We start from the raw sequence: 72089 nt of genomic DNA on the forward strand, positions 1-72089 counted from the left end.
GTTGCATAAACTTAGCCTCTATGTTGACCCTGTCTTATAAACTAGTTTGACTAACTAACAGTTAACTAAGGGGTAATCAGTCTTATATTTTTATGTAACTGAATTTAAAAAAATTTGACCAGTCTTAAAGGAGAAGTCCACTTCCAAAACAAAGATTCACATATAATGTACTCACCCCCTTGTCATTCAAGATGTTAATGTCTTTCTTTGTTCTGTCGTAAAAAAATTATGTTTTTTGAGGAAAACATTTCAGAATTTTTTTCTGGGATCGCTTGAAGCCGCATTTAAACTGCATTTTGCAAGTTCAAAATCAGGGCACCATATCAGTCCATTATATGGAGAAAAATGCTGAAATGTTTTCCTCAAAAAACGTAATTTCTTTACGACTGAAGAAAGAAAGACATGAACATCTTGGAGGTGAGTACATTATATGTCAGTTTTTGTTTTAGACTTGGACTTCTCCTTTAAAGAAAAAAAAAGATGACTAACTTTTAAGACTAGTCTAAACCTTTTATGCAACCGGCCCCTGATGTTCTTGCGTATGTGTTAATATACTTTCACGTCACTGAACATGAACATGTCCTGTCCTATTTCAGGTGACCCATTTGTGTTGGGTGCCAGGAAGCACATCTATTGTCCAAACCTCAGAAGACAAAACTATCAGGTCAGAAAATTGCTGATATGTCATATGATCTTTTGTGTTGGTGAACGGTTGTTGTTTGCAGAGATGCATTTCTCTGGAAATATTTGCTAATCAAATAAGCTGCATGATTGTGTAGATTATATCACAGTATAGCTCTGTGTATGAAGTCCTAACTGACAACTGACGCCCGTTAACCGAAAAGATTATTTTAAATTAGAATTGAGTTAAATTGGAAAGGATAAGTGTCTGTAACCCATTAAAAATACATTAGTTTTCCAGGGATTCATTTTACATGCACAAAAAGCAGCAAACAACAGAACATGATGATTCACACGGTCACATCACATACCTGCATCGCTTCTGCAAGCGGAGAAAAACATCGTAAAGCTTGGCTATATATATAATGAATGAATAGGCCTATACAATAAATATGTTTTACTAAATTAACAAAACAAAAGAAAAAACTGTGCAACAAGTAGCTAGTATGCAGTGTTTTGGTTTATTTTGGTGGTGCACGAAAGAAATCCAAGACGGCTGAAAGTGGCATCCTATTTTTCTTTATTTTACCAAAGCACAACGATTTGTTTTTATTGTGAATGTACGCAAATAATAGCAAACCATTTACAGTTTAATTTATCTGCACGACTATAAGGAGAAATTGTTTCCACTGTTATAGAAGGAAAAAAATCAAGTGATTGTGCTGGCGCCGCACACGCACACACAGTTAAGCATTGCTAACTTGACAATGCAGCTAATTCATTATCATAATAAAATACAGTCAACCAAACACTCTGTTTAAATCTGTGCCGTTAATCGTTATCACCATACTGCCGTGATATTATACCGAACAATTTGTTTAATCTGGATATTTGAATGTGAGTGAAGTACAAAACCAGGTTTACATAATAAATAATATAAATAAATACATTTGTTTTGGCTTGTCGTTTATATAGCCTAGCTTCTTATATTTTCATTCTTGTTTTTTTCTGAATACTGTTAAATTGAAAGGATTTGTTGTGGAGTGAGGGGAACTAAAATAGCATAGCCTAGCTATGTTTATAGTGTTTGTAAACATTTTGCATCTGCATTAGGTCTATTTCTGAATGTTATAATAAAATGCGACTTATAGGCCTATGCGATTTTGTCTTTTTTTCCTCTCTCTCTCTCAAAATGCAATTTTATTTTAACCATGCAGCAAACGTTTTAAAATATTTTGATAAATTACTGAAACAAAATTAAGTGACCTTTTAAACCGTTTAACTGATTGTATTAATTGGTCAAAATTCTTTATCCAGTTAAAATGAACATCCCTAATTCATTTGTTACAGTACTTTTTTAGTCTTTGGTAAGGTTGGTTATTCATATACAACTGTTTATTGTTTGTTAATATCAGCATAGCTCTATTAAATAATGAAGGAATAGTTTACCCAAAAATTAACATTTTTTAAATATATACTCACCCTTAGGCCATCATGATCAGAACAGATTTGGAGAAAATTAGCATTGCATCATTTGCTCACCAATGGATCCTCTGCAGTGAATGGGTGCCGTCAGAATGAGAGTCCAAACAGCTGATAAAAACATCACAGAAATCCACTAGTATTTCACACAACTGAAGTCCATCAGTTAACATCTTGTGAATTGAAAAGCTGCATATTTATAAGCAACAAATCCATCCATCAGGGCTTTTTAACTTTATACAACTGCTTCCTGCCAAATTACGAGTCCGTAATTCATAATAACGCTTCCTCCAGTAGAGAAAAGTCAATCATATCAAAATCCACTGATGTACTTGTTTAGAACTATTTCGGACTGTTTTCACTTGTAAACAGTGCTATATGTTTTTATAAGCTGTTTGAACTCTCATTCTGACAGCACCCATTCGCTGCAGAGGATCCACTGGTGAGCAAGCCTTGAAACAATGTATATTATGACATGCGGTATATTAATGATTTTGATTTGTGTGTTGGTGTGTGTCTCAGGGTGTGGGATAGCCGTACCTGGCAGGTCACTAACACATTTCCGGCAAAGCAGTACATCCAGACACACTGTGATATCAGCTCGAACTGTTACCACCTGCTGTCGTCCAGTAATGGTTTCGGCGGTCAGGGATGTGAGGCCACGGTGAGTTTGTGTACGGATGCTGCAAGTCGTGCGTGTACATAAATTTATACACTTGTGTGTTTATGCTTGTGTATAGCTGTGGGACCTCAGACAGCCCGGCTGTAAGGTGACCGAATACAGAGGACACCTGCAGACCACAGCGTGCTGCGTGTTTGTGCCTCCCCGTCCCGGATGTCCTGCCCTCGTTGTGTCATCGTCTTATGACAGCTCAGTAAAAATATGGGACCAGAACACTGCAGGTAACACACAAATACACTTCTGAACATAAACCACTGAATTGGCCAGCTGGCTCATGGGGTAATAAGCCAGCTTCCTGTTTATGGAAGTCAAGTCAGAAAACTTTTAGATGTTTAGGTATGGGGAGCCCATCTCCCCATAACTGAATATAAATATTTAAATACATGCCAAATAGTAATTATTTTAGTATTAATAATAAATTAAATAAAAAAAATATCAATATTTGTTAAATATATCATATGTACACTACTGTTAAAAGTTTTGGGTCTGTAGGTTTTTTTGTTTGTTTGTTTGTGTGTTTGTTTTTTTAGGATATTTAAACTTATATTTAGCAATGATATATTAAATTGATCATTAATAACAGTAAAGACTTTTATGTTACTAAAGATTTATTTTTCAATTAAATGCTGTTCTTTTGAAGTTTCTATTCATAAAATAATTCTGAAAGAAGAAAAAAAAATCTCAAAAATGTAGGTGGCACAACTCTTTTTACCATGTTTCTTGAGAAGCAAATCAGCATATTAAAATGATTTCTGAAGGATCATGTGGCACTGATGACTGGTGTAATTAATAGGAATAAATTATATTTTAAAGTATATTAAAACATAATATACATATTTAGTACTGTACTTCAAAAGCTACAGAAGATACTTACATGTTTCCCAGAAGATAAAATAATAAAATTTACCCTGATCTTTAAATTCAAAAATTTTTAACCCCTGGCTCTTAATGTATCGTGTTTCCTTCTGAAGCATCAGTTAGTGTGTGAACCTTCTGTAATAGTTGCATGTGAGTCCCTCAGTTGTCCTCAGTGTGAAGAGATGGATCTCAAAATCATACAGTCACTGTTGAAAAGGGTTCAAATACAGTAAAATGCTGAAAAACTTGTGGTTTTGTGGGACGTGAAGGATTTTTCTGAAGAACAGCAGCCAGTTTAACTGTTCAGGACAAACAAGGGACTCATGAACAACTATCACTAAAAAAAACAGCTGTGGACCATTCAGGTAACAAACAATATTAAGAATCAAGTGTATGTAAACTTTTGAACAGGGTCATTCTTATAAATTCAATGATTACCTTCTCTTGTGGACTATATGTAAACGTCTTTTATGTGAAATATCTTATTCAGGCCAGTACTGAATAAAAATATAATATTCATTTTGTATGATCCCTCCTATTTTGATAAAATAATTAACATTTTGCAGATTCTGCAAGGTGTATGTAAACTTTTGACTTCAACTGTATTAACCACTCTTTAAGAGCTGAGATTTACTGTGAAAATGAATACATTTTAGCCAGGTTTTTGATAAGTGGAATTTAAATGCAAATGGTTCCCCTGTTTCCCAAATATAAGAAAATGCCACACTTTTCCTTTAAATAACAATATCAAAGGCAACAGTTGACACCCTTTCACATTATATTTCATGTGTGTCATGTTTTCTGAAACAAACAGCTTATGTTAAACGTGTCAAGCTGGTATAATCATGGAAAAAAGCACCACATCCGCTTAAAATCTAAATGGTTTGATTCTTGTCTCCTCCATATTCTCTCTTCAGCATGTTTGTACACATTAACGCTGGACGGTTCGGGACCTTTGGTGTCTCTGGCTCCGTGTGACTCCACCAGTCTCCTGTGTGCCAGTTTTAACACAGGACTGCACCAGCTACATCTAGATCAGGGAGCAGTGCCCAGCCTCACTGAAGTGGCTCGCTTCTAACGTCTATCTGGACCGCCTGGAAATGCAAACTGATGAGATAAAACGAACAAATTTAATAACTGGAACTCCTGGAAATGAGACTGTACACTACGTTTCCAAAGTATGTTGATACCCTATTCTTTTAAACAAATGGGTCATGCAAAAATGAAAATTTGCTAAATTTACTCACCGTCAGTGCAACCATGTAGAAGAGTTTGTTTCTTCATCAGAACAAATTTGGAGAAATGTAGCATTGCATCACTTGCATCACTCTGCCGTGAATAAGTCCAAACAGCTGATAAAAACATAAGTAATCCACAACAAGTAATCCACACAACTCCTGTCCATCAGTTAATGTCTTGCTAAACAAAAAGATGTGTTTATTATAAACAGGTTTTCATTTAACTGTTGCTTCCGGTCAAAGTATGAGTCCATAATCCATAATATCTCCACCTCTAATGGAAAAAGTCATCTTCAGGGGAGAAATATGCACAGATTAAGCACTGTTTACAAGCGAAGACCGATCAAAACAGCTCTAAACAAATTTGATTTCAATATGAGAGGACAATAGGGGATGAACTTGTTCACAGGAAGAAGCATTTTAATGAAATATGGACTATTTTTGGTCAGAAACAATGGTTTAAAGTTAAAACGCCTTGATAGATTTGTTTCTTACAAACATGCAGCTTTTCACTTCACGAGATGTTAGCTGATAGACTGGAGTCGTGTGGATTATTGTGATGTTTTTATCAGCTGTTTGGACTCTCATTCTGACTGCACCCATTCACTGCACAGGATCCATTGGTGAGCAAGTGTTGCAAAATGATACTCTAATGAAGAAACACTCATCTACGGCCTAAGGTTGAGTACATTTTCAGCCAATTTTTTATTTTTGGGTGAACTGTTCCTAACAGGTTGGCTATTTCAGCCACGCCTTATTACTAACAAGACCGTAAAATCAAGTCTTTACATGTCCAAATGTGTCTATATGTTCCAACATTATCCACATATTTTTGACTATGTAGTGTATGACGCCTGACTACACAAACCATTAAAGGGTGTGAAACGTAATTTATTTACTTGAGACTGAGTGTCTAAAAAAATTCCCTGCCTGCAGAAATGATTTACAGTATGGCATTTTGCAAATATGGCTTGATTCATGGTCAAAAATGATTGGAGACAAGATGGGTGCTGTTTTTTTCTGTGAATGTGTGTTACTGTGTGAACAAATGTGGGCAATAAAATGCCACTCAACTTGTGCTTGGTTGCTGAATAACTTGAATAACTGAATAATATGTTTTTGGAAGCCAAGGGTGTAAAGTATAGGAAAAATTGTACTTAATTATATGTTAAATTATTATTTTACAAAGTTTATACTTCACTTTGACTATTGTTGAAACTGAATACTCCTAGTCTTAACTTAAAAATCACATTTAATAGTCCCTACAATTTAGAGCTTCAAAATACAAAGTTGTCATGGTTTTTGTGTGTGTATATACAGGTGCATCTCAAATAATTCATTTTTTGTTTGCAACTTATTTAAAAAAACTGAAACTTTCATGTATTCTAGATTTATAACATGTAAAGTAACACTTTTCTAAAGGTTTTTTGTTTTAATTTTGATGATTAGAGCTTACAGCTCATGAAAGTCAAAAATCCAGTATCTCAAAATATTAGAATATTTTCATTTAAGTTTCATTAAATGTCCATCCCTACAGTATACATTTCGGGTATCTCTTATTCTTTGAAACCACAATAATGGGGAAGACTGCTGACATGGCAATGGTCCAGAAAACAATTCACACCCTCCACAAAGAGAGTAAGTCACAGAAGGTCATTACTGAAAGGGGTGGCTGTTTACAGAGTGCTGTATCAAAGCATATTAAATGCAAAGTTGACTGGAAGGAAGAAATTGGGTAGGAAAAGGTGCACAGGCAACAGGGATGGCCACAAGCTTGAGAATACTGTCAAGCAAAGCCGATTCAAACACTTGGGAGAGTTTCACAAGGAGTAGAATAAAGCTGCGCTTCAAGAGTCACCATGCTCAGACGTCTTCAGGAAAAAGGCTACCAAGCCACTTCTGAAACAGAAACGTCAGAAGCATCTTACATGGGCTAAGAAGAAAATTAAATGGACTGTTGTTCAGTGGTCAAAAGTCCTCTTTTCAGATAAAAGTACATTTTGCATTTCATGTTGAAATCATGATCCCAGAGTCTGGAGGAAGACTGGAGAGGCACAGAATCCAAGCTGCTTTAAGTTTCTGAAGTCAGTAATGTTTTGGGGTGCAGTGTCATCTGCTGGTGTTGGTCTGCTGTGTTTAATCAAGTCCAAAGTCAATGCAGCCGTCTACCAGGAGATTTTGGAGCACTTTATGCTTCCATCTGCTGACAAGCTTTATGGAGGTGCTGATTTTCTTTTCCAGCAGGACTTGCCCACAGTGCCAAAGCCACTTCTAAGCGGTTTGCTGACCATGATATTACTGTGCTTGATTGGCTAGCCAACAAGCCTGACCTGAACCCCATTAAGAATCTTTTCTGTTTTGCAAATCCGTTTTTTTTATTTGTCTTAGGAAATATTCCAATATTTTGAGATACTGAATTTTTGACTTTCAAGCTCTAATCATCAAAATTAAAACAAAACACTTTAGCAATGTTTTACTTTACATATAATGAATCTAGAATATATGAAAGTTTCAGTTTTTGAAATAAGTTACAAACAAAAAATGAAAACAAAAAGTTACAAACAAAAAATAAACTTTTTCACAATATTCTAATTTTTGAGATGCACCTGTATATACAGCATGTATATATATTGTGAATATTTAAAACTGCCAAATCCATTAAACTGAAATATAATCGGCCACAACAACATTTAACATTGTGAAGAATTTGACTAATCCACTTGTGTTATAACCACCGTTATACCGATGATAAGATGTGCAAAATTGACTTTAGGTATAAGGTTTGGACTGGGCTTAATTTGTCTTGAATAATTAAAATGGAAAGTAAAAAAATGTAAGTAAAAAGTTAACAAAGTTTATACATCAAATATTAATGTTAATGGCACAATCTTGTTCATCTCATCTATTTCTAAAGCTGAAAATGATTCTTTTTGGTACCTAATGCTTAACTACAATTAAATGTAGTTTAGTGTAGTTAAATGTCCTTTTTTATGCATTCCCACAAATATATTTTCAGCTGGATACTTTGACTTACAGTTGAGTACAATTTAGAGGGAAAAAAGGTACCCATACTCTACCCTGACTATAATTTCCCTGTACTTTTTACACTCTTGTTGGTGACCGTTTATTTGCACTTTTCATTAAGTAATTGCTAGCAGGTCAAAATTATTCACTGCCAAAATCATTCATGCACAAATCACGTGTATATGAAATCTCACTCTCTCTCACTGATGGCTGTATTCACACAGAGTATTTGGCAACATGGGAAGCTGAATCATTTTTCACATAGAAGCTGCTAGAGTTTAAAGACACGCTCATAAACACATTCAAGCATTTATGTAAACAGACTAGACTTGTATTCACACACTGAGAAACACTGAGGAGAGGGAGAGGATGCTTATGAAATGATGTGGCCCTTTAGAAAATTCAACACAAAAACAGCAGATCTCAATATTTTTCCAGAAACAAGTGATCAAACAATGGAGAATGTGAAGTCAACGAAAATTAGTGATGCAATGTGATTGTTTTTTTATGTTTTTTTTTTTTTTTTTTCTTTACTAGGAGTTCTAGAACAAAAAGAATGTTTTTTGTTTTTGTTTTTCCAGAAAATACTGTCTTCTCACCATGGCAGTGTTGATTTTTCATGTAATGAGCAAATTTGATTGTTTTTAACTATTTTTTCACAAATATACCAACCAAAGATTTAGTTTTATGTCTTTTATTTTTGCATTAATATACAGTGACCCCCCCCCCAAAAAATATCTGTACATTTAAATCACACTTAAAACTGCCTGAATGTCATTGCATTAGATAACAAAATGTCTTTTTGAAATGCAAAAAAAGCTGCATTTCATTTTATTTAATTTTATTATTTTATTTCATGTATTTTATTTGTTTCTTTTTATTGTATGCATTTTATTTTTTTTATTTAATTTGATGCATTGTAAAATACTATTGTCCTATGTTGAGAGGGGCAGAGGTTTGTTCTAATTTAATTTAATTTATTTATTTTAAAATTGTGTCTTTAAATCAGCTGGTGTTTTGGAAATTTTGAAAGCTTTTTGAAGTCATCAGGTTTGCACAGGTGTAGTTCATCCCATTAACTATCAACATGATATTTATCCTTGCTTTGATGCTATATTTTGCTGTATAATGCAATGGCAAGACATATATTTTAAAATAAGATTACGTTTTGCACCCACTTTATAACATTTGCAGAATATTGGCGAACAAACCCAACAAGGATGTTCATGTACTATATAATGTTGTTTTAATAGTGCAGAAGGATGTGAAGGTTACAGTGATGTGTTTATTTGACTATTATGTAAATGCTGAGGTGTGGAGTTATCAATTTGAAGGAAATGTTTATGTATTTGCACATAACGTGAATAAATTATTTCAGTTCAATGAACACCTTTTTTGGCCCTTTTTTGCATACAGTCACAGCAGGAAATGGAAACATCTGTGGAATAAAATGTGCAGCATGATCTTTGCTGCTTATGAATGTGAATGTCCAATAAGAACATGTTTGCATGAACAAAACCAAAAGTTTCCGGTTGGTAATTATTTTATTTTATTTTATTTTATTTTCAGCTTTAAATTGACAGCCTAAAATACAAAAAAAATAGAACTGTACCAACATGTCCACTGCAAATTTTTAATTTAATTTTATTTGTTGTTTTAATCTGAATTAATGCATGCATTTATATATATTTGTATATGTATATATGCATACTGTCAGCGTAACTTTTCATCGAAGTGAATATTGAAGGCTTTTGGCACATAGTCTTTACTTTAGCTCAGGTACATATTCTCTATTCCCTTTTTGCTTCTCTCTTTTTCAGGTCAGGATTGTAGAGTTTACACTGCTGATCTGCCTGGCGGCTGCATTTGACTACTCGCTGTGCATTTCCTCCTGCCTGCTGCTCCAGTATTCAAATGCTGCCATTCTTTTCAATGCAGAGGTAGAGCGAGACTAAAAAAGAAAGTGGTGAAGTGACTTCAGGTGTTTTTGTTTTTCTATGTAAAACATGTCAGGAGAAGTGAAGTAGATGCACAAAGAGGGAAAGGTGGCACTGAGAAAAAACACTGACACATCTCATTCTCTCCCACAGGCAGCAAAGACGCAAACTACAGCCTCAGCGTTCAGGACACCTGCCTCACCTCACAGGGTAAAAGACGAGACGTCTTGAGATGAGTGAGTAATTGTGAATCTATATATTATATGAGTGTATTTTTATGTCTTTGTATCAAGTATAACTGGTGAGTGTACAACAAAAGTGACTTTAATTTACTTGATTATAGTTAAGGGAAAGAATATACAGCACAAAGCCTATAGTTAATGCATCACTAAATGAAAACCGATGAGGTTAAATGGAATTATGCTATTTAAAAAAAGAAGACTTTGAGACCAAGACGTTGGAGGATTTGTACATCTAAACGTATTGTGCATCTCTTATCCAAAACTTTTAGGTTCATTATATTAAACTAGATTAAAAAAAATTAAGTTGGTTCGAGAAAGCCAACTAGAAAGTTTGAGAAAGGTTAAAAAGTTTTAAAAGTTTTAAAAGGTTAAAATTTGAATGTTTTGAAGGCAATACAGTCTGTCAGAGATGATAGATAGATAGATAGATAGATAATGTTGTTAGCATATTATGAGCATGATATTAACATGTTACTAGCGTGATTAGCAAGTTACTAGGATGTTATTAGCATGATTAGCATGTTGCTAGCAGATTTATCATGATCAGCATATTACTAGCATGTTTCTAGTATGTTGTTACCATGATTAGCAAGTTACTAGCATGTTGTTAGTATAATTCTAGCACTTTTAGCAAGTTACTAGCATGTTTCAAACATGATTAGGAAGTTGTTAGCATGTTGCTAGCATGTTTCTAATGTGATTAGTAAGTTGCTAACGTGTTTCTAGCAAGGTTAGCAAATTGCTAGCATGTTTCTAGCATGATTAGGAAGTTGCTATTATGTTTCTAGCATGATTAGCAATTTAACATGTTTCTAACATGGTTAACAAGTGGCTAGCAAGTTATTAGCATGTTGTTAGTATAATTCTAACATTTTTAGCAAGTTACTAGCATGTTTCAAGCATGATTAGGAAGTTGTTAGCATGTTGCTAGCATGTTTCTAGCATGATTAGCAAATTACTAACATGTTTCTAACATAATTAGCAAGTTGTTAACATGTTGCATGATTAGCACGTTGCCAGGATGTTGCTGGCATGTTTTAAAACAATCAGCAAGTTCCAAGCGTGTTTCTAGCATGTTTCTAACATGATTAGCATGTTGTTAGCATGTTTCTAGCCTGATCAAACTGTTTCTAACATGTTTCTAACCTAAGCGTGTTGCTAGCATGTTTTTAACCTGATTAGCCTGTTCTTAGCATGTTTCTAGCATGATTAACATTTTGTCAGCATGTTTTTAAGCATATTAGCATGTTTCTAGCATGTTTTTAACATGAGCTTGTCACTAGCATGTTGCTAGCATGTTTTTAACATGATGAGCATGTCACTAGCATGTTTTTTTACATGATTCTAGTTGCTAGGGATTAATGTTGCTAGCATGATTAGCAAGTTACTGGCATGTTTCTAGCATGATTAGCACGTTGCAAGCATGTTTCTAACATGATTAGCATGCTGTTAGCATGTTTTTAAGCATATTAGCATGTTGCTAGCATGTTTTTAACATGAGCGTGTCACTAGCGTGTTGCTAGCATGTTTCCTACATGATTCTAGTTGCTAGGGATAGATAGATAGATAGATAGATAGATAGATAGATAGATAGATAGATAGATAGATTCAGCATTTCATTTTTCTAAAGCCAACTTAATAATATAACTGATACTTGGAAATTGAATAGATAAATGTTTTAACTTGGTGTGTGTGTGTGCAAAAACTGACTGGACAAATAGACAAAAAGGTAATAAATTCTCAGCTTCCTGTTTGCACAATGTAAAGCAGCAAAATAATAATAGAATTATAGGTGTCAGAAGACTAAGAAACACGTTGGATTTAAATGCTGACGCCATTATCATCATATTTGACTATACTATCATCATAAAAGTAAACTATGACCAGTTGAGACCAAACCAAAGGTCATCCAGATGCAACCTCTAATGAAGAAACCCAGTCCTCTCTATCTGCATTATGAGCGTCAGAAATGGGACACCCTTCTGCTGCTTTGCATAGTTTTGGGCCGTTCTTTGATGGAAACCTGTCAATATTTCCAAGGCAAATCTGTTATTGAGAGCAGATCTAGTGTGTGGGCAGAACGACAAACAAGTCTGTTTACCAATCGTACAATATTCTTTGAAAGTGATACCTATAGAGAGGTAACAACGATAGTCCGTCCAGAGCCACCTGAAGTCAAGTGTGTTGTTCATAAATTCGCGCTTTGGTCAACCAGAAGGAAAAGCACGTTTTGCATGCTAAGCTAGTTAAAAAACTTGGTGTGGAATCTACTGTAGCACACCAGCATCCAAAATATGATGACCATGTTATTTTATTGTATTGGTTTGACATTTGCATTCATGCATTTACTGTAGCAGATGCTTTTATCCAAAGTGGGATATAAGAAATTCGCCACACAGCCAACAATATACTTGTTGTGTATAAAGCCAGGGTTTTATTTGATTATTATTATTTTTTTTAATCTTTTATCTTATGTCTTATTTTATTTTATTTTAAAGGAACATGAGCAATTCTAGAAGCCAATTCCATTGTGTACAAAGCCTGGTGTTTTGTCTTAATTTAATTTAATTTGACTATTGTACATTTAGCAGATGCTTTTAATCAAAAGCAACTTACAATAGGGGAACATAAGCAAAAAGACCACCAATATTTATTGTGTACAAAACCAGGTTTTATTTTATTTTATTTTTATTTATTTATCCTTATTTATGATTTGGCAGATGCAATAGAGAGACATAAGCAAAAGATCAACAATATTCATTGTGTACAAAGCCAGGTTTATTTTATTTAATTTAATTTTATTTAATTTTATTTTATTTTGCAGATAGAGAAATATAAGCAAGAAGACCAACAATATTTATTGTGTACAAAGCCAGGTGTTTTGTTTTGTTTTGCAACTATTTGTTGAAAGCAGTGAAAACACCCTCAACAGATGGGATTGTCTTTTTTGTCTTATTTTATTTTAAAGGAACATGAGCAATTATAAAAGCCAAAAAAAAAAAAAAATCCATTGCATACAATGCCTGGTGTTTTGTTTTAATTTAATTTTAATCCAAATCGACTTACAATAGGGGAACATAAGCAAAAAGACCATCAATATTCACTGTGTACAACGCCAGGTTTTATTTTTATTTATTTTTTATTTTATTTTATTTTATTTTCATTTTTATTTATTTTTATTTATGATTTGGCTGATGCAATAGAGAAACATAAGCAAAAGACCAACAATATTCATTGTGTACAAAGCCAGGTTTATTTTATTTTATTTCATTTTTATTTCTTTTTATTTATGATTTGGCAGATGCAATAGAGAGACATAAGCAAAAGACCAACAATATTCATGGTGTACAAAGCCAGGTTTATTTATTTATTTATTTATGTTTTTCAGATGCCATAGAGGAACATAAGAAATATCTCAGAAAGCCAGCAATATTTATAGTGTACAACTTTTATATGCATTTTTAATATTTTTTTCTATGGGTGGTGGTGCAAAATAATAATAATAGCCAATCTAACTTATAAAACTAATCTGTTCTTGTACTTCTTCAGACTTGCTACATCATCATGGATCTTGAAGATGCCCATTGACTTTGCTGTCCCACACCACCTCCCCTTGTCATGGAGTCTGACCCGAACCACCTCCGTGACCCCTACAAACCTGCGGACGACAACATCGATCCCCCCGATCTGGAGTGCGCCATTTGTTTCTGCCAGTTCAACAACGTCTTCAACACCCCTAAGGTACTTCAATGCAAGCACACCTTTTGCCTGGAGTGTCTTGCGCGGATGAACGTGAAGTCCACCCAACCCGACACCATCCAGTGCCCTCTATGCCGCGCATACACCCCGTTACCCGACTTGGGTCTTCCCAAGCTAGCAAATGACTCCACGGTGCTGTCATATCTCCCGGCTGCCATGCAGCACGTCTACAGCATCCGCTTCAACCGCAACAAAGGCAAACTGCAGGTGAAGAGAGTGCCCAGCTCTGCCCCAGCCTTGACGCAGACTGTCAGCCAGACTCTGGACGTCGGGAACCCAGCGGGCTCAGAGGGTCCGCATGGCAGAGACAGGGGTAGAGAGAGGTCCTTACTGATCACCATCTTGCGAACCCCACTGTGCAGAGCTTTTATCATGAGCTTAGTGGCCATACTGACCGTCGTTCTCACCATTACTATCATCATCACCAACGCCAAGAAAAACTAAGCCCAAATACTTCGGTTTTGACATGCACGATATAGTGCATGTAGCACAAATATTGTGCGCAGCTCAATTTATCTAATGGCGTGTACAATGTACGCGCAGCAGAACTTTTTTTGCACTAATCAGTTTGTCCACAAGGTGGCGACACTGACCGTTGTTTCACAGTCTGAAAAGAAATGGAATGAGAACAACAGAAACATTATATACTTCCGCATTGACAAGCAATTGTCAAAGGGCATTAAAATACACCAGCGACTCTAGTTTTACAAATACAAAACTTTTATCACTCAAAACACTTGGACAGGGATTAATCTTTCTGTTGCATATACACTGAGTGCATATGTGCACACATTATTAAATGGCTTTGAAAGGCTGTGTGTTTGACTTTGCAAAGTACACTTTGAGCTTCATTATTACTGCCACTGACTGCATCGGCGTCAAAAGGTCAAGCTGACTTTATAAACAACCAACAAACAACATGATGAACACATTTTTGAATGTTTCCGTCCTATGCAAATCAAAATGGCCCTCTCCATGAAGTCCACTGCTATATTTAACAGCTGAGAAGGATAGTGGTTACACAAAAGTAATGTGATGGCACCATAGTACTTATGTGGCACTGCTATGATACATGTACAAAACACTATGGCACCTTGTGTCTTTATTTTGTGTTCCTTACAGACAATAATCTGGTAGTTTTAGATGGTACTGTAAACATAACTCTTTGGTACATACTGGCTCTAAATTCTTCAAGGAGGCACTTATACAGTTGAGGTCAAAAGTTTACATCCCCCTTTCAGAATCTGCAAAATGTTAATTAGTTTACCAGAATAAGAGAGATCATACAAAATGCATGTTATTGTTTATATTGTTTATTTAGTTTATAAAGTTTACATACACTTGATTCTTAATACTGTGTTGTTACCTGAATGATCCACAGCTGAGTATTTTTTAGTGATAGTTGTTCATGATTCCCTTGTTTGTCCTGAACAGTTGAACTGCCTGCTGTTCTTCAGAAAAATCCTTCATGTCCCGCAAATTCTGTTTTTTTTTTTTTTGTTTTTTTTTGTTTAGTTTTTGTTTTTTAGCATTTTTGTGTATTTGCTTTCTAGCAACGACGGTATGATTTTGAGAACCATCTTTTCACACTGAGGACCAGTGAGGGACTCATATGCAACTATTACAGAAGGTTCACACACTAACTGATCCAGAAGGAAATACGATGCATTAAGAGCCGAATTTGAAGATCTGGGTAAATTTAACTTATTTTGTCTTCTGGGAAACATGTAAATATCTTCTGTAGCTTCTGAAGGGCAGTACTAAATGAAAAAATATGATATTTAGGCAAAATAAGAAAAAATGTACATATCTCCATTCTGTTAAAAAGTTTTCACCCCCTGGCTCTTAATGCATCGTATTTCCTTCTGTGCATCAGTGAGCGTTCAAACTTTCTGTAATAGTTGCATATGAGCCCCTCAGTTGTCCTCAGTGTGAAAAGATGGATCTCAAAATCATACAGTCATTGATGGAAAGGGTTCAAATACACAAAAGTGCAGAAAAGCAGTATTTTCTGAAGAACAGCAGGCAGTTTAACTGTTCAGGACAAACAAGGGACTCATGTACAACTATAAACAATAAACAATAAACAAAAAAATCACAGCTGTGGATCATTCAGGTAACAACACAGTATTAAGAATCAAGGGGGTGTAAACTTTTGAACGGGGTCATTTTTTTTTTTTTTTAAATTCAGATACTATTTTCTCTTGTGGACTATATGTAAACATCTTTTATGTAAAATATCTTATTCAGGTCAGTACTAAATAAACAATAACATGCATTTTGTATGATCTCTCTTATTTTGGTAAAATAACATTTAGCAGATTCTGAAAGGGGGGGTGTAAACTTTTGACCTCAACTGTAACTGTAAATTAACTTCACAAAATGTAAGATGGCAGGACTGTGGTGTGCACTAATAAGTATCAGTACTATGTCCAAAATATTTATGAGATTATAGATTTCATACAGCTGTAGATTATAAAAATGATAACATAGAGCAGATTGTGCTGTATGATGTTTTTACCACAGTAAAGAGGGGTTGTCTTGTTCTAAAAACCCTGTAGATGAGTGGTTCTCAACCTTTTTGACATGATATGTCTGCTGTAACTACTTTTTGTGATTCCAGAAATGTCAGGGGGAAATAAAATAGTTATTGAGAGAGAAAAAATAAAAATGTTTTATAAGTTTACATCTTTATTGTATATTTTTAGCAAATCAATTAAGATAACCACTTGAGAACCACTGCAAATCAGGTCAGACGCCATAATTGAAATTAACACAGATAAAAATAAGGCTATGAGGCTATGGCTTTACAGTACATACAATGGCACACACTGTATAAAGATCATAGATCCTGTCACTATCTCAACTCACAACTTTCAAAACTGAGTTTTTATATCCACCTTATTTTTCAATTTGTCTGGCTTCTGGTCTCAACCACATCCAGCTACTTTTAGCTGTACCAAACAGCTTGTTTTGGTGTCTTACCATGTTATTTTCAAGTATTACCTTAATTATGAACACACTGCTTTGTAGTGCAAAAAGTTTTACCGTTTACAGCACAATCTTATTCTTCTCCTTATTTCCCTATAGCAGCTAATGAACCGGAAGTCTCGCCCATCAGCTTACTTTCGTGTTAAAGAATAAGGTTTTTTTTCCGGTCCAATCCACTGAATGCACGACTTCTCCCTCACAACATTGTTTTCATCCACATTAAATTCAATATAGCACGAATTTAACTTAACTTCTTATATACTTAATTAAAATCCAATTTAATTAGCTTTATTTGCATGATAGAAGACTATACTGCCAAACTATTGTTTACATTTACATTAAAATAAATAATAAATAAATAATCAAAAAGAAGAAAAGGGCAAAACAGAATACACCTACTACATAATGATTTATTATGTATGTTTACTTTGTTGACGAAATATTTCTGTTTCTATTAGCACAGCTATTAAAGCACAGCTTTTTGTCTTATCTTACAAAGCGGTTACATTATCAAAGTTGCTCAGAGCTATGTAAAAACGATAATAAGACGACAAATATGTTTCCCACAGCGTCCACCAGATGGCGTCCTACCGCCAGAGTTCATTCACGGATGCACCCCGAACTTTAACTAGCCTTCGGTAATGAGCTGCCTACGCAATGGAAAAGTACCAGAGCTTGTGAAGCGCCCCCTCTGACTCCCTTGCCTTGTATGGCTGACAAAACCAAACAAACCAGTACTCAACAAACTCCTGAAACCTCAGAAATGGGGAAATTATTTTCTGTGTAACTTAAGGGACTTAAGATAAGAGGATGTGAGGAAAAAAATGAAGGAAGTATTATGTTGCACGTAACGAGTTGGACTTTTTCATCATTTTGAAATAAATATGACCCTGTGCTATAGACAATATCTAAAAATAGCACAGCAGAGTACAATGGCTCCATAAGGTCTCATTTGGTCACATTAGCTAATGCATTGGCATTAACATCGCGATGATCCACAAGCAAGTCTCTATTTTAACTTTATACCGTCATTACAACTAAAATACAAGTTCCAAAAGCATAACAACACTTCCTCCAATAAAAAAAAGCCCATCGCCTGTTGTCCTCTCACATCAAAATACACCAACATATTGAAAAAACTGTTTTTGCATGTAAACAGCACTTGATATGTGCATATATGCACTCCTGTTTCAGACAAGATTACTTTTTCCCTACAGAAAGCAATGTTATGGATAGAGGACTCTAGCTGGAAACGAGTTTAATGTTAAAACATCTTAATGATGAAGCTTTTCACTTCACACAATGTTGTAGTGTAAATTACTTGTGGATTATTGTGATGTTTTTATCAGCTCTCATTCTGACGGCACCCATTCACTGTTGGTGCCGATGCATTAAGAGCCAGGGGTGTTCAAACTTTTAAACAGAATGATGTGTACCTTTTTTTTTTTTTTTAATTTAGTACTGCCCTTCAGAAGCTACAGAAGATTCTTCCCAAAAACAAAATAAGTTTACCCTGATCTTCAAATTCCAAAAGTTTTCATACCCCAGCTCTTAATGCATTGTTTTTCCTTCTGGCACATCAGTGAGGATTTGAATCTTCTGTAATAGTTGCGTATGAGTCCCTCAGTTGTCCTCAGTGTGAAAAGATGGATCTCAAAATCATACAGTCATTGTTGGAAAGAGTTCAAAAATGCTGAAAAAAACAAAGAATTTGTGGGACCTGAAGGATTTTTCTGAGGAAGAGCGGGCAGTTGAACTGTTCAGGACAAACGAGGGACTCATGAACAACTATCACTAAACAAAAAAACAGCTGTGGATCATTTAGGTTACAACACAGTATTAAGAATCAAGCGTATGTAAACGTTTTTAAAAATTCAACTATTATTTTCTTTTGTGGACTACATGTTAACGTCTTTTATGTGAAATGTCTTATTCAAGTCAGTACTAAATCACAGAAATAACATGCAAGGTTTATGTAAACTTTTGACTTCAACTGTACATCTTCAATGGTCTGAGGCTGAGTTAATGTTTTTGCATTAAATGCATATTTTTATTTAACTAATGTTTTAAAATGAGACCTTACTGTAAAGTGTTACAGAAACACGGGGTCTTAAAATAAATGTAACAGTCTGGACTGATTATAAGGTACGCCGGTTGTTTCTGTGTGGATTTGAATTTGATATCCATAGACATTACAAGTTCTGGTCTAGAGATGGTTTAACTGTACAGTAGAGATGATTCTAATGTACTGTAGTAAAGTAAATGTTGGGTTAGATTGATCACCAGTGATTCTTCCAGCTGGTGATGTCATAATGCATCATCACTCTCTGTGACACATCACACATCTCTGTGACACATCACACATCTCTGCCCTTGTATTGTTGCAGCTAATGCTAATGTACGTCAGTTGATGTTTAAACCAGCACAAAGACTGAGCAGACCGGATTACAGCAGTCTGTTTTGTTACTGTTCGTGTTCTGCTTGTGAACTACAATGCACAATTGTGCTTTTGAACGTGTTACTGATGTAGAAAGAGATTTTAATGAAAGAATGTGGATGTGTGTGTGTGTTTACGAATGTCTGTCCGCTTCACTAAACTAGTGTGGGCTGGTAATGTGTGTCCTTCATGAGAACTGGCACAAGTTTTGTCTGTTCCTTGTCTTTGTTTTTGCAGAGGTCAGATTTGTTTTGCATGTTGAGTCTGTGTGTGTGTGTGTGTGTGTGTGTGTGTGTGTGTGTGCATGTGGACTTGTTTTTATATCCTTGTGGGGACCTAAACCTGAATACACACAGACTCATGGGGCCTAGTGTCACCATGGGGACCTAAATTGAGGTCCCCATGGGTACAAAAGCTTATAAATCATACAGAATGAGTTTTTTTTGAGAAAGTAAAAATGCTGAAAGTTTTCTGTAAGGGTTAGGTTTAGGGGCAGGGTTAGGGTAAGGGGATAGAAAATACAGTGTGGAGAGTATAAAAACCATTGCACCTATGGAGAGTCCCCACAAGGATAATAAACCAGACATGTGTGTGTGTGTGTGTGTGTGTGTGTGTGTGTACTATGTGAGAATGAGATTCATGGCACACTACATATAAAGCTTTTATAAATGTCTAAGTACTGTTAAATAATATTTACCACAGTTATTGCTGTCTTTATGTTTGCAAGTGTTTTCTGTTTTCCATAATTAAAAAAAACTTTCTTTGTTGAGAAACTGGTTTGTATTGATTATGTGTAAACCTCTTAGATAGCCTATAAAAGATAGCTCTACAATAAATTCTGAGACTGAGTAATAATATATGCTAAGTCAGTGTAATTTCAACCTTATTTAAAAATTCTGAATAATATCCAAATTTTGAGTACTAGGAAGTATATATTCAGTAAGATTATTTTTAAATAAATCTCTGTTATGCATTTATTTTATTAAAAAATACAATTTATTCCTGTGATGCAAAGCTGAATTTTCAGCATCATTGCTCCAGTCTTCAGTGTCACATGATCCTTCAGAAATTATTCTAATATGCTGATTTGATTTAGATCTGCTGAAAAAAAGGCACTGTTGTGCTTTCCAAAAAAAAAAAAAAAAAAAAAATGAATGAATGAAATGCATAAAAATGCCAAACAAAACAAGTTTTCTCCTGCCTTGCTAAATGTCTCCGCTCATTCAGTCAGATGAGCGTGTCACCCTTGTGCCAATATAGTTTATCATAATAAAACTACCAGCATTACTCACCATCACTCCCACATACAATGGGTTTTCCTGCTGGCTTCCTCCAAGTGGATAAGTAATCAGTCACCTTCCTATCTGAAGAGCAGGAAACTCTCTTTCACACACACACACACACACACACACAAGACGTTTAGATGTCCACATGAAAAGAAATTTACATTTCATTTCAATTTACAAGAAATTTGATTTTATGGTCATAGAAAGCACATTAAATGTAAGTAAAGTGTCTACTTTCAAGGTTTCAAATAAGTTGTTGGAGAATAAAATGTCAAAACTTGGTTGAAATAATGTTACATTGTCACTCAGTGTAACAATATGTAAAAATTCAAACAACATTCTTATTATGAACATTCTATTGTACATATTAAAATATATAAAAGAATAAGGGAGCACATTAAATTTGATTGTGTTAAATGAGTAAAAAATTCGTACTGACAAATAGGTAAAACCTAGTGGCAAATTTTAAAAATGTAGAATTACAACTAATTAGTATTTGGGGTGAAAGTAAGTCTTTTAATATGTCATAAATTGATTTTTTTGCTGTAAATATGACTGACAAGATAAACTGAATGACATTTTAGTGGGTGTCTTCTGTAAATTAGGGAAAAATGTATGCTTTTTTTATTTTTGCTCAGAAAAAAAAAACAAAAATTAAAATGCAATCAGAAAACAACAACAATTTAAAGCATAAATGAATCAAAATAACTGCAGTTTAATTCAGATTAATTGGAATGCACAATGAAAAAACATTACATATATATATAATTTAAACACCTCAAATATATTTATATATATTTATTATTAATAATATATATTTATAATAAAATATATAAATTATAACAATTTCCTAACATTAATAATAATTATTATTGTTGAAAAAAATACTATAAAAATGGAATTATAATTAGAATATACACTTGTAACAATACTTTAGTATTTTGGGTAACACTTTACAATAAGTTTCATTAGTTAACATGAACTAAGAATGAACAATGCTTCTACAGCATTTATTAATCTTAGTCAATGTTCAGCATTTACTAATGCATTATTAAAGGGGTCATTGGATGCCCATTTTCCACAAGTTGATATGATTCTTTAGGGTCTTAATGAAAAGTCTATAATATACTTTGGTTAAAAATTCTCAATGGTTGTGTAAAACAACACCCTTTTTACCTTGCCAAAATCAGCTCTGCAAAAATCATCTCATTCTGATGGATTGTTCCTTTAAATGCAAATGAGCTCTGCTTGCCCCGCCTCTCTCTTCTCTCTGTGGAGAGACCTGTTTACTTTAGCCGCAATTAGCGCATTTAGCCTCGAAACTTGCTAACTAGCACATTATTAGGAAAGGTGATTGCAGAGATTCATAAAAAACCCTTATACTCACTTCTGCTGTAGGTGAAGCTGGATCACGAATGATTTGCACGAACATAGACACATTAATGTAGATCAGGAGGCGCATTCCCTTCACAAACAAACGTAATCTACTGCATCTTCAGCGGCTCAGATGTCGGGAGTAAATGACGACCACTATGTTCGTTATTACATCCAGCAACACAACACCACAATGGCTCAATCGGAGATATTCTTGTCTAACTTACATCCCTGCTTCAGCATCGAAACAATGGAGGTTGGACTGTTACAGCTGATATGAGGTAAGACGCTCATGTCAATCAACTATCGTGGGAGCGGCGTCACACCGACAGGCATCTGAGAATGACTCGATTTGAAAAAGGGAATATTATTTTTACAGATTAATTAAAAACCACTGGATTTTAATCAGTATAGGTTAGATTTGTACATACACTGCCAACACACATTAATGTTTAAACAACATGTAAAAGTGAAGCATCCAGTGACCCCTTTAAATCACAAGCTGTGTTTGTTAACATTAGTTAATGCACTGTGAACTAACACGAACAACTGTATTTTTATTAACATTAACAAAGATTAATAAATAGTGTAATGTATTGTTCATTGTCCGTTCATGTTAGTTAATACATGAACAAATGACACCTTATTGTAAAGTGTTACCGTACGTTTCTGGGTTAAATTATAAAGTGTTTCTCTAACCATATTGCATAAAATATACAAAATTCGCAATAACGTCAGAACTGCATATCACAAAAGTGTACCACTGACAGTTTTTAATGCTGTCATGGAAAAATAAACTCAATGTCCACTTAAGATTGTGACTCAAGCGGTCGTTCAGTTTTGTGTATAAACAGACTTACAGATGATGAAACTCGAGGACATGAACTTTTAAAGGATAAATTTGTGGCCTGTGTCTGTCTGGACACTTGGACTTAGAATACCTACTGTTCATTATTTTGCTAGGAATCTTGTTCATCCAGCAAAATTACCCTAATTGAATAATTAGTGAATTAGACTGCAAATAATGCAAAATCCGCTTTCTGTTCCACCCACAGAGCAGTTATGTAAATGTAGACAATTTGCAAACAATGTAGAGATGCGTCAGTAAAGCAGAGATGGGTCATTCAGATCTATCTATCTATCTATCTGTCTATCTATCTATCTATCTATCTATCCCATCCATCCTGCAAATATTAATAATATGATGGTTAAGCTATTCCAGATTAATCTAAAGGGTGGTTTAAAACATGCACGGTTTTCTATATGATTTGCATTTGCACTTTTTCCATCTGAACATGCCACTGCGGTTTTACAATGACCCTGATACAGGCTACTCGTTTGTGGTTTGTTCCATATCATAGGAAGAGGAAAGGAAAGCAGAGAGCTTGAGGGTGGAGCTCAAACACAGAGATGAAGTGATGAAATATGAGTGAGCAGGTAGCCGAAAGGTGGACAGAACTGGTGTGTTTGGAAGAGGCAATCTCATCATCTATTTCACATCAGTCATAGTCATCAAAACCACCTTCTTAAGGAAAAGAACCAAAACTCAAGAAGGAGGAAGCAAGTAGATGCCTCAAGCGACTTTGAAGGTAACAGTCTGTTTTTCTTTCTCATCTTCTTGTTTTGCCGTGATCCTGATGTCTCTGTTGACTCATATTTCTTATCATTGCATGATATCATCACAGCAGATACCAGACTGATCTATGCAAGGTAAAGGCCCATAATATATTTCATATCTAGTCAGACAAGTTCAGGCAACTGTCAGTGTTGTAGACAAAAATAGAATCAAATGTTTTTTGGAATCTCCTTCATATTTACAGTTCTAGATCATTTGTTGTCTCTACACTTTTAAAAATAAAGGTTATGCCATAGAAAAACCATTCTGGTTGGTTCCTCAAAGAACCTTTCATTGAACAGTTCTTAAAAGAATAGTTTTTCTTAACGTGAAGAACATTTTAAAAATCTAAAGAACTTTTCCACTCTAAAGAACCTTGGATGAATGCACACTTTAAATTAAAACTAAAAAATAAAGATTCTTAATGGTCTTTTACGGTTCCATGAAGAACCTTCAACATTCAGAGAACATTTCTATTGTACAAAAGGTTCTTCATCATGGAAAAGTTCTTTAGATATTTACAATGTTATTTACACTAAGAAAAAACATTTTAAGAACTAATTACAGGAACAAAGAAATGCTTCTAATCTATATTTTTTACATGGATGTAAAAACCATGAACCATAATAAAGAAACTTTATTTTTATGAGCGTATATTCATATTTTATGTTACTGCTGGTCTGCAGCAGAACCATTTGCATGGTAAAGTTTGCATAACTGACCTCACAGAGCTGCATGCAAACAAACACCATTCTCCAACCATCTCTCCAAAGATGAAAAAATACGATCATGTTTTCATATATCCATTTACAATCAGTCTTCAGAGCGTTTAGACCAGAGGTCTCAAACTCAATTCCTGGAGGGCCGCAGCTCTGCAGTGTTTAGCTCCAGCCAGCTCCAACTCACACCTGCTTGGAAGTTTCTAGCAATCCTGAAGAACTTGATTAGCTGGATCAGGTGTGTTTGATTAGGGTTGGAGTTAAACTGTACAGAGCTGTGGCCCTTCAGGAACTGAGTTTGAGACCAGTGGTTTAGACACTTAAGTCACACTTAAAATGGTCTGAATGTCATTGCATTGAATGACAAGGCATTTATATAAGAGGTCATCGGATGCCCATTTTCCACAAGCTGATATGATTCTTTAATGAAAGGTCTATAACATATTTTGGCTAAAATTTCCCAGTGGTAATGTAAAAAACACTTTTTACTGACAAAATCAGCGCTGTTCAGAGTGAGCCATTCTATTGCATGTTCTTTTAAATGCTAATGAGCTCTGCTCACCCCGCCCCTCTCTTCTGTGGAGTGACGAGCTGGTCTGTTTACATTGGCCGCATTTAGCCGCGAAATTTACTAACTAGCACATTATTAAGAAAGGCGATTTGCAAAGATGCATAAAAAACCTTACACTCACTTCTGCTGTAAGTGAAGCTGCATCACGAATGATTTGTGTGAACATAGATGCATTTGTGTAGATGGCCGGGCGCATTTCTTTCTAAAACGAAAATAAGGTTTATCCTCTAAAACTTTAGTGGCTCAGATGTTGTGAGTAAATAATGACTGCTACACTCTCAGAAAAAAGGTACAGTTCTGTCGCTGGCGCAGTACCCTAAGGTACAAAAGTGAAAAGGTACATCTTTGTACCTTACCTACCCCTAAACAGTACATATAAGTACCTTAAAGGTACTTTTTAGTACATTGAAAGTGCATATTGGTACCTTAAAGGAGAAGTCCCCTTCCAAAACAACAATTTACCAATAATGTACTCACCCCCTTGTCATCCAAGATGTTCATGTCTTTCTGTCTTCAGTCGTAAAGAAATTATGGTTTTTGAGGAAAGCATTTCAGGATTTTCTTCATATAATGGACTTCAATTGTGCCCCTGATTTTGAACGTCTGAAATGTAGTTTAAATGCAGCTTCAAATGGCTCTAAACGATCCCAGCCGAGGAAGAAGGGCGAAACGATCGATTTTTTTTTTCGAAAAATAAAAATTTGTATAACGTTACTTTTTAAGCACAAAAGCTCGTGTAGCACAGCTTCTGGCATGCGCGTTCATGTACTATTGAATCAGGTCGAAAGGTCCCAGTGTTTACGAAGACTAAGAAAGTGCAAGTCAAACGCTCTTTACAAACAAAAAGGTACAACGTGTCGGACGATTCTGAAGTTGTTAGAGAAAATAAGTTGGAGTTTTTCGCCATACTCTACCGTTTTTAGCCGTAGTACACATTCGATGTGTACTACAGGGCAGGGGGCAGCAGTGGCCTAATGGTTAGGGAGTCAGTAACCGAAAGGTTGCGGGTTCGAGTCCCAGGTCCGGCAGGGATTGAAGGTGGTGGGAGTGAATAACCAGCGCTCTCTCCACCCTCAATACCACGACTGAGGTGGGTCCCTTGAGCAAAGCACCAGTCCCCCAACTGCTCCCCGGGCGCCGCAGCGATAGCAATATGGCTGCCCACTGCTCCGGGGTGTGTGTTCATGGTGTGTGTGTGTTTGATCACTTCTCACTACTGTGTTAAATGCAGAGCACAAATTCCAAGTATGGGTCACCATACTTGGCCACATGTCACGTCCTTTCCTTTCTTTTTTCGATGAACTTAGACATGATTCGTAATAGTGATGGGAAGTTTGGATCATTTTACCGACTCTGACCTTTGAGTCTTTATTCGAGTCATTTTGTTAATTTTAGCAAAATCAGCGTCACGTCATAGCCCCATAAGATGAACGAACGACTCGAAAAACCCGAAGACTCGAAACCGGTGAACTAATTCCAGTACAGAACCTAATATGATGTTGCGCATGCACGACTGAACGAATCACTCCCCGAGACTTCAGGAGTCACATTAAAGATTCGTTCAAAATGAACGAATCATTCAAGAACGACCCGTGGACGCGTATCCGAGAGCCTGTGCTACACAAGCTTTTGTGCTTAAAAAGTATTAAAAAAAATATTTTTCGAAAGAAATGACAGATCGTTTCGCTAGATAAGACCCTTCTTCCTTGGCTGGGATCGTTTAGAGCCCTTTGAAGCTGCATTTAAACTACATTTCGGAAGTTCATACCTCCATACCGAACTCCCAGATAGCCATACAATGAAAATATAAATATAAAGTGTACACTATAAATCTGAAAACGTTTAGCTTTAATGTTTAATATAAATAAACAGTGCTCATAAATGTCTGTTGCGATAGTATTAAGTGAATTGAGTTAGGGTTTGGACTCGGAAACACTGTGTCGAAAACTTTTGTGAGAAATACATATATGCACATATATGTGCAGATATTGAGTAAATAGAAACTAGATTATTGTTTTCTGAAGAAAATGTGAGTGGTGTTTGCTCAGGCAAAATATGCAGCCATGATGCTGAAAATGCTGGAGGTAATTTCCATTGTTATGCGCTTACTAAGAGGCTCTGAGTAGATTCAGATGCTTAAAAAAGGCTTAAAATATGAAAATTATGAATGAATAATTAATTCAGTGTTGCTTTAAAATGCTATCATTGTTTTTACTAATATTTGTAATTAGTTTTTATTTTTATATTTTCTATTTTAATTGAGCAATTTTGTTGTTGTTTGTTTGTTTGTTTGTTTGTTTTTTCATTTTCAAAAGTATAAAAAAACTTGATTGTGGCATGATTGTGGCATGCCAGAAGGTGAGATCTACAGAAAATGGTCGAAGAAATGCAAATACATGTACATATAATGTGTATATATATAGAGAGAGAGAGAGATAGTATTAAGTGAAATGAGTTAGGGTTTGGACCCGGAAACAGCGTTTGTTGGTGAGTTCAATGGACGCATTACGTCATCACTTAACAAGCCCATTAGTACTTTAAAGGTACATATTTCTACCTTTTCACTTTGTACCCCAGCGACAGAACTGTACCTTTTTTTCTGACAGTGTATGATCATTATTACATCCAACAACAGAAGACCTCAATCGCTCAGTCGGAGACATTGTTGTCTTCCCCTACACCACAAGAGACACAGTGGCGGTCACAGTTACAGCTCTGTCAGGGCAGGTCTAAGGTAAGATAGTCATGTCAATCAACTATCATGGGAGCGGCCTTTGTCGGTGTGACATCACACTGACAAAAAGCTGAGAATTTCTTAATTTGAAAAAGGGGATATTTCTTTAAAAGATTACAAAAATACCACTGGGTTGATTTTTATCATAATAGGCCACACTGCCAACACACATTTATGTTCAAACAACATATAAAAGTGAGTTTTGCATCCGATGACCCCTTTAAATGAAGACACCACTGGGTAAAAGATATAATTATAAAAATTATAAGAGATACAAACTCCACAAACCCCAGTGTTGATCCAGAACACTTAAGAAGAGATGATGCCAACCCCACAGAGGTCTTCAGATGATACCAACCCTGAAACATCATACAGTACTACCGAATTCTGATACTAATTTATAGTGTTCTTTGTCTGTTTGATTACATCATTAATTGATCTTTACCACACATCTCTGCCATATGTACATCAAGCTACTACTACATATATTGTAAAAATGTCAGTTTGGTGTAAAGTTGCTTTGCGACGATATGTATCGTGAAAAGCGCTATACAAATAAATTTGAATTAAATTTGAATTAATTAATTAGATATCATCATACTTCCCAGGTTGTCTGATTACATTACAAAATTGCAGTATGTAAATATATATGTGTAAATATTGCATTAATATGCACCGATTTGCATAAAGTTCCAGAGCACAAATCTCAACAACGGATAAAGCCAGGTTCAAAATTCTTGTTTGAACATTTAAGTGGGATTTGGATAGTGCTTTTTATCACTCCATGAATTAGAAAATACTGTCAACAGCCAGAAAGAAAAATAAAAAAATAATTTTCACCTAGTTTTAGGAATAAAATTTATAAAATCAGGCAACAAACCCCTGTAAAAACTTAGAACTGCAAAGTTTATTGTGTGAGTAATTTTTTTTAGAAAACAGCCTTTAAAGATATGTTTTATAATTTAAGTACATAAAGTACATTAAACACTTAAAAGTACATGTGTAGGATTTATTTTAAAACAATTTCAGTCACAGCTTATTTTTAGGTCCAGTTGTCGCCATTAACAAACCATTAACTACGGCTTTTGCCGCAATAAGCTCCTACGTTGCTGCTTATTAATAGTTAGCAGGTAGTTGTTAAGTTCAGGTATTGGGTAGGATTAGGGATGAATAATAGCTTTATAAGTACAAATAAACAGCCAATATGGCATGCTAATAAGTAACTAATTAATAGTGAGACTTGCTCCCTATACTAAGTGTTACCGAAATTTCTAGTAAATTTTATCAAATATTTTAAAGTCTTGTAAAATCATTTTTTACACTGTAATTTTAATATCATCGTATGATTCACATCAACGTCCTGTTGTTCCTGTACAGCCATGCAAAGTAGTAAACTCATTACGCATTGCACACAAGCTTTTCTCTTTCTCTCTCTGCCCAGACTTGTGGTAGACAAGGAAATGCTCTTCAGATGATGTGCCTAGGAGAAAATACACAAAGTGCACTGTGTCGAAAACTTTAGTTAGAAATACGTGTGGACTTTCCCTGCATGTATATGTGCGGATATTGAGTAAATAGAAACTAGATTATTGTTTTCTGAAGAAAATGTGAGTTGTGTTTGCTCAGGCAAAATATGCAGCCATGATGCTGAAAATGCTGTACGTAATTTCCATTGCTATGCGCTTACTAAGAGGCTCTGAGTAGAATCAGATGCTTAAAAATGCTTAAAATATGAAAATATAAAAGAAAAAATTATAAAAGAATAATTAATTCATTGTTGCTTTAAAATGCTATTACTGTTTTTACTAATATTTGTAATTAGTTTTTATTTTTATATTTTATATTTTCATTGAGCAATTTTGTTGTTGTTGTTTGGTTGGTTGGTTGGTTTTTTCATTTTCAAAAGTATAAAAAAATATTTACAAAAGGTTTTGTTCATTTGTATTTTAGATTATTCATTTTAGTACTTGATTGTGGCATGATTGTGGCATGCCAGAAGGTGGGATCTACAGAAAATGGTCAAAGAAATGCAAATACATGTACATATAATGTGTATATATATATATATATATATATATATATATATACATACATACATACATACATATATATATATATATATATATATATATATATATATATACACTACCGTTCAAAAGTTTGGGGTCAGTACATTTTTATTGTTTCTTTTCTTTTTTTTTTTTTTTTTTTTTTTTTTTTTAATTAATACTTTTATTCACCAAGGATGTATTAAGTTAATAATTAAAAGTTTATTAAAAGTTAATAATAAATAATTTACATTGTTATAAAATATTTATATTTTGAATAAACACTGTACTTTTTAAACTTGATATTCATGAAAGAATCCTGAAAAAAAAAATCACAGGTTCCAAAAAATATTTGGCAGCAATAATAATAAATAATAATAAATCCGCATATTAGAATGATTTCTGAAGGATCATGTGACACTTAAGACTCGAGTAACAGCTGATAAAAATTCAGCTTTTCATCACAGGAATAAATTCTATTTTAAAGTATGTTAAAATAAAAAACATTATTTTATATTGTAAAAACATTTTGCAATATTACTGTTTTTTTTTTCTATATTTTTAATCAAATAAATGCAGCCTTGATGAGCATAAGAGACTTCTTTAAAGACTATTACAAGTCTTACTGACCCCAAACTTTTGAATGGTAGTGTATATATATATACACACACACATATATATATATAAATATATATATATATATATATTAGGGCTGTTAAATCGATTGAGATTAATCGCATCCTTTATTTATTTATTTATTTATTTAGGTCTGTCAAATTGATTAATTGGAATTAATCGCATCATTTATTTATTTATTTATTTATTTATTTATTTAGGGCGGTCAAAACAATTAATCGCGATTAATCACGATAAAAATAAAAGTTTGAGTTGTATACATAATTATTATGTATATATAAATACAAACACGTTCATGTATATATTTAAGAAATATTTACAATATATGTATTTATTATAATTTTTATATAATTTATATTATATATAAATAAAAATATTTTGTACATAACATATTTCTCTTAAATATATACATTGATTTGTGTGTATTTACATATACATAACAATTACACACAGTACACACACATATATTAGGAAAACATAAACTTTTATTATGTATGAAATTAATTGCAATTAATCGTTTGACAGCCCTCATTTATTTATTTATATTAGGGCTGTCAAATTGATTAATTGGGATTAATAACATCCTTTGTTTTGTATGTTTGTTTAGGGCTAACAAATAGATTAAATGCGATTAATCACATCATTTATTTATTTATTTAGAGCTGTCAAATCAATAAATTTTCATTTTTATTTCAGATTTAGAATTTCTCATTTTAGTACTTTAATTTAAATGAAGCAAAATATATAAAAATAAAAACTAAATTAATATATAATACATAAATACATGAAATCTATAAATTGGGTCTAAAAATAACAATGATATTTTATTTCAATTAATAAAATAAATTCAAATAAAATAAACGAATAAAAACGAATTGACAAATTCAGTTAAAATGACTACAGTTCAAACAAGTAAAAATAAAGCTAAATAGAGACATTTTTAAAAGAATTAATTAAATGACAAAAACCTATAACTAAATTACTTAAATTATGATTAAAAATTAAAAAATATAAAATAAAAGCTAATTCAAAATATTACTAAGTACTTTAATAGCATATACATTTGTATATAGTATATATTGTTTATATATATATGTAAACAAAATAGAACAAAATGTTTGCTTGTTTGGTTTTATTTGAGTTTAGTTTAGTTTCTTACCCTGATTTAGAGATATAGCAGAGCTTATCGCCGAGATCAGAAATAAAAGAACTAGTAAATACTGTCATGCTGCATTCTTTGGCTATTTCCCAGCACAAATAAAGATCTGTGTGATGCTCCTTTTAGCTCTGTTTACAAACACAAATGAGCATGTATTATATGTCTTTGTGGACTTATAACATTTGCTTAGTTACTAGATGCATGATTGGCAGCAAATTATAGACTGTATCAGAAATGTGCTTTTAATGTATGCATATATAATATTATCTTTCTCAATTACCTCAAAAAGCCCTGAAAAGTGGAATCCATTTATGGGCCATTATTTAAACTTTAAAAAAGCGATTAGATTGATTTAGCACTGTAATGCTCTTTGCTTTACACTTTTCTTTGCCTGCAGGTTCATGCTCTACATCCACCCTCTATACACACACATCTCTATTGTTGCCAAATCCAGCTCCTAATTACCTCTAATTATCAAGCATTTGCCAAGATGCAGCAAAATGTATGACTCTTTAAACCCAGTCACGCTACCTTCCATGACCTCTAGCAGACCTGCGTGACCATTGACGGGTTGTATGATATGTGTTATACTGTACGATTTTATGTAACATAGTCTTATGTTTGCTTCTCTCAGTATTTCAGGCCAATGGTGGGCTGTGAAGGGATTTCAATGGACGCTCAGGTGGAAAAGGATAGAGGAGATGAGGAGAAGGAAGGTGGGTCAAGCGTGTCTATCCTCTCCCCACAGCTGAAAGCCATGATGCGAATCAAGAAGAAGTACCTGAAGAGATCTAATTCGGTCAGGTCGAGCACTAACTCGGTTGTGTCTGATGGGAGTTTGCACCCTAAGAGTCCCCAGACCAGCAAGTCTAAGCGCAGGAAGTCCCGTGTGCTGTTCCCAAATGACACTTTGATATTCAAGCCAAAGAAAGAGCGAAGCGGAGTGAATCCTTTCCTGCTGCTCTTTATCGTGATTGTCTTTATTCAGGTAATTCTGCCTGCTGTTTTCCTTAAGTGACATTTCTGCACCAAAACTGAATAACTAATGATTGTCAAGTGTTAAATACTCTCCTCAACTACCCTAGGCTGGCAAAGCAGGTTATCACATCCTAATCTTAGGGTGACCATACACCTTCTGTTTGCCTGTGGCCTAAAATTACATTTTATACTAATGACTACAAAGTTGCCTGTTCAGTAGCATGCAGGCATTGTACATGCAAATACATGTACATATAATGTATTCAGACTGTAGAGAGACAAAGCCAAAAACAAAGCCATATAAATTTTGGGCTGTCAAATCAATTAACTGTGATTAATTGCATTGTATTTATTTATTTATTAATTAATTTAGGGCTGTTAAATCGATTAATTGCGATTAATTGCATCATTTATTTATTTATTTATTTAGGGCTGTCAAACCGATTAATTGCGATTAATTGCATCCTATTCATTTATATTAGGGCTGTCAAATTGATTAATTGTGATTAATCACATCCTTTATTTATTTATTTATTTAGAGCTATCAGATCGATTAACTGCGATTAATTGCATCGTATTTATTCATTTATATTGGGGCTATCAAAGTGATTAATTGTGATCAATCACATCCTTTATTTATTTAGGGCTGTCAAAACGATTAACTGCGATTAATTGCATTGAATTTATTTATTTATTTATTTACTTATTCATTTAGGGCTGTCAAATCGATTCGTTGCGATTAATCGTATAATTTATTTATTTATTTATTTATTTGGGGTTGTCAAATCAATTAATTGCATCTTATTCATTTACATTAGAGCTGTCAAATTGATTAATTGTGATTAATCACATCTACTTTAATTAGGGCTGTCAAATCAATTAACTGTGATTAATTGCATCGTATTTATTCATTTATATTAGGGCTGTCAAATTGATTAATTGCATCGTATTTATTCATTTATATTAGGGCTGTCAAATTGATTATTTGCAATTAAACATCCTTTATTTATTTAGGGCTGTCAAATCGATAAATTGCGATTAATCACATCGTTTATTTATTTATTTATGGCTGTCAAATCAATTAATAGCGATTAATCATGTCCAAAATAAAAGTTTAGAAATATAAAAATGTATATTATATAAAATGCATATATAAATGCACACACATACATGTATATATTTAAGAAATATTTATATGTACATAAATTCATATTATTATAATTTATATTATATATAAATATATATTACATATTTTTCAAAATATACATGTATGTATGTGTGTGTATATATATGCATATTAGACAGTACACACACATACGTAAACAAACTTTATTTTGGATGTGATTAATCAAGATTAATTGCAATTAATCTATATGACAGCCTTAGATTTCATACACAATCATAATTCAAAGTGCTTTACGTAAAAATAAAATAAAATAATAATAATCACAACAATGAAAGCAATAAATAAAAAATGTTAAAATAATTTTTACCAATTGATTTAAAATGAATTAAAACTGTGCTGTCAAAATAAAGTTTGGAGACATGTTATATGTGTGTACTGTGTGTATTTGCATGTATACATGCAGGTATATTGACAACTGACATATGGTCCACAAAGTTCTGTAATTGCTAAAACAATGTTTTTGAGGAAAAATCTAGCATTTAGCATCTAGCATGATTTCTTTCACAAGAAAGCTATAGGCGTTTCCATTACAGATTTGCACAAAATGTATTCCCGGAATGACAACGTTTCCATTAACTGATGTTATGCAACTAAAACTTATTTAATAATTGTATTACATGCATAGCTTTTTAAGACTCCTGTTCCTGTTCTTCCAGGTCTACAACGCCATTGAGAATCTGGACGACCACGTGTTGAAGTACGATCTCGAGAGTTTGGAGAGATCACTGCACAGTGAGGTGTTTGGCCAGCCGGAGGCGCTAGAGGAGCTCATGAACCATCTGAACGATTACCTGTCCACTTACGCCCACCAGCAACCCCTCGCCCTGTCTTTGCACGGGGCGTCCGGCGTTGGAAAGAGCCACCTGGGTCGCCTACTCACGCGCCACTTCCGCTCCGTGGTCGACGACAAGCTAGTGGTGCATTATTTATCCAAACACCACTGTCCCCTACAGGACGCAGCACAGCACTGTGCCTCCAAACTAGCTCAGCGTATATCAGAGGTAGTGACTCGAGCAGAGGAAGAGGAGCAGATTCCCTTCTTCATCCTGGACGAGGTGGAACTAATGCCACCTCTGCTGTTGGACATCCTTCAGGCGTTTCTTAAGTCAAATCAGACGAATGAGTTTCTGAACGTGGTTTATGTTTTCCTCAGCAGTCTGGGGCAAAGGGAGATCACAGCACACGTTCTTCAAAATGCCTCCACCGCCGGAGCACATGAACGCCTACGAGAGGCCCTGTCTCTTATACATCCTCTATGGACAGAGCCCGCGGTCGAGCTTATACCTCTTTCCCTGCTGGAGCGGGAACACGTCATACAATGCTTTCTAGAAGAAATGACCCTGGAAGGGTTTTACCCTGACCTCAGTCATGTAGAGAGACTGGCGGATGAACTGGCCTATCACACAGCGGCTGGAAAACAATACGCAAAAACTGGATGCAAACAAGTAGTGGGAAAAGTGAACCAGCTTTGAGAGAACTTTTGAAAATGTGCACATTTCAGTTACATACATTACACCAAAAGAAATAAATAATTTTATTCAGGAAGGATGCATTAAATTGATCAAAAATGATTTCTGTTTTAAGCAAATGCTGTTCTTTTGAACATTCTACCCTAGTGAAAAATAAATATACTAAAATGTATTTAAAATACATTTATTTCATGCTACAATTGCATTTACATATTATGTACTTAATAAAAATATCCTGCAATTGTACATTTAGTATACTATACTAAATCATTTAAAGTCTGCTAAATTCTAACAACTAATTTTGTTAATGCACTTTAGTGCGAAAATAGTGCTGCTAAAAATAGTCCAACTAAAAATATGCTTAATTATAATTGATTAACTATAGGTACACTTTAAATATTTTGCATTTAAAGATCAAGCAATCCTCATCAACAGTGACATTACAACATATTTTAGGCTTAATATTAATGTGCATTGGGCACAAGTAGTACTCCAAATAAAATTTAATTACAATTTTTATTTAGTAAGTCTCAAGCGATTTGTCAGCAGGGGCGATTGAGGGTATAATAACAAACATTATATACATATAAAAAATGTTTGACTAATAGGGGTGGTATACTATACTTATTGTAATATTCCACTGTATTGTATAGATAAGTATAACATTTGATTACTGAATAAGTCACGCCTTTCTGATCTCTTTTCTTAGCTGAAGTATGCAAACCTCTTTGCCACATGCACTAGAAACTATTGAAAGTTAAATTTTCAAATGAAAATGGCAACATGATCGTTTTATAAAGTGTGCGTTTATGTGCTTAATTTTCGCTGGAGGAAACAGCTGTGATGTGATGAGGGGTGAACACAGCGAAAACGTAGGCTACAGTAAATGGGGAACCGATTGCTCCTCCATGATATTTTATATACTGTATTTAAACTGCACAGATGCAGATATTTTAACAATCTATCGATAAACACAGACCGTGTCCTTTATTTTTCGCTCTGCGCCACCGCGTTCTGCGAACTGAAGAACGCGCTGAAAGAAAGACGAGGAGGAGCTGATCGAAGTCTGCTGCAATTTTCATATGAAATGTAAAGGGGACTGAGGCGATCACGAAGTCATGTACAGTTTATGGAGCTAATCGCAAAATTTTAGGGGGGCTGAGTAGTCAGTTGGTCTGAATGGCCTAGCGACGCCCATGTTTGTCAGTAAATATGTTAATGGACGAACTATACTTAGTATAAAATAAATGCATTTTAAAGGGGTGCTATTATGCTTTTTCACTTTTTAAACTTTAGTCAGTGTGTGGTGTGTATCTTTGGGAATAAAAAAAGATCTACAATGTTACAAATCTCAAAGTCCACTCCAAAAGGAGATATTTTGTTTTTGAAAAAATCCCTTTCCAAGAACTACAACAAATGGCTCCTTTGGACTACAACGTTTGTTTTCCATATGCAATGATGTCACAACATGGTCCATTACAATATCATTAAATTGATGATCTTTAAAATGATGGACAGTGATGATGTTCTTTGATAATATTAATGTTAGGCTGCTTTTAGCCTTATGCTGGAGCTGGTTTCTCACAAGTGTTTCTCTTCATCAGTCCAAAACAAGTCCAATAATGTGCATCCATCCATAATAAAAAGTGCCTCACACGGCTCCGTGAGGTCAATAAAGGCCTCCTTGAGTGAATCAATGTGTTTTTGTAAGAGAAATATCCATTATTTAAAACTTTAATCTAGCTTGCGCTAACAGTTGTACACAGAACTTGCTTCTTTGACAAGGAGCGTGGCAGTACTGAAACACCGTCTAAGCTGTTCGCCAAACGCAACGCAGTGGGACAGCAAACCAATAACAACACATTTCGTTTTTTGTAAGACGGGCCTTCATTAAACCCAGAACTAATTGAGCCTTTTGTAAGTAACGCCAGTTACTCTTTTCCCCATTTATTGACTGACAGTCTCCTGTCAGGAAATTGGGAGTAAACATGATGTTACTGTATTCTAGACTAAATGTGAACATGCATTAATTCATCTCACTCACAAAAAACAGATTCAGTATTCCTCAAAATGAATAAAAACTGTGAAATGCAAACTCAGAATACTCACTTTAAATTAGAATTAGAATTGTTTTATATTAAAAACAGATTTATAAAGTAACGCAAAAGTAACGTAATGTATTACTTTCCATAAAAAGTAATGTAATTAGTTACTTTTTCAGGGAGTAATGCAAAATTGTAATGCATTACTTTTAAAAGTAACTTTCCCCAACACTGGTTCTAGTACACTCCCAAAACAAAATCAAGACTTTGCAAAAGAGCATAATAGGACCCCTTTAAATCTATGTACAAAATCTTTTTTTGTCTAAGCACATTTTTAAATGTTTGTCATTATTATACTGTATTTATTATATTGTTGAATTTTGAATCTATGTGTGACATGTAATAGCCATAAAGCTGATAGGACAATAAATGACTGAACGACTGGAGTAATGGCTGTTGAAAATTTTGCTTTGCATCACAGGAATAAATTACATTTTTACACATATTTAGATAGAAAACAATTATTTTAAATTGTAATAAAATTACACAGCAGTAAACTCATGTTTAGCTGTTGCGGAAATTAAAAATTTGTGTCAAATATTGCTTTTTGTGTCTTGCATAATTCAAATTATGTGACTCTTTGTGATGTATTTCTCAAACAAATATAAAAAATATGTAAGGAATATTTCCGGCTGATTGGTTGAATGGAAGTATATTAAAAGAATGTTCAATACAAATATCGACAATATTTCTGTCAAAATTTTGATGGCCCTCAAAATCAGATAATTAGAGAATGATCAACAATGACAACATTAAGTTGCTATAAAAAGAGAAAATATTTGCTATGCTTAAGTTACAAGAAAATTAGGAAAAAAATAATTGCATGTATTCATGCAATGCAATTATAATGCAATTGATGCTTTCGTATAAAACGTCCTTGTGAACTGGCACTTCTTTTTCAGAAGATGAACTTCTGGTCACATGTTACAGATGCATTTCCTGTAGGCGGAGTTTGCTCAGTGTAAACAGTGTTTAAGTTATATTGTACAAAAGTTTCATGATTTAGCAGCTGTAGCAGATTTATGTCATCATGACAATGAAGATGGAGGATTGGATATACTGTACCTTCACAGAGACCAGGTCAGTAAGCCTTTCTATCACATTAGCCTTATGTTGTTTTGAAGCAGTGTGGATTTTAATGGTTAAATTGGAGCCAATTTACAGGGCTGTAAAAATGACTTTAGAAAGCTGGCAGCATCATAATGTTATTTTTACAAAGAGATTGGTAGGTTTTTTAGTAAAATCTGTTGACTTTAGCAATCTTTGTATTATTATGTGCCAATGGTGACAATTCAAATATGGCAAAAAGCTCTTTTTGTGTTTTTTGACTGAAGTTTGCAAGCCTGTAACTCAAGATGTATTAAAGATATCTTAATATCCTTCTAGATTCTGTTTTTTAACAATCTTTCCTTTTGGTATCTTCATTTTAATGTCCCTTAGTGATTCAGTCCCAGAGATATGGAGATCTCAATGCTGCTCCATGAGTAAAATGGTACAAATGGTTCACATTTTCAGTGGTCAAAAACCAAACGTGAGTCATGTTGCATACAGCTGGCACTTTTGTTCTTTTAAAGAGGAATATCTAAAGATCAAACAGTGTTGAATATAGAAATGTATCTTGTGGTTTTCTGTCAACACAACTGCATAAAACATACCTCATGTCTGAGTGTCATAAATATTCTTTATCCAAAGTTTGAATGTCTGTAACTCTGAAAGTGTTAAAGATATTTTAATATCCTTCAAGAATCTTGTTCTTCATCATTTTTCCTTTTAAAATCTTAATTTTCAAAACCTCATATAGTTTATTCCTATAGCAAATCAGCTCCGTGATCAAATTGTTGAATTTTACTAATTTTCAGTAATCAAAAACCAAATGATGTAAATATGTTTTATGCAGTTGAGTTGATATGGGAAAAAATGAAGTACATTTCTAGTTTTAACATTATTTGTTCTTTACATATTCCTCTTCAAAAGAAAAGAAGTATCAGCTGTATGTAAAATGACCCACATTTGGTTTTTGACCACTGAAAATGTGAACCATTTACCCACTTTACTCATGGAGCCACATTGAGATCTCCATATATCTGGGACTGAATGATTAAGGGCCTTTAAAATAAAGATACCAAAAGTAAAGTCTGTTAAGAAACAGAATCTAAAAGGATATTAAGATATCTTTAATACTTCTTGAGTAACAGGCATGCAAACTTGAGTCAAAAAAAAACACAAGAAGTGCTTTTTGCCATGTTTGAACTGTCACCGTTGGCATATAATGAAACAAAGATTGCTGAAGTCAACGGAATTCACTAATAGACCTACCAATCTCTGCGTAAAAATAAAGTAATGATGCTGCCAGCTTTCTAAAATCATTTTTACACCCCTGTAAAATGGCTTCAAATCTCAGGTGAATCATTTTGACCCCTCTCTGCAAAACGACCTCTGGTTGAGTTGACACGGAATGACCCTTTTTCATTTAAACTGAAGCATGTATAATATAGAAACTATAACTGCATGAACTGTCTCTGCCATGTGTTTGTGGTGTTCGCTCCTGTTTTCCCTTGGTTGTTGTTTGGATTTGTTTCCTTCGCTGTGATTGGCAGGTTGATCTTGATTTCACCCTTGTGTGTATATGTGTGTGAGAGACAGAAGCCTGGTTACCACCACAAACCATTTTGGATCCCAATTACACAGCCCATACCTGCCTACAGCCCTCTGTCTGAGAATGCTGAGCATAACAAGATCTACTTTTAATCACTTCGAGACACGGCCGAAAAGCAAAAGTCACGCAATCACCCCACATGCACATGCTATCCATGAGAAATACCTTCCATGTGGAGAAAATGTCATGAAATATGAGTAATTCTGACTGTACTAGCAAAATATTTGCAATATGTTAAGAAGAATTTATTTAGTACACTACCAGTCAAAAGTTGTTGAACAGTAATATTTTTCATGTTTTTTAAAGAAGTCTCTTCTGCTCACCAGTTAAGCATGCATTTATTTGATCCAAAATACAGCAAAATAGTAATATTCCGAAATGTTTGTACTATTTAAAATAACTGCTTTCTATTTGAATATATTTTAAAACGCAATTTATTTCTGTGATCAAAGCTACATTTTCAGCACCATTACTGCAGTCTTCAGTGTCACATGATCCTTCAGAAATCATTCTAATATGCTGATTTGCTGCTTAAGAAACATTTGTTGTTATTATCAATATTTAAAACATTTGAGTACATTTTTTCAGCAAGGATGCTTTAAATTGATCAAAAGTGATGATAAAGACATTTGAAATGTTACAGAAGATTTCTATTTCAGTTAAATGCTGTTCTTTTGAACTTTCTATTCATCAGAGACACCTGAAAAAAAATCTACTGAGCTGTTTTCAACATAATAGTAATAAATGTTTTTTTGAGCGCCAAATCAGAATAGTAGAATGATTTCAGAAGGATCATGTGACTGGAGTAATGATGCTAAAAATTCAGCTTTGAAATCACAGAAATAAATTACATTTTAAACTATATTCAAATAGAAAACAGTTATTTAAATAGTAAAAATATTTCAAAATTGTACTGTTTTTGCTGTACTTTGAATACAAAAATGCATGCTTGGTGAGCAGAAAAGACTTCTTTAAAAAAAAAAAAAAAACTAAAAATCTCACTGTTCAAAAACTTTTGACTGGCAGTGTATACTACAAATACAATTACATATTTATGTACCTAATAAAAATACTCTGCAGTTGTACTTTTAGTACACTAAACTGGTATACATAAAGTCTGCTTAATTAGAGCAACTAACTTTTTGTTTAATGCACTTTAATTGTGCAGAAGTCCAACTAAAGATATACTGAAGTATTTTTAATTGTGCTAAAGTGGAACTATTGAAAATATACTTCAGGCACACCTTAAAAACTGATATTATTCAAAAATCATACAATCCTTGTCAACAGTGACATTAAAACACATTTTAGGCTTAATATTAAGAAATATGCATTGTGCACAAGTAGTACTCTAAATAAAATGTTATTATAATTTTTATATCAGTAAGTCTTGAGCAATATGTCAGCAAATATGTTAATAGATTTCAATTATACTTAGAAACTTTAAATATATTACTTTTCACTAGGGTATATATTTAAAAAAAAAAGTACTAAACAGTATTAAAAACATGCCTTGATAATTATTAACTAGATTTTTACTGTACTTTTTAATGTATATTAAACCCATTATTGTTTTTTTACTATTGTTGTTACTTTAAGGGAATAGTAATTCAATTATATTGAATACATTTTTAATATACTATATTTATATATTATATATTCCATAACAAATTTATTTTTAGTTTCATTTCTTTTTTACTGCACACTTTCCTCATTGCAATTAAAGCACGTGCCATGGGGAAATTAAGTAACATCATGTCGATGTCGAGACATGCATAATCTTGACAGCTGCATTTACAGTCAGTTCAATTATGTGCTTTGAACTTTCTGGTAAATCAGTGTGATTCAAAATAGTTACAAGGGTGGAAAAGGCCAACTGAGGTGCTGGAGGGGTCACATTTTCGTGTCTTGCACAAACTGACAGTATAACACCACAAGCAATTTCAAGATTGCAAAGAAGCATTTCTGTCTCATGTGTCATTTGGCAAAGTAAGGAAAGGTAACAGGTCAAGTGTGAAGCTTTGATTGTATGCCTGATCTCTGAATTGCGTGCAGCTATTGTGAGCAAGGAGTTAATATTTGAAGGAAGGTGGAGACGAGGGGCAGTACATTCCTCCGTTTTGTGGTTCAGCTCAACGCCAGACTGACTTTGCATAGCTGCCAGCAATTTTACTGCAACAGGATCTTTCTGCGTACCAGAACTTTCCACTGCTGCACTACTGTGCATTATACAATAGATTTGCATATTGCTTTATTCAATTGATTTTAAATATGAAGTTGTTTAGAGCTGCAGGAAAACAGTGAAGCAATTGATAAAAAAACGTACAAGACATCCTATAAATCAGGAACTGAAAACTGCACTAAAAAAAGAAACCTTGAAATCCGACTCCTGCTTTCGCAGAGTCAGAGTGACGCAAATTTTAGGTCTACTAAGATCCATTTTACCTCCTGTGTGGTAATGAAATCAGTTTCCTGGCATACACTAAGAATGAATTCAATATCATTTTACTGATTTAACAAAAACTCTTTTCTGCATTTGTACAGATGCGAATGATTTCTGAATTGGATTTGATTTTGATCTCCCAAACTATGAAAGGTGAAAAATAGACATGCTAGCACTGAAAGAGGCCCCTGAGGCATATTTAGGGACCAGAATATCATATAGAGACTTAGGGTTGGGCTCTTTTATAACTTGGGCCAGAAAGAAACCACCTAGCAACACAGTAAAAAGACATCCTTAGCAATTGCAAAGCAATGTCTTGACGACGACAAACAGCACGATAGTCTTTCACAGAATATAAACATCTAGTTTATTTGAGATTTATCACCTTAAAACAAACTTGCTCTGTTTATATACATCAGAGTTTTTATAAGACTATAACCAACCTGTTGACTCATTATTTCAAACATATTATAATATATGAAAATACATCAAATATATACATACTGCCAGTCAAACGTTTTTGATTTTTAATATTTTTTAAAGAAGTCTCTTTTGATCATTCAGAAATCATTCTAATATTCTGATTTGCTGCTGAAAAAAAAACATTGATTATTATTATTATTATTATTATTATTGTTGAAAACAACTGAAATAGAAACATTCTAAATGTCTTTATCATCAGTTTTGATCAATTTCAAGCATCCTTGCTTAATAAAAGTATTAATTTCTATAATTCCTAATTTCTATATATACTGACTCCAAGCTTTTAAATGGTAGTGTATAATGTTACAAAAGCTTCTTTTTCTTCAGATAAATTCTGATCTTTGGATCTATTCTATTCAGTGATTTCTGAAGATCATGTGACACTGAAGACTGGAGTAATGATGCTGAAAATGTAGCTTTGATCACAGGAATAAATTACATTTTAAAATATACTGAAATAGAAATCAGTTATTTTAAATAGTAAAAATATTTCACAATATTACTGCTTTTTGCGATATTTTGATGATGCCATGATTATGGTTTCTATATATATAGTTATATGTCTCCAAAAGTGTGTATTGTATATAGAAAATATTCTAATTTGCTCAGAAAAGCTTTAGGTCCCCAGAAAAGCTTTTCTTAAACTAAACTAAACTAAACTAAACTTTACTTTTAATTGGTTTTATTTTATATGCACACACACTTACACATACCTGAAATAAATAAATAAATAAAACAAAATTAGAATCTGACTTCAAATTTTATAATCTTTACTTAAGCTATAAAAGCAATATCAAGTGTTAAAACTACACTATTTGGCCTGACATCGGGTAGTTTTCTATATCTATCTCTTACTTAAGACTTTGTTCATGACCTGCGTGTTCACAAGTTCATTTCTGAGTGATGCAGCAGCTGCTATATAAACACGCCTCCACAAACAGCCGGTCACGCAGTGGAAATCATTCACAAATACGGCATCATCAAAAAGGTAACGTGACCCCACCATTCCCCCCCAAAAAATACATCCTGTTTAACACTCATTGAACATTTTAGATGTTTGTGTGGGTGGTAATTATAAGGACTGTAATAACGTTCAAAGGGTCTATAATCTGACTCTACCGCCCTTCAGTCATCGGCGTAAATCAGTGTCTTCTGCAAGCTTTTGTGTAGGAGACTAGCTGTGTTTAATATTAGCAACCATAAACACTCATAGATTCTTCGGATGAGTGAATTGTCAGATTTCCTCAGCAACAGCGGAACAAATGAGCATCTATGAGGAGTCCATTGAAGGTCAGTGTCTATAATAATCCTGCGTGGAATGTAAAAATGAAACATTCTCCTTCAGGTGTTGCCTGAGATCTCAGAAACGCCCATGATGTTCCGTTTGCTTTCGTTGTGCCTCAGGCCACTCACTAACATTTAGATTCCTATGATATTATCACTGGGGACTTTAATTAACATTTTCTGAGAACTTCAAATTACTCAAAATAGCACCAGCAGTGGATACTGTTTCTTCTCATGTATCATACTTCCACGTCACTAGACTGATTGAAATACCATAAGTTAAAAGTCTGTTGAACAGAATTATTGAAAATACAGTTTGGGATCACAAAGATTTTTATTTTGTAGGAAAAAATAGTTTTTTTATCCAGCAAGGATTAATTAAATTGATCGAAAGTGATGGTAAAGTCTTAAGGCGCTTTCGCACCGGAGGAACTTAATCATAGTTCCAAGTTCCTAGGACAACTGGTAGAAGTACCAGCTTTTTGACATGTTTACACATGTTTTGGGGAACTTAATTAGCTATTACTTCAAAGTAAGTTTTAAAACAGTTCTATCCACCTTTTTCTTCCATTTGTAAGCAGGCTTCCGGGCTCATCCACGTCCAGCTATTTTTGGCTGTACAAAATTTTTTTCTGCTTCATATTGCATATCGATGTGTCTTACCATATTATTTTAATGTTTTTTTAATTTTTTTTTTAAATTATGAACACACTGCTTTGTAGTGAAAACAGTTTTTCTGTTTACTGCATGCTGTTATCCTTCTCGTTATTTCCCTATAGTAGCTAATGAATAGGAAATCTCGCCCATAAGCTTACTTGTTTGAAGTAGTGATGGGAGCAGGGTTGCCAGGTTTTCACAACAAAACCCAGCCAATTGCTACTCAAAACTAGCCCAAAACCAGCCCAATTGCATTTCGAGTGGGGTCCCCTGTTAAAAATTGCATTCTGGGGGAAAAAATACACGTTTTTTTTGTCTGGGTTCCCCTTATAAATTCGTATTTCAGGGGTTAAATATGACATTATTGGGGTCACTTAAACCCGCAGACATAAAATAGCCCAATTCCGTTGGAAAACCACAGACTTGGCAACACTGGATGGACGCTTTCAAAGCCCTGCTTCATGATAGTGATGGGAGAAACGAACCTTTTCGAAGCTTTGAATTGACTAAACCAACTGTTTTGCAAAACGATTCGCTGTTCCGAAGTGCTCAAAACACCACACGCTAGTGACGCCTGCTGGTCAAAAGTGTATAAATGCAACAAAAACTCAGGCTAAAACAGCTTTTCAAAACCCACTGCAAATGTTTTACTAAAAGTATAATATATTAAGTGCAATAAAAATAACAAAATACTTCCTTAAAGTATTTCAAAACTTCACAAAGTAGTGATGGGCACTTTCGAAGCACTGCTTCGTAAAGCTTCTAAACTTCTGTGAATCAATCAGAAGGTTCGGAGCACGTATCAAACCACCAAAGTCACATGATTTCAGTAAACGAGGCTTCATTATGTCATAACCGTTTTGAAACGTTTTGGAATTTCAATGGTTTGAGAGGCGATCTCTGTAAACCCGTTAAGTTCAGCGGCGAACCATTAAACCAGCATCTATGGATTTTTACCTGATCTCCCCTGGTGAAAAAACCAGCATATGCTGGTAGGTATGTTTTGATGCTGGGATGCTGGTTAGGTAGGTTATGATGCTGGTTTATGCTGGTCCTTAGCTGGTTCATGCTGGTCCTTGACCAGCAACATGACCAGCAAAAACCAGCAAAGGACCAGCTTAAACCAGCATCAAAACCTACCTAACCAGCATCCCAGCATCAAAACATACTTACCAGCATATGCTGTTTTTTTCACCAGGGTCAGATTAGTTTCATCAATTTGTAGATATTTTTAATGAGACTGTGTAATTAAAAGGATGAGAAGTATTTAATAGTCTCTTGCTGGCCTCTGTATATAACCTGTCCATTAAACAAACAAAGCAAGGCCTACAAATCAATATAAAATATTTTTATAACATATTAGACACTTATTGTATTGCATTTAACGTACTGTATTATACTTCTAGTAAAACAAACTAAAGCAATGGGTTTTTAAAAACTTTTTATGCATGTTTTTGTTGCATTTACACATTTTTGACCAGCAGGCATCATTAGCGTGTGGTGTTTCAAGCACTTTGAAACAGTGAATCATTTTACGAAACAACTGATTCAACTGATTCGAAGCGTCGAAAAGATTTGTTTCTCCCATCACTACCTTTTAGAATAAGGTGGGCAGGAACTACCAATGGCTTAAGTTAAAGTACTACAACGCATATGAAACATGGCTACCCGACATTTTTAGCAAGCCATGTAAAACTATTTACCTCACGACTGCAATGTTGTGTTCGTTTCTCAGACTCAATGATATGTAACACAAGTTGTCATAGGAGATTTAGTCGGATTTTCATGCTCTTTCAATCACGTAAATTGTGCGTGTAAATTCCATCTTTGTTAAACCACTTCACACAACAAAAACAGCTCCGATCACGGCATCCTCTATTCACCGGTTGTTGACGTTTGTAAATACCGCAAACAGTGACGTCGCTGTCGGCCACTTCAGAGTTCCAGCTGCCAGTGCGACAAGGGAGAAATTGGTTCTTTAGGAACCACCATGCTGGATTTAGATTTATATTTCACCTAAATGCTGTTCTTTTGAACTTTAAAGAATCCTAAAAAACATATTTTCCCTAAAATATTAAGCAGCACAACTGTTTTCAGCATTGATAATAAGAAATCACCATATTAGAAAGATTTCTTTAGGATTATTTGGCACTGAAGACTGGACTAAGCTATTCATCAATTTGCTAATATTTTGCACTAATATCTATCTATCTATCTATCTATCTATCTATCTATCTATCAACATACCGTTTCTTGTTTTTGTTTATCTTAAGTTGTGCATCATGTAGTTATTCTGTAGTTTAACATTTTTTTTGAATAATTATGTGTTAATACATTTTTTGTGCCTTTGCAAATTACTAGTACATAAAATTGCCAAGTTTTTATAGTTTTTTATATATACATTTTTATCATTTTATATATTTATACAAACACACATATGAATTTCACTCTAGAAGACGTTCTCACATCTTGAACTATTACATAACCCAAAGCCGTTTGTGAAAACCTAAGCATGATGTTCTGTGCCTGATGTACTACACCCTGCCTGGCTGTCTCACAGCTGCACTTCTCTAACAAACAGTACAAAAAGCAAGCAATGTCTTTTGTATGTAAATCCAAGCAACAGGGAACACCCAATTTCATACATTTTGTTTCAACACAGTGCTCAACTTGCATCATGATCGTGCAAAAAGCGGATGCATAGCCTCTAACTTTTACCAAAAGCCTAAGAATTGTTGAAGCAGCGTGTCTTGATCGTGTTTGTTCCCTCAGGGCAGCAAGCCGAGGCATTGCTGAAAACACACTAATTTGAAAAGCCACAAAAATGTTGCCATATTGTGATATTAATCAGCATCTGAAGCGACATGCTTAAACAGTTAACGGTTGTAACAAACGAAACAGAAAATTAGTAAGCAAGTATGCAAGGCATGTCCCAGAGCATGAGGGCTTTCCTTGTCAAAGGTAGAGGGGAGGTCGTGAGGGTAAACAGACATGTGCATCTCTAAAAATAACCCAAGGAACCAATCAACCGCACACAAGGCGGGCCCAAAAACCTCAGGTGTACAGGTTACACCCATCCCAAGTGCATCTATAAAAAGGAGAAATGAAATAAGCAGAGAATAGACTATTGAGACTAAGAGGAGATCTTTTGGAAGAACAGACTTTCAACAAAAAAAGATGTGCTCCGCATCCTCAAAACATCCTCATTCTGGTCTGGAAAGGTTTGGAGATGGACAAAAGCCACCATTGTCGCCTTTCATCCCCTTCAGACCCCAAAGACCTCGTGCTCGACGGGTCCTTTACCCTCCTGGCCTGAGAAAGATCATGCCAAAAGAGGAGTCAGATCCTGCCAGACGTTGGTTGGTTTTGCTTTCCGCTCTGCTTTTTCTCCAGATCTACATGGAGGAAGGGCTCTGTGACACTCAGGGCGTCCCAGACCAACCGCTGGCCCTGGAAGATCAAAGCTCAATGCTTGAGGAGAATCCCTTCAGCCAGACTCCTTCAGATGTAGACGTGGCTCAATGCCGGGGAATCGAACAGTCATGCAACTTGTACTGGGAAATGAGGAGCTGTTTCTGACACCATTGCCAAATGCAACAGCAGTATGTGAATGCAAGCACACATGCTGAGCTGTACAGGACGATCAGATGGCAGGCTGCAGGGATTAGTCTATTCGCTGAGTGAGCTTTTCCATCCTGTGTGCAGTCGCTCACACACACACAAGGGGGAAAAAAGAAGCGGCCCTTCTGCAGGAGCGAGCAGCGTGACTGAATAAACTCGTCTGAGCCGGACTGGATTTCCCACATTCGTTGAAGCGCCACGCCGGGGTCGAGACTCTGACTGTAACCTGATATGCACGTACGTCACTTCAGCGTAGGGGAAAGTGATGAATCACAGAGTGAAAAACAACCTCACACACTGCGCTTAAACGCTCTACAGCACTGAGACTCAGTCGCGTGTGTGTGTATGCGTGTGTCTGGGAATGCTTCTGTCATTGACGGCAAAATATGTGTAATACTACAGAATGTGTGTGAGTGAACGTGTTTCCGGGGAATATTCATAATGGGTAAAAAAAAATGATTGTGTGATGATGTAAAATGTCTGTGCTCTGTCTGGATGCGTTACAGCTTCCTTTGTCTACTTATAAGTCACTGTGTAATTATTACAAAGACAAATAACCAGCATTGATATGTCATCATAAGTCAAATAAATATGTAAATATATCTTTGTTTGTGAATATTTTCTTTGTGAGTGCTCAATTAATCTTTGGATTACTTAAAAGGCAACAAAAGAAAAAAATAGAACTGCATAATAAATAAATATACACATAAATTCACATGAAAACACACATACATAATAAAGTTTATAATGAATATTACATAAGGATAAGTAAATAAGTTCTGCTGTAAAAAATAACAGCATAAGATTAAAATGGTAAACATACAGTTGCATGTAACATTATGTTATTTAAAGTTTTTTTTTTACCTTTTTTACTTAAGCAAAATTCATTAATAAAATAATTCAAATGAAACAAGAAATGCTAACTATATATTTAAAAATATATAAATGTTTAGCCCAACCTTCTGGGTAGTTTTATTTAACTCAGCTATTGCTCAAAATTATTATAAATCTAAATAATAATGTTTGGAAAAAACTCAAATTAAAATGGAAACAAAATATGTAATTTATATGAACTATAATTTTATTAAAATAGGTTGGAAATTAACTTTCATTAATATGTTAAATATAAATGAGCATTTATTAATAAGTTGAATGAATAATAATATATTTTTAATTGCTTTAATGTTCACCTTTTGATTATTGCTGATGCCTCTACTAATTATGTGTCTGATTTTTAATTTACAACCTATTTGGGTTCATTTTAAGCCAGCCATATAGTAATTTTTAAATATTCATTAAGTTAAATAAAACTAGAAAGTGGGGTAAACATTGGTGGGTCAAAACAACCTAGTCGCTTGGTTTGTCCATATTTTACCCATACTTTGTCTATTTTTAGATTTTTAATTCCGTTTTAATGTACAGTTACAATTGCACGTAACATTGTGTAGTTTTCATGCAAAGGGAACCACTCTATCATCGCTTTATAAATCTTACAAAGCCGCTCTATACTGTGTAAATAAATGAAAGTCTAACAAAAAAATCTTAACATCTAATAAAAGAACAATACACTGTACAGACAAGACAGCTGTCACTGAAATCAAGGTACATCTTTCATTTTTTAAAAACCAAACCCACATCCTTAGCATTGCTAGGTGAATGGGGCGTTTCGTACAATTGTGCCATATAAACATCATCAGAATTCTCATTACAATGTCACTCCTGACACGTACACACACAAACTTTATCTTTCTATCTTCTGTAAACACACACATCTGACCTTCCCTTAGGCATCTGCGATGAAAGATACACTTGTTTTTTAAGGACAAGCTTCCAATTAAATCTATCTGCCCCTCCTATATCTGAGTGAATGCAATATGACTATTCTGCTAATGATGACTGTCACTTTGTCATTATGATGATATCTGTCTGTGATTGTATGAATTCAGCTGCTAGTCAGAAAAGCAACTCTAAAACCAAATGGACTGAATTCTCCATGAATTCTGTACTGCTCTATATAAACAACAAACATAATAATTTAAAAAATTGTAGAAAATATATGTAAACTGGTATATTGTTGTTAAAAATATTGAAATGTATTTACATTTTTGTAGATTTTAATATATACTTTTGCATTTATATTTATTATTATTAACTAAAACTAGTTAGTTTTTGTTAAAGAAAGCTGAAATTAATAAAAATATCAGATGGACATTTTAAATTAAACAGAAATTATAAATTTTGTCTTGGCAACTACTGAAGTAAATTTAAGTTAAACAAAACATAACTGAAAATAAATAAAAAACAAAACTGAACTAAAACTGAAACTGAAATAAAAAAGAAAACCTAATGAAAATAACCAAAACACAAAAACAGTTACTAAAAACCGAACTAAAATTAAAAAGAAAACTGAATATATATAAAAAATTACATTAAATCTAATTTATATGATCTCAGTTTTCCATAAATTAAATTCACCATAAATTTAAATTCTTAAAATTTAAATTAAATTTTAAATTAAATTAAATGTATTTAAAAAATACTTTAAAATTAAATACACTTTAAATTTAATATATTTAAGCTAAATTAAATACACTGTAATTTAAAAAAAATAATAAATTAAATACATTTTAAATTAAATTAAATTAAATTAAATTAAATTAAATTAAATTAAATTAAAAAGACCTCACTAGTCACACATTACACTCCCTGAAACCCACCAGTCATCATTACATCATTGTGAAAACAACATGAGCCAAACACCTGTCTAAAATGAATGACAAAGTATAACACCTGTTGCGAGTGACAGAAAACCCCTTTAGCTCATTAAAATGGTGTACGTGTGCGTTTTGGCATACATTACAGCTAAGACAAGAAAGTCTTGAACAGCAATGACTTCATGCTTTCCCATGAAGTTTTCTTAAAGAGCAGATGTGCTGCATTACATCCACTTATGTAGTATACCTGCTTGATAAATTAGTAAACAAACTCTCATTGCATTAGTCACTTATATCAAACATTAGTCATTTGGTCCCTACTAACAGTATAACGGTTGCTACAGAATGTGTCAGCCTGCTTCCTGAAACATTAATTTCCTAGAGAATTTGATTTTTCGTCATATACTACAAAGCTTTCAAGAGAGACCAACCGTGACCTCTGAGTTAAGCAATGTACTTCTGAAGAAGATTTAAACACGCTGTAACTTAGCTCGTTGTGCATTGCATTAGATACGTCAGGTTCAATTCTCAAACAAAAAGCAATGCGTAAATGCTTGATCCACCCTCGTCTAAAATTGCAGACTTGCTGATGGTTAATTGGGGGTCAAATATTTAGACTTTTTGAATTCTTCAGACACAAGAGACATGTTGCCTTAATATGTGTGACGCCACATGTGTCAGTCACATAGAATTCTCACACCTTCTTTGAGAATTGATTTGTTTAGAAAAGGTCAAGCATTGTCGTCCCACACAATGAGGAAGCATACCAAGCTATAAATAGACACACGTCTATAATAACGAAATCTATTTTAAGACTTCAGAAAAATTTCATTGTGTGCTTCCTAAGACATTTTTATGCTCTTTTGCACTTTCAGGCTAAAATAGTATTTTATATTTTAGTAATGTAATGTATCTTGTTTCTGTTGTCATGAAATATCATGAAACCTGTTGAGACCTCTGTTGAACCAATAAATACTGTAAATAAATAAATAAGAAATGATATTTGATTATTATCATTCATATTTTGCTAATTTACTTTTATACCGTATTATATTTATATTTTGCAAATTTAAGCAAATGTAACTGATAATTAAGCTTCTCTTTTGGACCATTAATTTATGACATAATTTTTTCGCATAAAATATATAACAAATGTGTTAATGGTAGTATATATATATATATATATATATATATATATATATTATTGTAAATAATTTAATAATTTTATAAAACTTACATACTTCATATTACCTACATTATATAGTTCATATTAATATATAATTGATATATATATATATATATATCATGGGCGTCGAAAGCTAAATAAATGTGGGTATATATAACTTATAATAATAATAATAATTTTATACAACTTACTTCATATTATCTACATCATATAGTTCATATTAACATTTTTGGACAACTAAGACTAAAATTGTGACATTATTTTGATATTATTTTAAGCGCTGTGAAGTAAATAAATGAACTAATTTATATGTCATGCATATATGTGACCCTCAACCACAAAACCAGTCTTAGGTAGCATGGGTATATTTCTGGCAATAGCCAAAAATACATTGTATGGGTCAAAATTATAGATTTTTCATTTATGCCAAAAATCATTATGATATTAAGTAAAGATCATGTTCCATGAAAATATTTTGTAAATTTCCTACCATAAATATATCAAAACATAATTTTTGATCAGTAATATGCATTGCTAAGACCTTTTCTCAGTATTTAGATTTTTTTGCACCCTCAGATTCCTGATTTTCAAATAGTTGTATCTCGGTCAAATATTGTCATTTCCTAACAAATAATACATCAGTGAAAAGCTTATTTATTCAGCTTTCTGAATTATTATGGATAAAAAATAGAAATAGTATTACCTGATATTAGTACATTAGAATAAGCTTATTTTTGTTTATGCAAAACATATAGTCTTTCATTTTGGGGTGAAAGGGCACATGTTTTTGTGAGATCCAACTTTTTCCGACTCTAATCCAACTATATGCAAACAAATGCTGATTGAAATTCTTTGCCGAATAAAGAAATGTCCTGTAAATAGTTGAGGCACACTGTAAATCCAAGTACTGTATGTGAAGTGAAGCAGATCACCCCCTGTCTATAATGAGCGGCATTGCAGATAAATGACGTTCAACTGTCATGATAATCAGCACGTAGACACTTGGCAGGAAAGACACACTGTAATGGGCATTAAAAGCGAACAATGACCCACATCTCGCTAATAAACCAAGAACTCAGATGCTCACTGTTCTGCCTGTCAAGTTGCATCTGTTGCCTTCGCAAAAACACAAGTTCAGTCAAACATGGTCATGAGAACTGTTCCTTTCTGTTACTGAGCATCTACACCGTACAGTCACAGCCAATTAAAATCAGAGCTTTAGATGTGACTGATGCAGCCGTAATGCAGGCTGTTTAGTATGGAAGCCCATTTTCGCCACAGAATTAAATAAATAAATAAATCAATGTAATTGCGACTTGTGAGTTTACATCTCGCAATTCCTCGTTTTTATTCCTGAATTCTGAGTTCTCAGCGTACAAAAATAGCCTATTTTCTAAGAATGTTTTGCTAATATTCACGTTCATTTGTGAAAACGTTACTTCTAAATATTCTTTGACCATTTAAAACGTCCAGTTTTTAAAATGTTTTGGTTATGCGAACGCTAAAGGAAACATTCCATTTTAGAATTTTCCAAACCTTATTGGAACGTTAGCCTACTTTTAAATGTTTTCTGAACGTTCTGAAATAAGTAGTAACATTTAAAAATGTCTGATGAACGTCTAACTAAAAAGTTTCAGAAATAATACATTCCAGCAATAGGGTTTTACTCATGATGCATTCAAAGTAGACACTAAAGATGATCAGAACCGCTGTCCATCACATATGTAGATTGATATATAAAAGTTTTTTATTTTAATTCATTTCACTAACATTTACATATAAAATATTTACATATAACATATTTATCTGATTACCTTAAAAGTCCATTGATATCGCCGTTATTTAATACGGGAATTAATACGTTTTGATAGCATTATTAAAGACCAGATAACGCTATAGCGTTCTATTAACGTTACTGGAAGAACATTTTGTTCATAACTTTGAGAGAACCTTTTTTTTCTGTCCCAGAGAATTATAAGAAATAAAATAAATAATATGAAATTTGTAAAAAATGGTAATGGCTAAATGCGTCAAGCATTATTTGGTTTTTAAAAGACCAAACTCTTGTAAACACGTTATTAATAAATCACACATTAAGCCACGTTAAGGGTTTTTCTTATTGATGGTTTGCAATTACGTCAAGGTTTGGTCAGTTACCCGGATGTGTGGCCATACTGGAGATAATCGGATGTAAACAAAGCATGGATTGCATGGTTACTACTGAAAATGTTGTTCTGCTAATCTATGCTGTATAAAACATGGAATTTCGTTCAGTTCAGTGGCATTGTTTATGCTCAGTGCCGCCAATATGGCCGACTGATGATGCGGCGTGAAAACACTCTATTAAAGGTGTTGCATTCTTATGGGCATTTGCTTGTCTCTACACAGTAGCCTATGCTTTCTTGATGTGTTTACTGAGTTTAGTCTTTTAAAAACACTGTATTAACGCATTAGACCACATTAAGCATTTTAGAATGTCCTTGAGTTTCTATCTCACAATTCTGCCTTTGTTCTCAGATTTGCGAGAAACAAGGTCTGATTTCTGAGGAAAACAGACAGAATTACAAGATAAACAGTCTTTTTTAAAACAGTTTTTTTTTGTCTTCCGTGGCGGAAATGAACTTTCATAGTTTAGCGATAACAATTGTTTTACTAACCAAATGCATGATTAAGATCAGGTACGTTTATCTTGAAAGAGCACAATGTTAAAGTCACCACATACCGAGCTGCATTGCTTCATACCACTGAAACCATAAGTCATACAGCTCCCTGCTCACACCCACAAGCTCATTCACTCTCATACCTTGAGTGTTAATTTTAGTAAGGTGACGTAAAGCCCGTGCAGCCCTTCCTAGAGTAAACATGCTAGGCCTGAGGCAGGGATTCCAGACCTGAGGGTTCACCTGGAGCAGACATTCCCCACAGACCACAGAAAGTGAGACATGCAGTTGCTGCTGTTTGATTGGACAGAATAAGCATTCAGTCATGTCTTGAAGCTAATGACAGCTACACAGGGGAATTAGACCATATGAGGACACAAAGGCTTTCACAAGGAATGCTCACAGCATGCTGTAAAAGTTCACAGCATTTGATGGTGCAGTGCTTCTCAAGTGAGCAAAATGTTAACATATTAACCAACTAGCCAACTGCTCCAAGTTTAGAAAAAAACGTATGTCTGGACTAGCTACACTAGCCTATTCACCTTATTTTTCAACACGGAAGTAAGCTGTGTTCTGGTAATGTGTGAGATTTCTGGTTCATAAGCCCTGTAGGGAAATAACGAGAAAAATAAGGAAGTGCAGTAAACGGTAAAACTGTTTGCAGTACAAACCATTGTGTTCAGAATTGGTCGAGCCCGCTCTTACGGGTAAAATAAGGTGGATAAGGTATTTTAAAAATCCGTGGAAAATCCAAGAAATATAAAGGGAAACCCCCCTTTTCCCTATGGAATAGAAAAAGAAAAGTAAATGCACCTGTTTATTTCACGATTCATTTTTTCCCCCTCGCAAATGCGAATGTATATCTCACAATTTGGATATTTCGTCTCAGAATTGCGAGTTCATTCTTAATTTTTCTTCGCCGCAGAATGAAAAAAAAAGAGAAGTTGAATGCGCCTTTTTCAGTTCAGTTTTTTTCCCTCGCAATTGTGAGTGTATATCTCACAATTCGAACATTTCTTCTCATTTTTTCGTTTTTATTTTCAATAAACGTCCAGAAATTAACCAGCATTTTATTCTAAAATTCTCTTTTAGGTTTATTACAGTTTTAACAATACATGGAACTGCTGTTAACCAATTAACAGTTTTAGCGGAGATCTTTTACCGTTTCAGTTACGATCATTTTTTACAGTGATAGGTTTTCCTGAGGAAAGTTCTAGACTAAACTATACACTGTCAGTGGGATCTTGACAATTTTTCTCTCTCTCTCATCTAAGATAAGGCTTGGAAAATCTCACAGACTGTTACGTGTTATGGCTGTAATCAACTGGAAACCAGACAACAGTGAAAGCCATAAATTAGGCGATGCAAGTTGAATGGAAAAAAAAGTTTCGTGTGCAGTGTAACTGATCACATAATTAGCCCTCATCAAATATATTACTGTAAAATCATGCCTCCCTTTCAAGTTGTGGTGAAGATTCCTAGGAACACCTCCAAATACTTCCTATACTACTAGTTTAGGCACAGTGATTAGATGACACTTCAGTGATGCCTGAGTCAATGATGTGATTCTACACTGAAAGAAATATCCTGAAAGAAGGATTTACTTAGAAACTATTTTTCTCAACTTATTACAAAGAAAAGACACGTAACAACTGAAACGCGACGTTAAACTACTGAATCCATTTAATGAATAAATAAAATTGCATTTAATCTATGTGGAATTAAATAATGCATGATACCGAAAATAAACCGAAATATAAATATTTTGTCATATAAATTGTTAAACTGCGTACACATGGTTAATGATGTGATGCTCTATTAAGTAATTTAAAAACACGGTACATTTAAATTGTAAAAAAAAAAAAAAAGAACGAAAAGGAAGTTATTTGAAAATGTGCTTGATATGCGCTTGATATGTTTATAAATAAATAAACAAAAATAATAAGCCCACCGTCTGAAACTTACTGTAGCTATAATTAACATAAAGCATAAAAAATATAGGTGGTGTTCTAAACACAAATAAATAAATAAAAATGAATTTAAAATCGCACTTAAAGTGATCCTTTTTTTTTTTTTTTTTTTTAAGTTTGTATGAATTGTATGAAGTGTTTTTGCTTTTATATAACCTTATATTTTCCTGAAATGTCTGAAGTCAAGCATGCTTAGCTCCCTCGAGTATACTGGCATTTGATGAGCTCATATATTAAGGTAAAACCTTGGACTTTTCTGCTTAAACCATGTATTTTCCGTCTCTACTGAAGGTGTGGCTTTCTTTATGGGCGTCTCTTAAAAGCAAAATATATAAACCTCACGCTGAAGTTCGAGAAGTCACTTTTGAGAAGCAGAGACACAGAGCAAACTAAAGCATACTGGAACTGACCTGAACTAGCCATGTACACCAGATCAGACAGCCTGGTCCTCTCATTACCAACAAACGCTTTCTTTCAACCGCAGTCGCAGTTTGATTTCAGACCGATGATGCCGCGCAACACCGAGCCGGAGATCTTCACTTTCGAGCGGATCCCGGAGCCGCAGCAACCGGCGTTCCCTTACCGCGGAGCAGCGATGCGGCCGCGCAAGAAGAACACCCGCGTCATGTACCCCTCCAAAGTGCGCAAATATCTGCCACCGGCCGAGAAGAGTCCCGCCAAGCGCTGGCTGCTCGTCCTGTGCCTGGTGGTCTTCATGCAGATCTACACGGAGGAGGGATCCGTTGAGACCACGCAGAGTGAAGGACCAACCTTCACCGATGCCGCTTCTTACAACGTTCTCCCCTTCCAGTCTGCTGAGAAGCAAGCCAGACAGATGATGGGCAGCTGTTCTGAAGACTTCAGCCTGATGTCTCAGCAGCAGCTCCAGTCTAGCAGCGAGGAGAAGAAGGAGAACTCTTGGCTTCTGAACACTACATGCCCAAGCTCAAGCTGGGAGGAGGACATCAACACTCTCTACCAGCAGAGCAGGAGGAATGGATACGTGGTGGCCCTACTTTATCCAGTGTACCATAGACTTGGCACAGAGAACTGAATGAACTCAGAATCAAGTTTGTGGACTAATCAAGTTCACTGAGCCTTCGTTGAGAAGAAAAACAGGCTCCTGTGGTGCCTGGAGAACCCAGCTGGTCTTTGCAGAGCGGGGCGAAGTGATGGAAAACACAAGCTGAGGAGACATCCAACGGAAGTGAATGACGAAGAGACTTTATAATGGAATGAAACTTGAATGGCTCATTTAGATTTACTTGAAAATGTTTCACTTGAAGTGTAGAGATTTATCATGTAGCCTCACAAGTAGACCTGTTGTATGTCTGAACTCATGAGGGTGTCGCAATGACCATTTGTGTTGCTGAACGCTGCCGCTTGCAGAAATACTTGAATCTCACATTGAAGATTTTCATGTGTTATATGAAGAAATGTTTGTTGTAGCTATTTATTTAATGTTATTTATTTATTGTTATTTACTTATTTATTTCCTTTTGTCTTGTGAAAATAAACTGACATTTGCATCTTCAATTCCTATCTTCTTGTAATATTATAAGCTCGAATGAGCTGTGGTCTCAGTGCCACATCTATAAGTACAATACTGAAACAAGAAATATGGACAAATGTATGATTTATGACATGTTATGTAGAAATACATGAACATTTTTGCTGATATAGCCCTTTAAAAAAACAAAAAAAAAACTGTTTTTGATTGATTGAAATATTAGAACAGAAATATTTAGTTAACTACTCTGCAATAGTTTTGTTAGAATCCTGAAGATAATCATCATAATATTAACACCAGGCATAAAGATTATGAGCATTATAAAAATGAAAATGTGTAAAGTACCATGATGTTCATATAATGAATAAAGCTGCATTGATCACAATTATTTTTTTGTCATCCTTTTACTTTACTTTCATTACATGATCGTATGCAAAAATGTTTTGTAACTTTAAAATGTGATAAGATCTAAATATACCAGTTCTAAGGATTTTTTTTTTTAGCTTATACCAATGAATGTTATTTTAAAACATTAGGCCTAAAAAACTCCTTAAAGTAACAACTATGTTACATTTTTAGAATGTGTCATTAACCAAACCTCACTGTTCTTAAAAAAAAAGAGTTTTCAGGAAAAAGTGCTTTGTCAGTCGAATGCATCATAACTTCATTTGGCAATATTAGAAAGAAAATAATCAAGGAAGGAAATGACCAGATCATTAACAATCATGCAAAATGAGGTCAACAGTTAATAGCTGACACATTATTCTATTATTTTCCATCATCAATCTTAACTATGTGGAAAAATATCTGCATATGATTATTAAATGTGAATGGGAATGAGTATTAAAATCACAGTGCATTAACTAATGTTAACAAACACATCTTGGGATTTTAATGTGTTAGTAAATGCTGAAATTAACATTAACTAAGATTATTAAATGCTCATTCTTAGTTCATGTTATCTAATGTAGCTAACTATTATTAACTAATGACCTTTATTGTGAAGTGTTACTGAAATTATTATACTTTTTAAATTTTTGTTAGTGTTATGTACATGATATTTAAGTATATATGTATATGTATATGTATATATATATATATATATATATATATATTTTATTTATTATTATTTTTTTTAATCTAATGATATTGTATCTCATTATCTACTAAACGTCCTCTGTTTTTGTGCATTTGGGTTTAGTTTCTTAAACATTAGACATAGGGTATGTACTGTACTTTTTTGCAGTATTACTCTTTAATATTGTTTTAAAGTTGCTTCATAAGGTCTTTAAAGCATGCTTTAAAGACTAAATGATGTTTTAGATATGATTGTTTATAAATGTTTCTTTGAACACACATCCTAGGCATGTTTCTTTCACTTTTAGTATGGCTTTGTCAATTCTCTGAAATCTAACGTACTAAATATACACACAAGCACATATCTCATTGGTCATATTTGTGTTTACAACTATGACCTGGTGGAAATTGTGGCCAGCAGCCCACAAGGAAGCCTTGTGGGAGATTCCCCGATGTACTTCCTCTCCAGTGCACATAAAAAAAAATCATTTACTTTCCACAGCCACAAATTCAAATCGATGATTTTGTTTACTTTTAAACTCCCCCAAACCAAACACTTGCTCTCCCTGTGCACACAAACCTCCTGGTTTTCCTTGTTTTGTCATTTCATCCGTTCCATCTCTCTGTGAGCTGGCATTCCAGAGCGGTGAGTCAAATGGCACCACATGCTGTGAATGAATCCCGCCTATACTGCCCTGAAACCCAAGCGCTACGATATGAAAAAAGATACTGTGGTAAGAAAAGAAGAGAAAAGGAGAATTCCTCCCATGGACAAGGTGTGTTCGGCCTGTTGGGGCTTGATCAAAGACAGGCTGTACAAAAATCAAAATGGTATCTTGACACGTAACTGTGTGCTCACGCAGAAATGCTGTCGAAAAGGCCTCAGGTGAGCTTCTAGATCTCTAGACGACTGTATTAGAATAAACTGCACATGTTTGGACTCAACTCTGTGCCAAAGTGTCATTTCCGGTTTGTCCTGTTTCTTAATGTGAATGTTTAAGCAAAATACAATTTCATAAATGTGCAAAAGTTAGCCTAAAGTACATCCTAAATGTATGGCACAATCATTGTTACATGGGTTTCTACAGTTATACTCTTAAAAAAAAAAAAAAAGGCACTTAACTGGCATATTGTTAAATTCGGATCCTCTTACATTCCTGAAATCTTTCCATTACACAAAAGGTTCTTTAGTGAAGAAACACTTAAGTAACAAAAAAATGGTTTAAGAACTGCAGAAAAAAGGAAATTAAAAAAAAAAAAGAAAGAATGATTAAAAATTTATTTTTAGAACTACTTTATTTTCACTATATGTTTTACTTGAGAAGTACAGTTTTAGTCTGTTATTCTCTGAATATGAGAACAGAAATGGGTTTGTTAAAATAAAAAAATAAAAAAATAAATAAAAAATGTCACACTTTTAAATCTATTATTTCAGAGTGTATAACACTCTCAGATCATTTGCTGCAGGAGCAGCATTCAGTCACAAGATTGTGGATTTTATTCCCGGGTAATACGTGAATGCAATTTAACATGCTTTGCCTAAGTGTGTCTGTTAAATGTGTTAACATGAATATAAATTATTTAAATAATAATAACAATAATAATAATAATAATAATAATAATAAACGTTTCATTTAGCTATTCGCTTAAAGGCATCATCGGATGCTAAGTTCACTTTTTCATGTTGTTTGAACATTAGTGTGTTGGCAGTGTATGTACAAATCTACCCTATAATGATAAAAATCCATGCAGTGGTTTTTAATTAATCTGTAAAAATATTACCCCATTTTTCAAATCGAGCCGTTCTCAGATGCCTGTCGGTGTGGCATCACACCCACAGAGGCCGCTCCCACAATAGTTGACTGACATGAGCCACCTCAGACCCGCTGTCACGGTCCAGTCACTTTCCTTGTTTGGATGTAAGTTAGACAAGAATATCTCAGATTGAACAATTGAGGTATTGTGTTGCTGGATGTAATAATGAACATAGTGGTCAACATTTACTCCCAACATCTGAGCCGCTGAAGATGCAGTAGATTAGGTTTGTTTGTGAAGGGAATGCGCCTCCCGATCTACATATATCCGTCTATGTTCGCACAAATCATTTATGATCCAGCTTCACTTAGAGCGGAAGTGTGTTTAAGTGTTTTTTCGCCTTTCCTTATAATGTGGTAGTTAGGAAGTTTAGCGGCTAAACGCGGCTAAATGCGGCTAAAGTAAACAAGATTGTCATTCCACAGACAGAAGAGAGGGGCGGGGCGAGCAGAGCTTATTTGCATTTAAAGGAACAGCCCCTTAGAATGAGATGATTTTTGCAGAGCTCATTTTGACAAGGTAAAAAGGGTGTTGTTTTACAAAACCATTGAGAATTTTTAATTAAAGTATATTAGAGACTTTTCATTAAGACCCTAAAGAATCGTATCAACTTGTGGAAAATGGGCATCCGATGGCCCCATTAAAAAAAAAAAAATGTAACCAGCATTGTCAAATAAACATAAAACCAGGCAGGAAAAAGATAAAAGTGACTGAATGCATTTTTCTCATGACTCTAAAAGATTATGCTTGGTGCTGGTATTAAATTTCCCTCTACGTGGAAGTAAGCATGAGAGATTTCCAGTTCATTATTTGCTATAGGGAAATATTGAGAAGAATAACAACTTGCAGTAAAAGATAAATCTGTCTGCACTACAAACCAGCCTGTTCATAATTAAGATAATACATTGAAAACAACATGGTAAGACACACAAATTCACAATATCAGGCAGCAAAACGAGCTGTGTTGTATAGCTACAAATTGCTGGATGTGGATGAAACAGGAAGCCACACCCATAAAATTTACAAATGGCCACACCCACTTTTACTGGAAGAAAACGGTGGGGAAATTTATTTACAAAATTCCTCACAGGGAGTGTCATGGCAGATGCCCAAATCCACTAAAATTTTTTAAAATGTTTTTGTGTCGTGGAATGTTTAAGAGTTTTAATGCGAGACTGTACTTGTTTAGACTTCAGATATGCATTTAGTAATGATAACGTCTATTTGAAAATTTGCTTTAATGTTTTCGGGGATGTGAGCTTCAGGGCATCAACAGCCGTTCAGTACTCATAAAACTGCCAAGAGCCAAAAGACTTAAAATAGACTAAATAAAAATAAAAAAAGACTAAAATAGGGTTGTAAACAAGGAGGTTATTTTTACTTTCAACAACACCTTTTAAAACCCAGTCAACAAATGGAAATCACCCTTAATAGATGAACTGAAAGAATTAGAAAACTTAAAGGGGTCATCGGATGCAAAGTTCACTTTTTCATGTTGTTTGAACATTAATGTGTGTTGGCAGTGTATGTACAAATCCAATCAATTTTTTGTGGCATCACACCGACAGAGGCCGCTCCCACGATAGTTGATTGACATGAGTGTCTTACCTCAGATCAGTTGTAACAGTCCAACCTCTTTTTTAATGCCAGAGCAATTATGTAAATTAGACAAGAATATCTCCATACATAGTGGTCGTCATTTACTCCCGACATCTGAGCCGCTGAAGATGCGGTGGATTACGTTTGTTTGTGAATGGAATGCGCCTCCCGATCTACATAAATACGTCTATGTTCGCGCAAATCATTCGTGATCCAACTTCACCAACAGCAGAAGGGAGTATAAGGGGTTTTTTTATGAATCTCTGCAATCACCTTTCCTAATAACGTGCTAGTTAGCAAGTTTAGTGGCTAAACGCGGCTAAATGCGTCTAAAGTAAACAGGCCCGTCACTCCACAGAGAGAAGAGAGGGGTGGGGCGAGCAGAGCTCATTAACATTTAAAGCAGCCTTGATCAGAACAGGATGATTTTTGCAGAGCTGATTTTGGCAAGGTAAAAAGGGTGTTGTTTTACACAACCATTGAGAATTTTTAACCAAAGTATATTATAGACTTTTCATTAAGACCCTAAAGAATCATATCAACTTGTGTTAAATGGGCATCCGATGACCCCTTTAAGGAAATGATAAGAATCTGTGAGCGGAATAAGGAAGGAATCTGAATACGTTTTTATGAGAGTTTTTATGAGTGAGTCAGCAGTAAAGACTTTTATATTAAAATAGACTAAAACAGGGTTGTAAACAAGAAAGACCCAGTCAACAAATGGAAATCACCCTTAATAGATGAAGGAATAATACGACAAAGATAACGCTTCCTGAATGGACATTCAAATCTTTTATTGTGAATATGAGATTGAGCTGAAGAATATCGCAAGGCTACTTGTGTGATATTGGTCATATATATATATATGTGTGTGTATATATAGTGCAAATAAAAGATGTTAATATGCATATATCTTAATACTCAGCAGCAACAACATTCTGTTGCTTGTCCTGAAACGACCGCTGTGTGAACTTTGCTGTTAATGCATCATTTGATGTTGTAATTTGTACGTGCATATACTTGTGGTATTTTCAAAGGAATGTATGGCATTATTGAAATGACTCTGAAGTCTGAAGATGGTTAATTAAGGAAAAGAAAGAGAGTTCTGCTTCATGCTGATGGAATGGTCGAAATGCAGAGTAACGTTACTGCAGTTCCGGAGTAACACGTGTGAACTGATACTACACACACATCAGAGCAGGTTTTATGAATGTAACAATTGTTCTAGAAACTGAAAGAATTAGAAAAATTAAGGAAATGATACAAATCTGTGGAAGGAATAAGGAAGGAGAGAGGAATCTAAATAAGCTTTAAAGTGAATGAGTGAAATCATTCAGATTAAACGCGAACTATTGCATGACAATACTACAATGGGGTGAGTCCGGGAATTACATGTGAATAAGTCAGTTTGATCGGTTTAGTCAAAGGAGCACACAGGAAGGAAACTGATGTAATCATGAGTTTTCAGAGCTGTGCTGTGTTGCATAAGGTTTCATAATTTGTCATGTCATTGTTTTTTACACTTGTAAAACCACTGAGAATAAGGTACAACCACAGCCTGGGTTTCAGGTGTAGCTTAAAGGCTGAAATCATCCGTGAAAGGTGTGTGTGAGAATTTTTGTCATGCTTTCTTTCATCACTGTCTCTCGCTTTCTCCCACACACACACTGTAAAAGATTTTCGTAATAGACTGTAAACTGTAAATACGGTAAAAATGTTGCAGTAAAAGACTTTTAATTGTTTAATGGTACGTTACCTTACAATAAATGGTCAATTAATAAATAGAATGGAACATTTCATGTAATTTTACAGAAAAATACTGTTAAAATCATGTTATTATTTATTTGTTTAGTTTTTATTTATTTATTGGAAGTGAAAAAGAACAACTCATTTTTAAATTTCCAGTACCCCGTGTGGTTTTTCATTTAAATATTATGTTCCTTCTTATTTTTGTCTTACCAGTTATACACATTGGGGATTTATGTTCTAATAGCATCTTATGCTGTTAAAGTAATGTTTTATTGATCCTTCAACACTAGCACTCTCTATTCTATCTCTCTTCTATCTACTTTTCTTTTTATTTATTAAATAAAAAACTTGACCCTCTAACACTAGCACTCTGTATTTTATTTATTATTCTACCTAATTTTCTTTTGATTTATTAAATAAAAAATCTGATCCTCTAACATTAGCACTCTCTATTCTATTTCTATTTTACTTCTTTTTTTATTAATTAAATTACAAAAAAGCTTGAATCTCAAATACTAGCACTCTTTATTCTATTTCTATTCTACCTACTTTACTTATTTATAAAAAAAATACCCTCTTACACTACCATTCTCTATTCTATTTCTAATCTATTTACTTGTTTTCAGTTTGTTTATTTGTTAATAACTTGACCTTCTAACACTAGCACTCTCTATTCTATTTCAATTGTGCCTATTTTTCTTTTTATTTATTAAATAAAAAAGCCTCTAACACTAGCACTCTCTGTTCTATTTCTATTCTATATACTTGTTTTCTTTTTATTCATTAAATAAAAAACTTGACCCTCTAACAGCAGCACTATCTATTTTATTTCTTACTTGTTTTCTTTTTATTTATTAAATAAAAAACATGATACTCTAACACTAGCACTCTCTATTTCTATTCTACATACTTGTTTTCTTTTTATTTATTAAATAAAAAACTTGACCCTCTGACATTAGCACTCTCTATTTATATTCTATATACTTGTTTTCTTTTTATTTATTAAATAAAAAAACTTGACCCTCTGACATTAGCACTCTCTATTCTATTTCTTACTTGTTTTCTTTTTATTTATTAAATAAAAAACTTGACCCTCTAACAGTAGCACTCTCTATTCTATTTCTATTCTACTTTTCTTTTTATTTATTAAATAAAAATCTTGATCCTCTAACACTAGCTATTCTATTTCTACTCTATTCTAGCTATTCTACTCTCTATTCTATTTCAATTCTACCTATTTTTCTTTTTATTTATTAAATAAAAACTCGACCCTCTAACACTAGCACTCTCTATTCTATTTCAATTCTACCTATTTTTCTTTTTATTTATTAAATAAAAACTCAACCCTCTAACACTAGCACTCTCTATTCTATTTCTATTCTACTTTTCTTTTTATTTATTAAATAAAAACTCGACCCTCTAACACTAGCTCTCTCTATTCTGTTTCTATTCTATATTAATTTATTTTCTTTTTCTTTTTATTTATTTAAAACAAACTCGACCCTCTAACACTAGCTCTCTCTATTCTGTTTCTATTCTATACACTTGTTTTCTTTTTATTTAAAACAAACTCGACCCTCTAACACTAGCACTCTCTGTTCTGTTTCTATTCTATATTAATTTGTTTTCTTTTTCTTTTTATTTATTTAAAACAAACTTGACCCTCTAACACTAGCTCTCTCTATTCTGTTTCTATTCTATACACTTGTTTTCTTTTTATTTAAAACAAACTCGACCCTCTAACACTAGCACTCTCTATTCTGTTTCTATTCTATATTAATTTGTTTTCTTTTTCTTTTTATTTATTTAAAACAAACTCGACCCTCTAACACTAGCACTCTCTATTCTGTTTCTATTCTATATTAATTTGTTTTCTTTTTATTTATTTAAAACAAACTTGACTCTTTATCACTAGCACCTATTATTCGATTTCTATTCTATATTAATTTGTTTCCTTTTTTCTTTTTATTTATTTAAAACAAACTTGACCCTCTAACACTATCTCTCTCTATTCTATTTCTATTCTATATACTTGTTTTCTTTTTATTTAAAACAAACTCAACCCTCTAACACTTTCTATTCTATATACGTGTTTTATTTTTCTTTATTAAATAAAAAAGCTTGACCCTCTAAAACTAGCACTCTCTATTTCTATTTTGTCTACTTGCTTCTGTCTTCCTTTTTTGTAAGTTGCTTTGAATACGAGCCTCTACTAAATGATTAAATGTAAATTTTAAATGATATCATGATGGTGTTAGTATTTGTGTGAATGACTGTGCACCTATATATTAATATTTCCTTCCTCCAAGGTACTTGTGATGAGTTTTGTCTCATCAGGTGAAAATCTCACTGTAAATTTATGTTCAGTAAAACCCTAAAATGTTGCTACTGTATTTTTTGCAGTAAGTAAGTTCTAGCAACCACTGCTGCCAGTTTTTTTTTTTCTTGCCATAGATTTTACAGATTTGTTCTTTGTTTTGTTTTGTTTTAGAGTGCAGAGGTTTGCTTAGCTGCTTGTGTAAAATTCACCTCCACACTGACACAGCTGCCAGCGTGTTCTGGAATGGTTGCTAAGATGTTCTAGGTGGTTGCTGGGTTGTTCTGGGATGGTTAATAGGTGGCAGCTTGGATTTTCTTATTCATTCAGAACTACCATGTCTGTTCTTGTGAAGTATGATTTTTCATCTAATTACACACACGACATCTCACGTGAGAATCTCCTCCATCATATGGAGGCAGGGCGGAATAAACCGGTTTGGCAGATGCAGATCCTGCCGGGATGTTTCCCTGGGCTGGTCTGAACCAGCAGGGTTTATACAAGGCTGAATGTGTCTGCATGGGCATGTCTGAACCCCTACCAATCTGAGTTTGTGTGCTAAACGTATACAGAAAAGACAGAAAGATAAAATGACATCCAGGAGTGGGTGGCAAAGAGGAAACCTCCTTACCTCATACACCCATAACACTCTCATTGATTACAGATATGTAATGTAACAGATAACAGATCTGCTCACTGATCCGTCAGGATCGTTGCTATGGAACTCTAACAACACAACAAAGATTATAATATAACAGTGTCACAGTGGATCACTTTGATGAGGTCAAAAGATTTTTATTCATCACACTCATCAAATGGAACCAAAAACAGGTGAATAAAAAATAATGATGCCACAGGAAAAAAAAAAAAAAAAAAAAAAAAAAAAAAAACTATATTGTGATGTTATGTGATGCCATTTCCTGTATGATATAATGGATTTGTGTCACACAGTGGCTCCCATGTTACATCACATTGACTGTGACAATTTATTATATTATTGATTTAATTATTTATAATATTATTCACAATGTGTATTTGTTATTTTAATAATAATATGAAGAAGATTAATGGTTATTATTAAAAAAAGAAAAAGAAGAAAATGTATAGTCTTTACCAACTAAACAAATCATAATTCATATGATACATTTGAATTTTCAAACAGCCATCATGTTCACCACTTATGATATATTTTTTGAAAACATTAATAGATCCATACAGTTAAAAATGATCAGTCAGTCTTTTTCACTTTTCAGAACGAGTCCTTTTTTTATGAAAATATAATGTACAGAGTTTTTGACCGTTGAACAACAAAAAAGTTGAATTACAATACAACTCACAAAGTCGAATAACCCAGAACCTGATCTATACGTAATTGTTTCTTAAACCTTGTGTTTTCAGAACGGTGGAAACAGATCGTACGAGAAGATCACGTTTTACACATAAAAAAAGACGTTTACCTTGAGCTTGTTGCACATTTACACAGTCTTTAAAATCACACCTATCATATCTCGTCCTGATCCTAAAAAAAAACAGTCTGGAACCTAGAAGAGAGAACACTCCGGGAGCTGTCGATAACAATGATTTCCAGATGTGTGTTGGCTAAATATAGGGTGACTGTGATCCTGTTTTAGTTTCATCAGAAGAATGAATTATATGTAGGAAGTTTTCCAGTAAAGTGTAGCAAGAGATACTTTGTTGCTCATACCTGCAAGGAATCTCACCTGCATCATCTCCTCCCCTCTGTTGCAAAAGCATTCTTACTAAATCATACCTATCATAAATGGGCCATGGCAGTAAAACAGGCTCATATAAACTATTATAGAAACAGTTTTTTATGAAAAAAGTGATTGTATTGTGATAATCAGTGGAGTGTTTGCCTCCTACAAGCATATTAGAAAAAATCATTTTCAAAAAATCAAGTATGTCAGTAGATTGGTATATTAAATTTTGACATGATAAAATGTTTTTCATTAACACTTGTAAATGTAACAAAATATATTTAAAACAGGACAAATTTTTGGCAAAGCAATGTAAGTTTATTTTTATAGCACATATCACACGCAGGGATAATTCAAAGTGCTTTAAACATACATACATACATACATAAATACCAATACAAATAAAAAAATAAAATAAATTAAGGTTCTACATTAAAGTGAATATGAGGGACATAAAACGAAAACAGGAGAATTTTTTAAAAAGCCATAATTAAACTTATTTGTTAATTTTTAAAACAAACAAACAAACGAACAATATACTGTATATAGACACTACCAGTCAAAAGCTTTTGAACAGTATGGTTTTTAATATTTTTTTAAAGAAGTGTCTTCTGCACACCAAGCCTGCATTTATTTGATCTAAAGTAAAGTATAATTCTGAAAGATTTTAAATAGTTAAAATAATTGTTTTCTATTTGAATATATTTTAAAATGTAATTTATTCCTGTGATCAAAGCTACATTTTCAGCATCATTACTCCAGTCTTTAGTGTCACATGATCCTTCAGAAATCATTCTAATATGCTGATCTCCTGTCCAAGAAACATTTTTAATATTATTATTATTATTATAAATATTTAAAAAACTTAATAAGGATTCTTTGATGAATAGAAAGATCCAAAGATCTGCATTTATCTGAAATAAAAAGCTTTTGTAACATTATACACTATGCCATTCAAAAGCTTGGAGTCAGTATAATTTTATTTTATTTTATTATTATTATTTTTAAATTATAGAAATGAATACTTTTATTTAGCAAAGATGCTTTAAATTGATCAAAAATGATGATCAAGACATTTATAATGTTTCCTTAAAGAAAACTGAAAAAATTCTACTAATTCTTACTGTTTTTGCCGTACTTTGGATCAAATAAATGCAGGCTTGGTCAGCAGAAGAGACTTCTTTAAAAAAAAAAACATTAAAAATCTCACTGTTGAAAAACATTTGACTGGTAGTGTATAAGTAGTTAAACAACATGAAATATGTTAACAGTTTTTTTGTGATCAAATCTTAGGGTATGTGTCATAAGAATGTTACTTTAAAAATCACCTTTCCAGATGCAAAAGCCCTACATTTCATTGAAAAACACACACATCATTTTATATAGTGAATCCATTTAAATGTTACAGAAAAGTGAACTATCCCTGTGCAACCCTCAGTGTGTTTTCCTGAACTCTCTCTCCTAGATCAACACTTTCTGTATTTCCTGTGTTGTCACAGCTCTGGCCAAATGCTCACTTCCTCCGCCTGCCTCTCTCTCCTTCAGGCTGGCCAGAAGAGGAGAGGAAATAATGTTACATCACTCAAGTGTTGTTTAATAGAGGCCTTTCCCAAATGCTTCATCACTTTCACATGTCGCAGTAATGGCCATCCAGCCAAGACCGGTTTGATTTGAGGATGAAGAGGTCAGGATACCACAATGACAAAGCACTTCCTGACAGTTGCGATGTTTTTCAAGAGTAATAGATTTTGCCGGTCAGGCTGTGAAAACATGACAACTCAATGAATGTCTGGAAATTTATGTTCTTTTTTTTTTTTTTTTTTTTTTTTTTTTTTTCCCATATGACCAGCGGACTTTGTTATCATTTAAATATGAAACGTGCAGCATATTATATATATATATTCAATGTAGTCTTAATCATTAGAACTGTAATTTATGTGGAAATTTAAAAAAAGCGGGCATGGCTATTTGTAAATATATGTCTGGCTTCCGGTTTCATTAGCTTCAAGCTATTTTTAGCTGTACAAAACACCTCGTTTTGCTGCTTGATATTGCAAACTGGTGTGTCTTACCATATTATTTTTATGTATTATCTTAATAATGAACACACTGGTTAGCAGTGCTAACAGTTTTACCGTTTACTGTTATTCTTGTCGTTCTCAATTAACCGGAACTTTCGCACATTCACAGACAACAGCTTACTTTAAAAAAAAAAAAAAAAAAAAAAAAAAAGTTAAAGTTATTCAAACCTAAATAAGGTTGCATTAAAGGATGAAAAACTGCTTTAACAGTGAAAAAATGTCTTATTGACATTGGAGGCTTGTTGACACTTCCCAAGCTATTCTGTGTGCTTCCACTGCCTGCCAGTAAGCCATGTTGGGTCTTGCATCACCCCTGACTAAATGCAAAAATTCTGGAGAGATCTTTTCAGGAATGTGTCGAAACAGCTGCTGCCCTCAAGAGGCATCACAGCTGTCAGAGAGACCGAAACATGAGTCTGTGCTGCTCTCTGATGGACGAAATGAGCAACTACAGCGGTAACTGGCTGAAATAAACTATTTGTAGGCATTTAGAATAAAACAGTAAATAAAAACATAAAAATATTAAATCAAATAGTAACATGAATATATATATATATATATATAACTTGATGTTTGAGAAATCAGGCACTTAAAAAAATTAAAATCAAATAATAACATGAATAAATTAAATATATATATATATACACACACACACACACACACATGTGTGAGTGTGTGTGTGTGTGTGTACTTGTTTTTGCTACATTGTGAGGACCAAATGTCCCCACAAGGATAGTAAAACCTGAAATTTTTGACATTGTGGGGACCGGCTTGTGGTCCCCATGGGTACAAAAGCTTATAAATCATACAGAATGAGTTTTTTGAGAAAGTAAAAATGCAGAAAGTTTTCTGTAAGGGTTAGGTTTAGGGTAAGGGGATAGAAAATACAGTGTGGACAGTATACAAACCATTGCGCCTATGGAGAGTCCCCACAAAGATAATAAACCAGACTGTGTGTGTGTGTGTGTGTGTGTGTATATATATATATATATATATATATATATAACTTGATGTTTGAGAAATCAGGCATTTGTGATTGGACTTTAGACTCAATATTCGATTTTTACTCCCTGCCCCAGTCTATATATCTTGTGGAATAGTTACTAAAGGAGCAATTTTTGAACAGTTGTGTATCCTTATAAAATTATGATTTGATATAATGATCAGAGGAGGAAAACGAGACAATATGTGACCCTGGACCACATAACCAGTCATGGGTATATTCGCAGCATAGCCAAAAATACATTGTATGGGTCAAAATTATCGAATTTTCTTTTATGCCAAAAATCATGTTCCATGAATATATTTAGTAAATTTCCTACCCGTAAATACATCAAAACTTAATTTTTGATTAGTAATATGCATTGCAAAGAACTTCATTGGGATTTTCTTAATATTTAG

General features: G+C 33.9%; 5 protein-coding genes across 9 annotated transcripts in view; all 5 read left to right on the plus strand.

Moving 5' to 3' along the window:
* wdr31 (WD repeat domain 31) overlaps positions 1-8433 on the plus strand; it is an 11577-nt gene extending 3144 nt beyond the window's left edge. For all 3 annotated transcript variants that reach the window (XM_051108678.1, XM_051108677.1, XM_051108679.1), the window contains 4 exons: positions 597-664; positions 2626-2767; positions 2844-3006; positions 4561-8433. In XM_051108678.1, coding sequence (XP_050964635.1) covers positions 597-664; positions 2626-2767; positions 2844-3006; positions 4561-4721 — 534 coding nt within the window. In that variant the 3' untranslated portion in view covers positions 4722-8433. The remainder of the gene's footprint in view (positions 1-596; positions 665-2625; positions 2768-2843; positions 3007-4560) is intronic.
* Positions 8434-9857: 1424 nt separating this feature from the next.
* Positions 9858-14677, plus strand: LOC127165845 (E3 ubiquitin-protein ligase RNF183). The gene is made up of 2 exons (XM_051110766.1): positions 9858-10078; positions 13634-14677. Exon 2 carries the CDS (start codon positions 13703-13705, stop codon positions 14285-14287), a length of 585 nt encoding a protein of 194 aa, XP_050966723.1. The 5' UTR covers positions 9858-10078; positions 13634-13702; the 3' UTR covers positions 14288-14677.
* Positions 14678-23378: 8701 nt separating this feature from the next.
* Positions 23379-37581, plus strand: tor4ab (torsin family 4, member Ab). 3 transcript variants are annotated; one of them, XM_051110573.1, is made up of 4 exons: positions 23379-23520; positions 23617-23641; positions 32048-32401; positions 34234-37581. In XM_051110573.1, exons 3-4 carry the CDS (start codon positions 32060-32062, stop codon positions 35047-35049), a joined length of 1158 nt encoding a protein of 385 aa, XP_050966530.1. In that variant the 5' UTR covers positions 23379-23520; positions 23617-23641; positions 32048-32059; the 3' UTR covers positions 35050-37581. The 3 variants fall into 3 exon arrangements, with proteins under 3 accessions (XP_050966530.1, XP_050966531.1, XP_050966532.1); XM_051110574.1 differs by having other exon boundaries at positions 23620-23641; XM_051110575.1 differs by lacking the exons at positions 23379-23520; positions 23617-23641 and adding an exon at positions 27457-27570.
* A 10229-nt stretch (positions 37582-47810) lies between these two features.
* Positions 47811-48870, plus strand: LOC127165870 (radiation-inducible immediate-early gene IEX-1). The gene has a single exon (XM_051110820.1). It carries the CDS (start codon positions 47849-47851, stop codon positions 48248-48250), a length of 402 nt encoding a protein of 133 aa, XP_050966777.1. The 5' UTR covers positions 47811-47848; the 3' UTR covers positions 48251-48870.
* An 8293-nt stretch (positions 48871-57163) lies between these two features.
* Positions 57164-58717, plus strand: LOC127164735 (uncharacterized). Its single transcript, XM_051108771.1, has one exon. The coding sequence runs from the start codon at positions 57244-57246 to the stop codon at positions 57874-57876; it is 633 nt and encodes a 210-aa protein (XP_050964728.1). The 5' UTR covers positions 57164-57243; the 3' UTR covers positions 57877-58717.
* Positions 58718-72089: the final 13372 nt, after the last annotated feature.

Source organism: Labeo rohita, chromosome 5 (genome assembly GCF_022985175.1).
Source record: "Labeo rohita strain BAU-BD-2019 chromosome 5, IGBB_LRoh.1.0, whole genome shotgun sequence".
NCBI classification, from domain to species: domain Eukaryota; kingdom Metazoa; phylum Chordata; class Actinopteri; order Cypriniformes; family Cyprinidae; genus Labeo; species Labeo rohita.

What these genes read in the sequence shown, in the direction of transcription:
- LOC127164735 (XM_051108771.1), top strand. Translation starts at nt 57,244, where the DNA reads ATGTACACCAGATCAGACAGCCTGGTCCTCTCATTACCAACAAACGCT.
- LOC127165870 (XM_051110820.1), top strand. Translation starts at nt 47,849, where the DNA reads ATGTGCTCCGCATCCTCAAAACATCCTCATTCTGGTCTGGAAAGGTTT.
- tor4ab (XM_051110573.1), top strand. Translation starts at nt 32,060, where the DNA reads ATGGTGGGCTGTGAAGGGATTTCAATGGACGCTCAGGTGGAAAAGGAT. An exon ending in TCGTGATTGTCTTTATTCAG is followed by an intron (nt 32,402 to 34,233) that starts GTAATTCTGCCT and finishes CTGTTCTTCCAG; the next exon opens with GTCTACAACGCCATTGAGAA.
- LOC127165845 (XM_051110766.1), top strand. Translation starts at nt 13,703, where the DNA reads ATGGAGTCTGACCCGAACCACCTCCGTGACCCCTACAAACCTGCGGAC.